Source organism: Epinephelus moara, chromosome 9 (genome assembly GCF_006386435.1).
Source record: "Epinephelus moara isolate mb chromosome 9, YSFRI_EMoa_1.0, whole genome shotgun sequence".
NCBI lineage: Eukaryota > Metazoa > Chordata > Actinopteri > Perciformes > Serranidae > Epinephelus > Epinephelus moara.
In genome coordinates, this window is record NC_065514.1 from 33698993 (window position 1) to 33760113 (window position 61121).

The 61121-nt window shown below is 40.0% G+C and overlaps 4 protein-coding genes across 6 annotated transcripts in view; 3 read left to right on the forward strand and 1 right to left on the reverse strand.

Moving 5' to 3' along the window:
* Positions 1–12378, reverse strand: part of nadk2 (NAD kinase 2, mitochondrial) — a 17584-nt gene extending 5206 nt beyond the window's left edge. Inside the window, exons 1-8 of one of the 2 annotated variants that reach the window (XM_050052754.1) lie at positions 11535–12378; positions 10758–10846; positions 10541–10629; positions 8704–8785; positions 8391–8474; positions 4619–4758; positions 4330–4423; positions 4032–4127 (exon numbers count right to left, since the gene is read on the reverse strand). In XM_050052754.1, coding sequence (XP_049908711.1) covers positions 4032–4127; positions 4330–4423; positions 4619–4758; positions 8391–8474; positions 8704–8785; positions 10541–10629; positions 10758–10846; positions 11535–11789 — 929 coding nt within the window. In that variant the 5' untranslated portion in view covers positions 11790–12378. Of the gene's footprint in view, positions 1–4031; positions 4176–4329; positions 4424–4618; positions 4759–8390; positions 8475–8703; positions 8786–10540; positions 10630–10757; positions 10847–11534 lie in introns of both variants that reach the window. The other variant, XM_050052753.1, reaches the window with a different exon arrangement.
* Positions 12379–19119: 6741 nt separating this feature from the next.
* On the forward strand, positions 19120–41477 carry LOC126395353 (excitatory amino acid transporter 1-like). 2 transcript variants are annotated; one of them, XM_050052751.1, is made up of 11 exons: positions 19120–19212; positions 22646–22852; positions 25787–25929; positions 26077–26214; positions 30300–30504; positions 30593–30635; positions 32265–32545; positions 32642–32875; positions 37968–38162; positions 38271–38405; positions 40441–41477. In XM_050052751.1, the coding sequence occupies exons 3-11, from the start codon at positions 25791–25793 to the stop codon at positions 40649–40651; spliced, it is 1581 nt and encodes a 526-aa protein (XP_049908708.1). In that variant the 5' UTR covers positions 19120–19212; positions 22646–22852; positions 25787–25790; the 3' UTR covers positions 40652–41477. The 2 variants fall into 2 exon arrangements, with proteins under 2 accessions (XP_049908708.1, XP_049908709.1); XM_050052752.1 differs by lacking the exons at positions 19120–19212; positions 22646–22852; positions 25787–25929; positions 26077–26214 and having other exon boundaries at positions 30358–30469.
* A 1076-nt stretch (positions 41478–42553) lies between these two features.
* Positions 42554–49275, forward strand: spra (sepiapterin reductase a). The gene is made up of 3 exons (XM_050053189.1): positions 42554–42934; positions 43337–43627; positions 47607–49275. The coding sequence occupies exons 1-3, from the start codon at positions 42613–42615 to the stop codon at positions 47795–47797; spliced, it is 804 nt and encodes a 267-aa protein (XP_049909146.1). The 5' UTR covers positions 42554–42612; the 3' UTR covers positions 47798–49275.
* Positions 49276–50872: 1597 nt separating this feature from the next.
* smyd1a (SET and MYND domain containing 1a) overlaps positions 50873–61121 on the forward strand; it is a 17599-nt gene continuing 7350 nt past the window's right edge. The window contains exons 1-2 of the mRNA XM_050053188.1: positions 50873–51187; positions 57018–57194. Of these exons, the coding sequence (XP_049909145.1) occupies positions 51051–51187; positions 57018–57194 (314 nt within the window). The 5' untranslated portion in view covers positions 50873–51050. The remainder of the gene's footprint in view (positions 51188–57017; positions 57195–61121) is intronic.

The window sequence follows — 61121 nt, forward strand, 5'->3', positions numbered from 1 at the left end:
ATTCAATTTTGTGTTCTTGGACGTTAGTCTGGGGCGCCGTCTGCCATTAGGTGTGCTGGCCGCTCCCCCCGCCGATCTCCACAAGGGATGTGAGGACTCTAAAACTTCACCAGGGCCTCCATCGGCATATGGGTGAGTAGATAATGGCTGAATTGTCATTTTTGGGTGCACTATCCCTTTAACAATGGCAACAGTGCTGACAGAGGCCCCTTTTACGCTGCCTCTTCAAGGCGGGAATTTCACTCCATTATTCCACCTCGCCATTCTGTATAAAAGGTCCAATCGCGGAATGGAGGGACAGAGTTCTCTCGCCTTTAAAGCAGCATCGGAAGTAGTAACAGTGCTGAAACAACATCTGTATTAACAGAACAGCCAGTAGGATGGACACATGGGTGTGACGTTTTGATGACTTGCCCCGCCGTGGGAGATGTAAAAGGTAGCTGTTAGCGGTTAGCAGCTAACTCAAGGAAGAAGAACACTGGCCGAAAATGTCCGCAAATTAGGAAAACAATGAGGTCCAGGAGATCCTTACCCTCTGAGCAGAGGATGAGATCAACCACCATATAACAGGGACGGTAAATGATTGTTACTGACATGTTATGCCACTGTTATTGTTTAGAAAGCACTGCTGATGTGATTGCTAAATGTCACACTAGAGGCCAAAGCTGCTGTGTTACATGTTACACCAGTCACGCCCGTCATGCACCTTTTGCCTCCGGGATGCTGACATGCTGTCTAAAATCGCATACTAGAGCGGCATGATGCAGCCGTTGTTTGTTTTTTTTGTAAACATGCAAATGCTGCATAAAGAAGGGACTTTGTAGCAGCTCTACAGCATAATCTCCGTTTAAAAACAGCTAGTGCTAACAGTGTTTACCAGAACCAGAACCTGTGGGTGGACACTCTGTTTCCATGATGCTGTCCTGATATCAGCAGTAACTGCCATATAAATTCAGTGTGAAGCAGCGGTGATGAGCTAGCCAGTAGGATGCACACATACACTTACATTCACCCACGGCTGGACCAGCTTACCACAACAAACCACAGAGAAGCTCAGATTGCAACACACACAGAGGTAGCATGACTTCATTGTCTGCTCTGGGCGCTATTACTCTACTATATCTTAACATAGCAAATGGTGGTTTGCTGCTATGTAAATGCTCTGATTGTCACATACAGAACCATTCATACAAGATTTAACACATGCGGTGTCACAATACAATGTACTGTGGTGACTTGACACTGACACATGTTGGTGATTATTTAAATAATGTAGAAACTCAGTTTACTGCAGGATTTTGTAATTCCATATGCTGGTGGACAAATGGCAATTTAATAATATTTTGGAGCAATGATTTCAGCTGGAGACACTCAAGCTAATATTATTAATGACACTGTGCATGTTCTAAAGTTCAGCGATCCAACAATTAAAAAACATAAATCATGTGTTCTTACATCTGTACCGAACACATCACTGACATTTTATCAACCCACAAAACTACATGCTAGTGTAGAAAGCTTAAGATAAACTCCAAACTTTAATCTTAATTTACAGTTTTACAACCATACAGTAACATGGAGTGACATAAATCATCTCATCTAACTCTCAGTATGAAAGTGATTAAGCATATTTCCCAAAATCTCTCTGACTTCCTTTGTATTTCATGTCTAGGTTTGCAATTTGAGGAAAATTACTTTTTCTTTAATCTCACTTAAGTCCCTTATATTGTTAGAGTGAGGACTGATAATGCCGTTTTCCCACAGGCCCACTTTAAATGTACTGTGCTGCGCTAAAGGCATACTGACATTATCACAGGGAAACAGCCTTTGTGTATGTAGTTCAAACTTGTTGAACTTTGACCAGAATCTGCACAGAGCTTTGTGGGCGCAGCAAAATTTTGTGCTCACTGTTTAAACTGAAAGGTGAATATAAAAATAATGACATCTGTCTGAATATTCAGAACTGTACAAAAACAAATTGGCCTCAATCAGAAACAGGAAAATAATAGATGTTGAATTGGGGAAATATTAGCATGTAGATGCAGCTACCAGATTTGTTACAAAAAACACAGTTTGATTCTCTGAAACTTAACAATCTACTGCTAGAAACACTGGCCTTGCAGCTAAGTTGTCCATCGGGAGTTCTATCGTGGTAAATACTGTGCTGACCAACACCTGTGTTTTTCTGCTGCAATGCTAATACACCTTAAGCCATGAACTAACGGCCCAACATGTGTGACTGTGCTGGTGACTAGAAACTGGCTTTGCTTGGCTTTCACGTTGTACTGTCAGTTATCAGCCTTGTGTTTACTGATTGCTTTTACAGCTGAATCAGAGCATGGGGGCCTATGTGGCCTGTTGGTAGGGGTTTTCGGTCCTTTATAAACCAAATCACAATGTTTATTGACAAATACTTCTGACTAGAAAACCCTTACATCATGTACATAAAATCTGACAGCGCTGAGCCGCCCTAATTGATTTGTTTTTTGCCAACTAAAAAAAGACCCACCTAAAGAAATCACTATCAGTTTAAGTGTATGCTATTTTTAGAATGTTTTCACCGTTTTACCTTGCTGTCAAACAGTCTGTTCAGAAGGGTGAAACTGAAGCTGTTGTATCAAAGCCCCCAGACTCCAGTGACAGAAATAGTTATTTTACTTTACAGAAAACTGGAGTTGCTGGTCTACCACAGGCTAGATTGGTTAGTGTGTAAAGTTAGGCCAAGCCAGTATTTAAATATAGCGTACACTTATACAGATTTTTTTATTTTTTATTTTTTTTAAATGTGGCTAAAGCCCAGTTCAGACCAAAGACAAGATGAGTGCTTTACGCTCTAAAACCAGCCGCCGGTGATTCGACCAGCTGAGTTGTAGGTGACACCATCAGTCGGCTTGAGTCAAACTCAGACCGGCTGGTTCACACTGCTGCAACTTTTCATTACAACGTTCTTAAACAGTTTTGTCTCATCGCGAATATTTGGTCTGAACTGGGCTTCAATAGAGTGGTGCAGGAATGAGTCCTAAAACCTGTAAATGAGTTAGCATTTTTGCACTCCCGGTTCCCTCATCTTGAAGTCAACGGGTTTTTTGAATGGGTTTTTTGTTAGATGCCTGAAATAAGGTCTGTGGTTAACACAAGCTGAAGAGACTTTAATGTTTGTTCTGCGTCATTAAATACATCATTAAATATCCCACTGTGAATTTTGAAGCCTTTATTTGTCTTTAAAAAGGCGATTGCTAACAGATGGCTAAATGAGACTGCAGAACGTCATCACCCTGAACACGGCTATACAGGTTCATCGTGGTGATGACATTAAGTCATGCAACCGCAGTGTAGTTCATTTATAACGTTGGCTTTTTACTTCTGGCAATTGCATTTAAGCTTCAATAATCATAAAAGTGGTGTTCATTTGTGAATAATATTTTTCTGAACAAAACATGCAAGTATCATAAACATTTGTTTGCCACAGAGCTTATTTTCTGCCATTATCCAAAATCCAACAGAAAAATCCCATTCAATTTTTGACGAGGCAACAAAGCGAAGCTAACTTCTGCTTCAGCCTACAAAAAAATGTCTTCCCTAATGCACTCTATACGTTTTGCTGTAGCCCGTCCACAGCAGTACATCGTTTGGCTTCTGTGCTGGTAGATGGTTTATCAAAAATGCTAGAAAAACAACACAGTACACAGAATAAGTCAGATGAGTCAAACCACCATGTTTAAACATTACAGTACCAGCTGAAAATGACAACAAATAAACAAGTTTGCAGATTTTACATATCTCCACAATTGCAATCAGTTGCCAGTTGTCTACCCGGAAGTGATTGCTGTTAGTGCAATGTCGTGGTGATTCGCATTATAAGTCTTTGAATTCTTGTTCCAATTGCTGTCAGATTAACTGAAACACTCTCTCTTAGGTACTAATGTTAGCCATATGAGCCATGTCCCAACTTCAACTCTTAAATACAAAGTGGATGTGGATTAGGCACTAGTAAAACATTCAATGTTTAGCTGAAAGTAGAGTATATTTACCAGGCTTTGGATCCTGTTCCTGTACAAATGCTGAGTCCTGAACTCTTCTGCTTTTCCCACGGGCCGTCATCCACAGAGATCTCATAGTAGGAAGCCCTATGGAGCAAGAGGTTAACATGGGGTTTGAAGGAGTTTAACTTCATCCTGTGGTGGACAGAAATTCCTCTGATGAGTGGTAGAGACGAGCAGGGTCGTTGTGAAAGGGCTGGGGATTAATGAGGGTTACAAAATGCACACAGACACAAGTACACCATATTTAGACGGAGTTAAAGTGCATCGGTTTGGCTGACAGAGGTACCTGGAGGACAGAGATTCTCCAATGAAGATCTCATTCAGGCTTCTGATAGGGAGGAGGCTAGGCTTGGAGTAGCTCTCAGGTAGTATTCCTGTCCCTGAGAAATGTCACAGAATTAGCAGAAGAACAGTGAGAGAACAAAGACTTCAACTGACAGAAACATACTGATCAAGTTCCAAACTGGAGGTCAAGTCAGTGTCATCTTGTGCAAAATCAGAGGGTCACACAGGAGAGCAGGCCAAAGGACACAGAGACAACAGATAAAGACACATGATGGGTACTGGAGTCGTACTCTGCTGGCCGTCCATGGTGGTGATGCGGTGAGCTTGGTTGTGCTGCTCCAGGCTCAGCTGCTGTTCGTGCAGGTCCACGGGGGTGGGATTGATTCCTGTGCCCTCTAGGTGTACACGGATCCTCTGACGCCACAGCCACCTGAACGCAGCACAGGAGAGGGACAGAGCACCATTTTTTTTTAAGATTTTTTTTTTTCAGGCTTTTGCCTTTGCCTACAAAACAGAGTGAAATGGGATGGGGGGGGGGGGGGGGGGGTTGGGGAGCAGAAAATTACATGTAATCAACATGTAATCAAACTAGTAGTTTAACTACATTTTGCTGGTAGTTCAACTACATTCATATCTGCATAGTGGTTCAAGTAGTTAAATCACTTTTTTGCCATGTTTTGTAGGCATGTAACGATATGTCGAATTTTGTGGTGTCGCGATAAAATAAATTCTTGATACCGTCATGGGAATGCCATGGTAGTTATATAGCTGCGTTCTCCTACAGAGCCGGTAATATGACTGTGCGACTACATTCCCCATAATCCTTTGCATGCAACTGCGCGCGCAGGTGAGAGCAGACTCCTGCAGCTCAGCCTCTCAGCCTCCGACTCTGACCCGTGCATGACTGGAGGAAACAGCGAATAAAAGTAAGGAGATTGATTGTTCTTCTCTGTGGATTTTTCCACGCATATCACGTGAAACAGTGGAATCGTGGCTTTCCGACAAGACCAAGCACTTGTCGGTAGTCCAATGTTTTCACAGCGAAAAAAAATGATAAAGTTACACTAAAATAATGTATAACAAAGCTTTCATACAGCTTTGCACACACATTACTTTTGGATGGATTACTCGCGAATGCAGGGTCGCACAGAAATGCCATGCATATCACATGAAAGCACAGGAGCAGAGCTTTCCTCTCCTCATCTCCTGTTCTGAGAAAGTGTTAGGGTCTCCTTGATGTCAAGATTGTCAACCTGGCGTGAACAAACTGAGTGAATGTGTGTTTTTGAGTTTTTCTATGACTTCTAGGGAAATGGCTGGGCTTTATTTATTTTGGTTTTCTTTTACACACATCTCTACCCACCTCTCTCTCTCTCTCTCTCTCTCTCTCTCTCTCTCTCTCTCTCTCTCTCTGTGTCTCTCTGTGTATCTGTGAGTGAGGGATTGTGTGTTATTGAGTTTACATTATTTCTAATTTGTTAATTTTGTTGTTGTTGCAGGGTCTGATTGTTCTAAGTTCTGTATATTTGATGAATATTAAGACTACTCTATCCTCATAATTTGATGTCATTCAGATGACTTTCTAGTAATAGTACTACACTACTTTTGTTCAGAGTAGGTTAAAAAATACTGAATGTTTCCATTTTCATATTCTGTCACTATAGTTTTAATTGACATGACTTTGTTATGGCACTTTAATGTCTGCCTGCCTAGCAGTAATAGGGGGGAAATGAAAGCACATGTTCAACTGTGTGTTGATTTGTTTATTATCAGCTTCCAAGTTAAAAATAACATGCTGTACAGTGTACATGCACTATTTTTTAATAAAATAGCTATTTTTAACAATAAATTTTCTCTTTTTTTCCCCATGTATAAATATCGTGATATATATCGCATCGTGGACTCTTTATCGTGATAATATCGTATCGTGAGTTTCTGGTATCGTTACATCCAATTTTGTGTTATTTACTACTGAAACTCCAAACAATTTGGGGCCATATACGGAAAAGAATGATTTTTTTCCTTTTATTTTACCCTTGCTTCTCTACTACATTGAATCTTCTATGACCACAATTGGTCAGAGGTACTGATGATTGCTATTTTGTTCAGAAAATTTGTTTGCTGTTTCTGAAGTGACCTGGCTAACGGAGTAATCCTGCTTGGTGCAAAACCCCTACCTTGACTACCTTGAGTTTCTGAAAGACAGGTGTTTGACAAAACCACACATAAAACCAAAGCTGGCATTACTGCACTTTCACATGCAAAGTGGGGCATATTATTTCTTGGAATTTATGTATGACCTGTAAACAAGTGGGCACATTTTGCGGTGAACTAAATTAAGTGGTATTTTATCACGGCACGTGACTTTTTAAAACTACATTTTGTTTAAATTCTGTATCACATGTACATTGACTTTTTTTTTTTACAAAGTAGTTTGAACTAATTTTTCTAAGTAGCTCAAGTTAACCAAACTACATTTCTCCCGAGGGTAGCTATACTGTCGTTCAACTTCCTCAAGTGTGAAGTAATTGGTAGCTTGCAAAGCTATGCTAGCTTTCCCAACACTGTATGTAACCTAGACATCACAGATGTATCCAGATATCAATGTAAATGGATATTTTGACTTAAACCCAAATCAATTCTTTCTTTCTTGGGTGTTCTACTGAACTTCTATTACACTTCTATTAAAAACCCTGAGCAGCAGGTTTAGAGAATCTCAGATAGAGTGATCTCTAGTAGCAGTTAGGTCATTTCTACAGACACACTAACTGGATTTAAAATATCCCACTTAGTCTGAGGACACAGCAGAGGGGTATTAGACACCTTGTGACTTTCTCCAGACAACACAGGCTTAAATTTGTCTGGAACTCTACACTCATGAAGGAGCAACAGTCCCGAGTTGTTTACCAACTGAGGTGTAGCGACTGCTATCAATAAAAAGGCCGCTGAGAGGCTTAAGTGGGCTCACATCTGTGACTCGTTCCTTCATTGAATCAGTCCACTTGACAGTTTTATAAATTTTATTTAGCAAACGAAAGAAAGACTTACAATGCAGTGATCTGACATGACGGTCAACAGAAAATATCAGAGCTCACTCAACCCTATTGTCTCCATTCCTACCAGGCATTTAAATGCCTGGTTAAATAACTTAAACCACACCCATGTGTCAACCACCGGATGTGACATACCTGTGCATACATACAAATAAACAATAAACATAAGCAAAATATATATTTTGGCTCTTACATCAGGGTTGCCAGATTGTGAAAGCTGCAGAGGTATGGCGTCGTCCCAGCACTATCCATCGCAAATTCTAGCCGACCAACGGAGAAGCAAAACCAGAATCAACATCGGTTCAGCTTTTGATCGTTGGTGTCAGCTGAAGGCAGAAAAAGGGCTAAAAAGCCATGCAGAGGTTGCAGCTTTCCTTCTGGACAGGTGAGCTAATGTTTGCTAACTAACTCAGGAGGGTTGTAAAAAGATATCTACTGTTGAATATATCTAATATCTAGTAAAGCCGAACTATCATGTTATTATTATTATTGGTGGGAAATTATAACAGAGGAATATACTTGCCATTTTAATATCAAGAACACTTTTGTGTTTTTGTGTGTATAGTATACAGGACGTTGTTGAATCAGGGAATCCGTGTGTCCACCACGACAAAGGATCCTAATTGACTAATTACGTTAGCATTAGTGACGAGTAGAGCTAAAATTGCTTCACGGAGAGTGTTACAGTGTGTTACAGGGTGCACAAGAGAGGATTCATGATTTATTATTATTATTTTTTAATTACTATACCACAAAAGACTCTTCACTTGACATTGCTGTCTCCAGTGTCTGTCGTTTACGAACCTGGCAACCTGTAGAACTGAAGAGTGGAGCGAGAGCGGGCAAGTGTGAGTGCGACACCTACTGACCGGGAAGTATGAATCCTATATCTATCACCTTTAAGTGACAGCACACACACAGGAGGACAGGGCAGCATGTTGACCAGAAGAAAGTCACAGTGAAACAGCGCGAGGATTATTTGTGGGATTATTTGTGGGTAAATACGCACCTGAACTCACCACGAAAGAGTTTCTCCAGTGCCTCTGGGAAGGCACGAGTGTACCGCACAGGCAGGCACAGATGACCCTCTGACCTATAGTTGAAAGAAACAAATGTAATGAACTCAGCTGAATGTAAGAGGACTGTTACATAGTAACAATGCAGAGTAATGACACAGCATGTTCGGCTTACTCTCAAGTGTGTATGGACACATTTTCAAAGACGTTTTCTCCACTACTTCTTCCAAAGAGCCACAAAATCATGTGTGATTGTTCTTACACATTTAACAATCCCTTCCCAAAAAGTGCTGTTCAGTGTTTTACCTCTCAGGGTCTGTGTTCACTCCAACAACTGGTTTGTCCTTGCTTAAAACCTTGCTGGCAACAAGTAACATTGTCCCATCACCTAACAAAAAAAACTGCAGTTAGAGAAGTTGTATTGTGTACTTGCATCTGTTGTCTGAGGCCTTTGTCCATGTGACTTTTTGTCCCCTGAATTGAATAAGATAAAGGTATACTCTGCAGGATTGTCAGTTACTGTTCGTAAACACACTCGCCAGTGAAAGTAAAGGTAAAACCCCAGATTCACTCTCGTTTGGCATTTCGCATTGCTATACTTGTGGGGGGTTTTGCCACTGTCTCTCTTGGATGCCAACTGCTTACAGTCTGGCACCTGGTCGCTACCTTTTTATACAGCCCAGAGGAGGTACTAACAACACATAAACGGTGTCTGCATTAATGTGACATCCAGCAGGACAGGATCATGGGCAGGATGGGTGTGACAATTTGACATATGTATGCAACACACCACAGGAAATTTAGCTGTTAGCAGTTAGTGGCTGACTCAAAGAAAAAGAACAGTGCTGTAAATGTCCGCAAATTGGAAAAACAATGTGGTCTGGGAGCTCCATACCCTCCAAGCAGAAGACAAGATCAGCTGCCATATAACAGGGACAGTGATAATTATTAATGTCATGTTTTGCAATTGTTATTGTTTATGAAGCGCTGCCAACATGTATCATAGTAGAGGCCAATGCTGTGGTGAGACATGTCACGTTCTGTGTAAAAATGCAAAGGCAACCTAAAGAAGGGCTTTTGTAGCGGCTCTATAGAACGATCTGTATAAAAAGGGCTGAACAGTGAATGGCCTACTTCATGTAATATGCTGCTTCAGAGGCTTTTCACCATGACCAGAATACAGTTCTCTGAAATAACAATGAATACTTATTGTGGGCACATCTAAAGATTTTGAACACTGTACAAAATATTGTCAATCAGCAGCTGTATAAGGCTTATATCTTAAAACAACATTGCTAAGGCACTGCCCTGGGGATAACTTAACCTGCTTCCTCAATAGCTTTCTCTTTACTTTGGCATTGTGATGCCAGCATTACTACACAGGAGTGGAAATGTATGCATATGGGAGTAGTAGACTCACTGAATGTGGTAAAACAGGCATACTGTTGAAATTGCACTCATTTTTCTTAAGATATCTCAGGCTGTTTATCATCTGTTTTGTAAAAGGATGTACCTTACCAGAATGTACTTCTTTACATAAAAAGAAAGGGAAGCATTTGGGGCTGCTGGTATTTATAGGTTACTCTGCAATGGGTTTTTTCAGGTCCAGCTAACTAAGATCAAATTGGGCTGTACATTAATTGTATTTACCATGTGTGTGCACTGGGTGGCACTGTACTGGTATTTTGGGCTTAGTGACTAAAGGTAGGAAGGACACTGGTGCAGTCAGGTGTTTGACCCTGGAAGGGCAAATGGTTTTTGACAACTGTGGTGCTGAAGATTGTTCAACAAGCTGAAAGTTGTATGTTTGGATTTTGGATGAAAATGAAGAAATTGGCATTTATTTAACCTTATGCATGCTGGTATAAGTAAATATGATGACTGTTCAGCAACTGGAGTCTGTAGATCATTTTCTGAATACAACACAACAAAGGGAAGCTGTGGCATCAACCAAAGCAAGCGCGTCAGCCACGTCAGGCCAGATAAAATATCTCAGTAGCTGCAGGTAGTAGCTCCTACAGACTATAAGAAGTTTAACACCCCTGCTTTATACTGTATTTGTAATGAATCAATGTCTCAGGCAGAGGAGGCTGAAGTACAAAAAAATTGCAAAACCCAAATGACCAGATAACAAAACTCCTACCTCCTGCAGAGATAACTGCATCTGCCCATCGAACTACTTCTTCATCATATTCTCCTCTCTTCACAACTCGTACTTCAACGCCTTCTCTCCTGCAAACATATTATCATATTATTATTATCTTTTATGACTACCATCCCAGCTGCAAAATAAGGAAATCTTCCTTATCTGCTTCCTGGAAATGTGACGGATAATCTACTTGTGACAGGCCACATCTTACCGCAGGCACTTCACAATGTGTTCAACATTGTTAGTGTGGATGTTGTGTCTTTCCAGCAGGCCGCTGTAACTGGAGCCCTTCATAGCAAGCTGCAAAACAGACAAAAAAAATCATCAGATGTTAAGTGTAGAGTTGCAATGGTAACTATCGGAATAGGCCAACATAGTTTTTGTTTTTTTTTGCACAATGAATAAATATCATACATTGAAAAGTATTTTATTTCATGTCTCCATCTGCTGATGGGCCATCATGATAAAAAGTATGCATGCAAAATATGATGTTACTTCCACTACAGTAGAGACTGGATGATCACTAAAATTAGGTGGGGGGAAAAAAGTGGATATATCAGTATCGGTTATCAGTCAAATGAGTTGTTGCATATCGGCATATCAGATATTGGCAAAAAATCCAATATCGTGTATCCCTATTTGAAAGTTATCATACTATTTACATTTACATATCTATGGTATTGAAAAAAAACACAGCTGCACAGTGAATCTCACCTTTATTTTAGCTATTTTCAAAGGGGAGATTTATTACACATCATTCCATTAAAAAAATGGTTTCAAGTTACATAAAACGTTTGTTCAACCAAACAAAACTCCCTTTGTTTTCATTCATGTAAGGGTCATGGTTACTGATAGTGACAACGTGATACCGCGATATTTCCTGAGGCTATTGTGGTACCGTGAAAATCTCATACCATTGCAGCTCTAGTTACGTGTTTGTTTTTCGTGGGAAGTCACAAGCCTGGCTGAAAGTGAAAGCCACTCTTACCAGCTGTTTTAAGTCCTCTTCAGAGAGTCCTGCATAGCGATACCGCTGCTGTTCAAACTCATATCGTGTAGTCTTTGTAACCACTGCGACTTTTTCCGGTTTGAATCCAGTTTTCGGCTGCGACGAGGTGTTGCATACTGACGTGTGGAGGAGACGAAGTGAGTTTCCATACAGCAGCCTGACAGCTCGATTCCCAAGACAAACCAAGTTCACCACTGAACGACAAGTCATTCTTGTAAGCGAACACAAAACCATAAGCCCAATTACATGTCCGATGAGAAGTGCTGAATGGGGGCTGTGCTGTTACGTAGCTGTCATACTGGGTCATATGTCAGTGCTCTGGCCACATGGAGTCTTTGTCCATTCACAGAAGTCAGACACACACCCAGCTACCAAGGACGGTCACCAGGTCCAACAAACTCTTCCCTAGCTATTAGGTGACCTTATTTTAACTTTAAGATATTACTTTCAAAGTCAAATGTTTCCTCGGGCAATAACAAAACCGCAAGAACAACAGCTAACTCGTTTTAAACTAACGTTAGTTACCCTGATAGCCGTATTAGGTAAGGTTAAAAGATAGCGTTACCAGCTGAGCTTACAAAGCTAAATGTAGCTAGCAGTTTGCTCACAGGACGTGAGCGAGTGGTCCTGCATACCACAGTCCCGACTGGGTTTACTCCAACCGCACACCGCACTGAAGCTGTGTCGCACTCCTCTGGGCCAAAAGGTTTAAACACGAGGTGAAACACATGGGCAGGTAAAGAATAAACGACAACACAAGAGAAGACTGGTCACACCGCACGCACCACGCAACCTGGTACGAACCCTCGCTGCACATACGTTACGTAGGGTTTCTTCTGATTGGCTACGGAGCTGTGACGTTTTGTTTTGACTGCTGACCTGCAGCTCGTGATGCATTCACAGACACAATAAAGACTGGACAAAGTAAAGAAAAATATTACCAGAAAATTCCGTTAATTCCAATATTGAGTGAAATATATATTTTTTTTTGTTTTTCATTTTTATTACCTTTATTTTATCAGGAATATTCTCACTGAGATTCGTAATCTCTTTTTCAAGGGAGTCTTCACCTAGACAGCAGACAAACACATTATAAAAATGACCCCCAAATATAGGCCCAAACGTGGCTGGAACCAGGTTTCTAGAAGTACTGAAGTCACGAGTTTTAATTGACATAATTTCTCATACTTTATTTGCTGAGTTAGGTGTTCAATTGCATTTTGTGTAAGTTTTATTTCCCAACATGAATGTCTAAAGCAGTGGCAGACCTAGCACATTTGGCGACCGAGACAAGGCATTATTATTATTATTGTTGCTGCTGTTGTTGTTGTTGTTATTGTTAGTAGTAGTAGTAGTAGTGTGTTAGCTAACGAGAAATGAACATTAATAAATAACAAACAATAAAAGAATACAGTATGTGCAAATTTGCTTAACCGCCTGTTGTCTATAGGAAGATCCAGCAGTGGTCTAAAGACTGTATCAGAGCCCCCTTTACAATGCTGGAAATACAATTCTAGTTGAGAAACACTTCATCCTGTCTGTATTTATTGTTTACTAGCCAAACGTCACATCTTAATATATTACTTCTAAAAAATATTGAATAGCCTATAGAATAGCCACCATGTTTTTGTTTTTTTAACTGTAGAATGTGAGCTACTCACGCAGAAATTCCCAGTAAGGCCATAACCTCAGTGTCCTCAATGGAAGATATGGCCCTTAGCCAAAATACACAGTGTTTCAATTTGTGTCAGGTAAATCAACATTTACCACTGTTTTTCTTATTCCATTTAAAGAAGTGTATTTGATTTGCACTAAAATATTGACTCGTGACTCGTGTGATACTCAGTAACTGTACATGTGAAAGTGAAGGTGTAACCAGTGGTGTTAGTAGCTGATGAGGTGGGTGTACTACTACATAGATAGATAGGTTACCAAGGAGGGCGTGAGTATATTCTTCTATATATTCCAATGGCTTTTTGGCTGATAGGTGTGTATACCGTAAACGGCCAGAAAACGAGGTGGGTATATCCTTTATACCTGCGTATATCCTCCACTACACCACTGGGTGTGATTGTTAAAAACTGAGGGAAAGGGCCCAGTCTGTTCTACAGCTGACATACAATATTACAAGAAATGTGGGGCCGTAGACCTCCACTGAGGCAGGAACTGGTCCCATACAGCAGTCACAACATGGGTCAGAGGGTACACAACAACTTGCATTCACTTATAGATAGTTCAAATAGTTTTAAATAAATCAACTATTATGACTTGTCACCATTATTTCTTCACACTAGCAATACATCCATAAATGCATCTGAGACAGTAGAGGTCAGAGTATCCTCATAAAACAGGTGAAGCCTGTGTGGCTCCTGAGAACAACATAAAACACATTAAGCCATGGCAGCTGAATGGCAAGGAAACTGCATTCATGTCTGGTAATTTCTCTTGGGTGTAGAATTTGCTTGTAGCATTACGTGTGATAGAGTTAAATCAGGCCACAATCCCCTCTGAATCTGTTGTAAATTAGAGTAGAAATTGACTGGTAAAAACATTTAGTTTGTTGGCTTTGTGTTTCCAAGCTTAATTTCTACAGGTTGTAACTATAATTCTGCACCCATGTTTAACTACTTTTCTGCTACAAAGTGTGGTTGATATTGGTAAAAGCAGTGTTCATTCATCTTCATCTTCTAACCGCTTCATCCTCTTGAGGGTTAAAAGCAGTGTTGTTGTTTTTTTAATAATGAGAACGTCTGATTAACTGGTAACTTACATAATTCTAGGAGTACGTGAATCCAAACAACCTCACAAAGCCCCATGTTCTTTGTACACAGTTGCCTGGACTCAGCCAGGGCTCACTGTGGACACAGTTATGCAATGACACAGAGGCATCCTACATGTGAATCACTGGGTCAGGAGTAGATGATCCTGAGCAACGGCAGTTGTATCCCCAGTGTAATATGTGAGACCTTTTGTGGTTATTTTAGTTAAAAACCGAAGCAGGAATTACCAACCAGGTACAGAGAGGTTTTTCATTTCCCACTACTGTGACCTTGTTAAAATCTGTAGCAGATTTAACCTCACAACTCTGTCATAGCACAGAGGCACTTCACAGTTCTTTACACAAAGTAAATATATGAATTACAAGATCATTTTAAAATAAAATTGAAAGGAAGATAAAAACAATTACAATGAAATTATGAAATAAAACACAGAGCTCTAAAAGCCCAAGGTTCACCACTTGTCAGCTGGTTTTGGGAATTTTATTATTTGCAAATTTGTTCGACTTCTCTCTAAAATACAATGTCAGACTGGTTTTGCAATAAAAGGTCATTGTTTGACTGTGTCTTGTAGAGGGGCCCTGTGTCTAAATTTGTTTTGTTGTTTTGTTTTGTTTTTGTTTTGTATACATACATAAATGTACTGTATGTGCATATATACTGTATATATATATATATATATATGCATAATCTTAAATAACGTTGTGTTTAACCAAACAACATATCCTCATACAAGGGTTCATATGATATTTTTCAAATGAAAGCCAAGTCATGTAACGTATTTAACTTAACATGATGGTATGACTTGATGACATGATAGCATGACTTGACGATGTGACGGCATGGAATGATGATGTGACATGACGACATGGCCATAATGTGATGTGACAATGTGACGTTACACATGTACATAATTTATTCTTTGTCACCTGACCACCTCCTTTGCTCGAAACAAAGCTTATTGTCAATGACAGTGGTTAGGTATATATATATAGATATAAACTCTATGATCATATTTTTGGTTATTGGCACATTTTTATCCTGAAATCAAACTCACACCATGCTCAGACTCACTGTCCTTTAAAAGACTGACAATGACAATTTCAACCTGTTATAAGCCTGTTATAATATTAATACTGGTTTCTGCATTCATTTGTGTACAAGGTAAAAGGGCTGGGTGAAAGAACACCCTCCTGGGTGGGGGGATCAACATACTGTACAATGACTTTGGGAAGTTGCAAAACTTCTGGGGCCATATTCACAAAGTTTCCTAGTATGTAAAGTTGCTCCTAGTGACTAAATTCTAAGAAAATTCTCAGAATTGTAATGTTTTCTTAGAATTTCTCCTTAAAATTAATACTAGTTCCTTGTAAAGATAAAAATTATTCACAAAGCATCTTAGACCTTTTTAGAGGCTTAAGCATTTCTTAATCAGAGGAGAAAATGGTGGAAACACCAAGACATCAGCGAATTATTCTCCAAATGCTAGATGACAGTGAATAAATGAAATGCTCAGGTTAGCTCAGATAATGCAGGGATAATATTTTTAATCAATCTCATTGGGATATGCACACATTTCACACCCAACACAATAACGTTTAGCACCAGAAATGAAATGATAGCAATACTAAGATATTTGAAAAACTGGAAAAATGTAACAGTCCAGCAGTGATGACTTGAGTCTGTCTCAACCTTCCATCGGCAGAGTGATCACATTAACAGTGACAACACTTTCACAGTCAGCAGTTCATCTCATTTCCTCTGGGTGTCCACACCATGTAGGCTCACAAAAGGGTGTGTCTATGACAACCAGTCACATCAGTTAAAAGAATGCATCATAACTAGCAACAGGGTCACCACACCTCCTCAGTAAGATGAGAGTTTCTGTCCCTTCCTTGCTCAGAGTTGCTCAGAGAACTTTCCTAAATCACTCCTAAACTAAGATTCCTAACAAAAAAAAATTTAAGGCCAAGTTAAGAGCTCTCTGAGAGTTTTCTTTTTTAATTTTTTCTATTTATAGTTTTTATTTTCAGAAAATCATAGAATATACAATTTACATGGGCAGACCAATAGCTCTCTTAAAAATCATATCTAAATATATCCAATAGAGGTTGTGTAAGGCCAATTACAATAATACAATTTTACAAAAAAACGTTGACAACACTAACACCAACCCCTGCACACACACACACACACGCACAAGAAAAAGAAACAAAAAAAAAACAACAACAAAAAAAACAGAGGTGTTCCAGAGGTCCCATTGGTCTTAGGGCATTAAGAGAGCAAAACTTTGCCACAAACTTCCAAATTACAGACAGAATATTATAGCAGCAATGGTTGGGGCTGGGCTCATAATATACAAAGGAAAGAAAAAACTCAAGAACAAGAAAGTAAGAATAACATTAACTGCTAGCAATTGTGAACAAACTGGCCTGATCTAGCTTAAAGCTAAACATTATCCATGGTGACAAAGATGAAAACATTTTTTAAAATGTTAAAGTAGCTATTGGATAGACTCTGCATATTGACTGATAGCTAAGCCAAATAAACAGGGAAAAGAGACAAGGGATAACAGGGAAAAGTGTTGATAAAGAGTATTTGTCTCTCCGCAAAACTGCCTGGATCATAATTATTTTAACCTTGGTAGTCTCTAATCCACATAGCATGATGCCTGAACATAGGACTTTCACATTAGAATGTCCGTTCTGCCTTAGCTGAGGCTTGAACTCACAACTTCTGAGACTGAGGTCCGTCTTCTATCTCACTGAGCTAATTGGCAAGTGACAGTTCATGTGTGGCTTCACAAATTGACTAAGCCAAGCATCAGGGTGCCAGACAGTAGCCATCCATGCCATGGAAAAGCAAATTTCAAAGTGAAAGTTCCAAAGCTGTAGCATATATGGTTGATTTGTTATGAATTTTCAAAGTTTTGAAATTTAGAGGCTTGCTGTAGCGCCACCATCAGGACTATTGTCTTGTGTTTCCAGTTGAGGACATCTGGCATGGGACTGGACCTTTATGAAAAGTTTGGGTAGATTTCTCATATGGAAATGTTGCACGAGCTGAGGCTTGAACTCACAATCTTCAACACCAAGAACCATCCTCTATCTCACTGAGCTAATTGGCAAACAGAAATGTCACATGTAGCTTCACAAATTGACTAAGCCAGTCACCTGTGTGCAAGACAGCAGCTGTTAGTGTGTAAAGGCAGATTTCAAACGGCTGTCAAAAATTCAGTTATTAAGACAAAAATCCAAAAATACACAAATTGCATCTAGACAGCATGGAGATGTTGGTAATTTGTTTTTAACAATGATTTATTGGCTCCATAAGTGAAAAACTGATGTTTAAAAATGCCATTTTTGCATTGACTCCAATTGTTCACATTAGAACAAAATTCAAAATGCTGTAAAAAAATTCAGTTTTTGAGATAAAATTCTGATATTTTTCAAACATCATCTACCATGACTCTAGAATTTTGTCATTTTTTTTAATTAACATTGAAGATTTATTTAGCAAGAATTTGCAAGTATATGTTTACAATAACGTTTACAGTCAAACATTTTGATGCACTGTAGGCTCAATTTTCGATAAATCAAAAATCTGTGTGGATCGTTTGTGTAGGACAGTCTGAAGATGCTCTGTAGCAAGTTTGGTGTCAATTGAGCAAAAATTGTGGGAGGAGATAGGTTTAAGAAGTTTTACAGTTTTTGAAAAAAACAGAGTGATGAACTTCATAATTTGCAATGGGTTTAAATGTACAAAAGTTTTGTCAGTATTGGGGCTACAGTTTGATGTTTACAGTTGCAAATCTGTAGCACATACGGTTGATTTCTTGTGAATTTTCAAAATTTTGAACTTTAGAGGCTTGCTGTAGTGCCACCATCAGGACTATTGGCCTATTTTTGCAGCTGAGGCAATCTGGCATGGGACTGGACCTTTGTGCAAAGTTTGGTGATTTTTTGCGCATGGGAAGTATGATTTCCTCGGAAGAAGAAGAAGAAGAAGAAGAAGAAGAACATGCAGGATAACAATGGGGTCCTGGCAGCTTAGGCTGCCCGGCCCCTAATTAAGTGCTTCACTAGGAATAAAACCACTGCACCATATCAAAGGACGTGTATCGCTGTGTTCCCAGGGCAGGTTTAGGACTCGGATCAGTGTCTAGTTCATCTTCTCCCAACTCACAGGCAGAAACTAAAATCTGCCAAATCTGTGGTAAAGATGGACCAACAAAGCAAAACTGGAGTTACAGGCCAGCTTTGACTGCTCTGATTGGAGTGTTTTTAAGACTGAAGCTACAGACCTGGAGAAACTCACTGACACTGTGACATCTTACATCAGTTTTTGTGAGGACACGTGTGTGCCAAGTGAAATTTTCTGCATACCAAACAACAAACTTTGGTTTACACCTAAGCTCAAGCAGCTTTGTCAGACTAGGGAGGTGGCTGCAGAAGTGGGGACAGACTCCTGTACAACCAGAAAAACAGGATTTCAGCCAATGACCCAGTGTCAGTTTGAAAAGGCCTGCAGACTAGGAGACCACCCCCCCTACCGTGGAGCCCCACTAACTGGGCGACGACCTGAAAATGTTTTACTGTTGGTTTGATAAGTCCACATTCACATTCCTCACCTGCGCTGACTTCACCCAACCAGTTACTGTGGAAACCTTCAGGTTTCTGGGATTCACTATCTCCCAGGACCTAAAGTCCAACCTGTCTCAGAAGCTGCTGATCCAGTACTCTGTAACCATCCGGTCTGTTCTCTGTACATCCATAACTGCCTGGTTTGGATTGGCCACAGGAAGGACAATAACAGACTACACAGACAGTCAGTACTGCGGAAAAAAATCACTGGTGCCAGCTGCCCCCCATTCAGGACAGGTAACATCACTGCAAAGCCTTCACACCCTGCACACAACCTGTTCCACCTTCTCTCCTCTGGTGGGTGCTACAGAGCACTGTACACCAAAACAACCAGACAGAAGAACAGTTTCTTCCCACAGGCACTGTGGTGAGCACTTATTTATTTATTTAGTTATCTATTCATTTGGATCCCCATTAGTCACTACCAAGGTAGCAACTACTCTTCCTAGGGTCCATACAAGCAAAAAATACATCATAGAGTAAAACAAATATGTAATTTAAAATTAAAGGCAAAAAGAAACAACAACCAAAATAAAAAACAAGAAAACTACAAAACAGAAAATTAAAAAATGAAACAAAACAAAACAAAAACAAACAGACAAGACCAAGAGATTAACCACAGAATAGTCAGAAATGGTCAGAAAATGATAATAATAATAATAATAATAATAATAACAATAAGGATTTTACAACTCAAAGGTAATTGCAGTACTACTAAAAACAGCATATACAGTTACTGAGAGGATTAAAGACCAAGAGAGTTTCACATTAAGGTATTAAAAGCTCCCAGTGGTTTTTGTGCACTACTGGAAGCTTTTAATACAGTGTGTGGATCTCCTGTTTGATTCTTACCATTACACACCTATTAATCATGCTGATGAGACAAGGTTGCATGATTTAGTTATGGCAAAATATGGATTTCTGAACATCACAAACATGGACTTAGACCCTTAGGTCAACTTTCTAAGTTATTCAGAAACAAAATTATAGCTTCTTATGCTAAAGAGGCACATTGCCCAACATGTAGCTCTTAGTAACCAAGTTATACATATATATAACCGGAGGGTCGCCTGTTCAAGTCCCCATCCAGACCAAATATGAAGTGTGGACTGGTAGCTGGAGAGGTGTCAGCTCACCTCCTGGCCACTGCCGAGGTGCCCTTGAGCAAGGCACCGAACCCACCCCAACCTTGGTCAGGCGCCCCCTCACTCTGACATCTCTCCACTTAGTGCATGTATAGGTCCTGTTTGTGCATGTGTTCGGACCTGTGTGTAATTGACAGCAAGAGTGAAAAAATTGGATTTCCCCTTGGGGATTAATGAAGTATTTCAAAAAAAAAAAAATGTATATGTATATTTACACACACATCATTCTTTTTTTTGCTGGCCTTTAACATGTGAAGGAGATCAACTGCATTTACTGTATTCAATAATACAACACTTCGAGAAAGGTCATTGTGCATATTGAGTGTGTTTGTGGTGACTTGCTAAAGTCCAGTATTCAGTTTTCTCAGTCACTATCAGGTTGGTTGCTTGCATACATTAACTTTTTTCACATCACAGATACATTCTGTGAAACAACAAACACATCACAAACATGGCAGACTCATGGAGTGATAACAGTTATTAGATAAGAATGGACACCTTCTATTCTATGAAGATCTTTTTCACAATTTCCAAATTCCTGTTAAAACAAGAATGTTGTGTTTGATGTCACAAGTTTTGAGAGAGTGTGCCATTGGCATGCTGACTGCAGGAATGTCCACCTAAGCTGTTGCCCGTGAACTGAATGTTCATTTTACTTCCATAAGACGTCTCCAATGTTGCTTCCCTGAATTTGGCAGCACATTAAACCAGCCTCACAACCCCACAAGTCGGTTACAATGATGAGCTGTTGTCAGTTCAAGACCCTGGTGAGGAAGATAAGCATGCAGATGAGCTTCCTTAAGATGGTTTCTTAAGGTTTATGTAGAAATTATTTCAATTCAATTCAATCAATCAATTTTATTTATAAAGCCCAATATCACAAATCACAATTTGCCTCACAGGGCTTTACAGCATATGACATCCCTCTGTCCTTAGGACCCTCACAGCGGATAAGGAAAAACTCCTCAAAAAAACCCTTTAACGGGGAAAAAAAACCGGTAGAAACCTCAGGAAGAGCAACTGAGGAGGGATCCCTCTTCCAGGATGGACAGACGTGCAATAGATGTCGTACAGAACAAATTATTTGGATGGCTGGTCTCAGACAAACTTGCGAGTGACCCATTTAACATTAAACAGTAATTTGATCCATTGTAATGTGCAGCCTTAAGTGCAGTTTTAATGTAGAACTTAAGTATGTTTCACGTTATGGTAGTTCTACTTGTATTAAAGTGATAAAACTACGTTCAAAAGCCCATGGTCACATATGTTCTCTAGTGTCTTCCTCAAATAGAGTGTATTTCCACCTTGGATCTTTGGACAGGATCTCAGTCGATCTTACCGGGTGCCGTTAAACAATAATGGCAACCAGCCACGTATCATGCCGACGTGAAAGGACGGCTTTTTTCATCAGTGTCTGACGCCAAAAGTCACTGACCAAGCACTGGTTTTTAACGACTCCAGAGTGAGACCAGGTCGAGTTAACAAGTTTCTGCAGTCAGCATGCCAATGGCATGCTGACTGCAGAAGCTTGTGAGATCTGTGGCATTGTGTTGTGTGATCAAACTTTGATTTGTCTTTTGGTTGTGACATCCTGAGGCACACCTGTGTAGTAATGATGCTGTTTAATCAGCATCTTGATATGCAACACCTGTGTGGATGGATTACCTTGGAAAAGGAGAAGCGCTCACTAACACAGATTTTGACAAATTTGTGGGCAACCAAAATTTGAGAGAAATATATATTTATTGAGTGCATACAAGAGTCTTAGAACTTTGACTTAAACCTGTGAGAAATGGGAGCAAAGAAAAAGTGTTGCACTTAAATTTTCGTTCATTATAGTTATAAATAGGCAGACAGAAAGCTAAACCAAATCCACTGACTTTTTAAGCACTAACACGTATATGTTTCTGAGCTTGTTTGGATCACTGACAAACATTTACAGAAATGTTTCATTCATTAGTGTGACAGTGAGGGAATAGTGTTTGTAAAAGGCGATGTGACCTGATTTGAGGGGTATTCTTCACTAATTATATTCAGCTTCACCAGGGAATATGTTTCCATACAGTGAGGTCACTTATTACAGCACAAGCTCTACTTTTTTCAGCTAATTGTGGTGTGTCATTTACTCTACGGAATTACCCTGAACTATAACGCGTCCCGAGTGAGATGATGTGTATCAATTAAACCTGATTATTGTTTTATACCAGAAACAAATCTTTATGTGTCTGTATAATGTGACAACTCCATTAAATCGAGGAAAAAGTAATCAAAACACAACAAAAAGAAAGAAGGAGAGGAGGTAATGAGAGGAGAGGTGAGAAAGATATTTAGCTCATCACTCCATAATAATTCTCTTCTCAACAAAGTTTTTCATACATCTGGGCTTTACCTGAAACTGTGCCACAGGGCTAACAGTGTTATTATGGGAGGACCATTTTCTAATTTGTCCTCTCACTCTCCCTCCCTCCCTCTCTCTGTCTCTCTCTTCTGGATGTCTCCCCTCCCTTGTTTTCCAATTACAATAGGTCCATGAGAGAACTCTTCCCCACACACTCCGACTGCTCCGTGTTAGAGTTCCATCTCCCAGTCACTCAGCTCTCCTGATTCCCAGAAGCTCTCCAGTAAAACACTTCTTACCCTGCTCTGCTGCTGCTCCACAGGCCTGCCAGGTCCGACTACAACACTGAGACACTCTGCACTAAGAACTGAAGAACAAACACCCAACAGAAGAGGTATGTCACAAATAAGCTCTCTTTCTGTCTGCTTTCAAATGTATGGGGGTACTACCTGTTTTAATTTTAGTGGGTGCTAGGTTAGGACAGGGGTCAGCAAATGTTTTGATTTAAAAAAAAAAAAAAGAAGCCATTTTTGACCAAAAACAATTTTAAAAAATCTGCCCGGAGCCAAAACATATTTGAGCCTTAAAATGAAGACAACACAGCCTATATAGTCTAAATTAGCCCATTATCATTATTAATAGTCCATTCTGAATGGACCACAAGTGACTGGTGAATGTGTCAAATTTTGTTAATAACCCACTTTATTTTGAAGTACAGTGAAATGACTGCTTGACTAGAGACAACAACCACTTGATGGCATGACCAAATGCAAGTATGATGCTGAATATATTAAACTGTGTGGACCTTGAACAAATGACTAAAGAGGAATCTGGACCCTGGGCTGGACCATTTGGAAACCACTGCTTTAGTTGACTCTTAATGGAAAGGAGAAAGGAAATAGAACGTACCTAAGATGATAAAAGAAGGTGAAAACATGGATATCAAAGAATCAAAGAACTCGCAGATAGTTTTAGATGTGCAATACAATGGAGGTGAATGGAATTTCCTTTGTAATGCTCACGTCGAGAAAAAAAAATACATTAAAGAAAAACACAACTGTGACAATCTTTGAAGCAACTATTTCAAAATTTTAGTGATTAAACCAAAACTATCACCATGAATAGAGACCACCAGAGATGAGTGAGAAAATATTGGGCTGAACTGACCCTTTAGAAAAGGAGCATTTATAGCAGAGTGAAAGCTGATTGGGGGACAACATCTACAGAAAAGTTGTGCTGAAATTGATATAAGACTTCAGTCTGAGTTAGAAAATAAAGTTGGTATCCTCCAAAGTTACGGTCATTTTAGTACAAAATTCTCTTTTGTTTCCTGTTGAGCTACGATGATGGGGTACGCTCAAACTCTTAGTTGTTCTGTCTATGAATTAGTCATGTAGACAGCTACACGTCTCATGTTTGTCCTTCACTCAAAGGAAATGAATTAAATGTATTGGCTCCTTACCAGTTTCTTTGTGAGTGAACCATTTAAGTCTTCCTTATTTCACACAGACACAGGAGCAAAAATAAGACAGTCAGAGGGAAGAGAAGAGAAACAGCTTCTGTTCATGACCTGTTCTCAACTCAGTCTGAGGCTAAAGTCAAACACACTCACACACACACACACACACACACACACACACACACACACACACACACACACACCACACAAAAGCTATGTTTCAAATAGCTTAATTTTTCTTTATACTCGTAGTAGGTACTGCAGCTGGCCTTAGAAAGTACACTCTCTTGCCTGCAGTATACACACAAGAACCCTGTCCTGAACTCTGACCCTCTTGCTCACATATTCGTTACCTTAGAGATAAAAAAAAAAACACCATTCACTGAGTTTGCCAGAAACAGAGGTCAACCCTGAAAGCGCTGATGCTGTTACTTTGCAATTCATCTTTATGATTATTTTGTTCAATTACCAAATTCCTGTTCCTATTATCTATTCGACTGATAACGAGTCACATGAATGCACTGTCATTGCAGGTTCTAGCAGCTGTCAGTGAGCTGTCATCTGTCTGCGGTTCAGTGGATGTGACGTATCTTTTGCTGTGCAAAGGATTTTGGGTCAGAATAGCCAGAAAAGCATGCTGGCTTGCATACTGCAAGTTGTGTCTGGATGTAGCTGGACATCCTAGTATTTTTGGCATGTTGCCTTTGACATACTATGTATAAGGACATACTAAATCTTTTTCTGGCATATTAAATAGTATGGTAGTATGAATATTGGAACATAAAGACGGTGTCATGTCTGGTTTGAGCGGTACAACAGGGATAGGACCCAAATGCAGACTGGTACAGTTCAAGGTTTAAATGACAAAATGGAGGTATGTATGCTAACAGAATCATAAGGCAAACAAGGGTCAAAACCAGGAAGGCAGTCTAAACAGGGAAATGTATTCTAACAGGTTAGGCAAAGAGTCATTAGTCTGTGAATCAGGCAGAAGGTCAGACAGGCTGGTACAGATTTAAGGGTAAAGGGTTCAGGTCCAGGTTAAGGTTCAGGGTACAGGTTACAGGGTATAGGGTATAGGGTCAGATGGCTTACAATGCAATGGTATGTAACAGAATTGGCAAGTGACTGGAGAAAAGGGGCTGGTATATTTACTGCACGGCTGATGAGGGCAATAGGTGAGCAGGTGGACAGAGAAGGTCAGGATATGGGGAAGGCAGGAGAGGGCTTACTGCAGTGCTGATTAGGGAATGTGGAAACAGGGGAGCAGGTGAATGAGACTCAGGAGACAAGGACCAGTGGGAAGATCGGAGGGTTAGGGTTAGGGTTAGGGTTTTTAAACTGAATGTATTGGAAAAATGTTCACTGAAAACAAATTCAACTTGTTTTCTACCAAAATAGGCAATGTTGTGATAAACTATCCACCTTTAATGACCACAACATTATTTTTTATTATTACCTTTTTATTAACATTTAACCAAAATCACGATCTTTCCCTTACCTTAGCCAAAGTGCTTTTGTTGCCTAAACCACAAACAGGAGTCTGAACACAAAGTCAGGATAGTGGTGTCACAGTCCTGCATTTTCATTTTGATGTACATAAATGTAGTTTGTCATTAACTCAAAGTAACGTTGTCTCTGAACATATTCCAGGCAATGATGACATTATCACCACAACATAAACTAACCTTACTTCTAGGAGACAGGGTTGTAATACTTGTCATACATGAAATGGAACATTTCATGACTATCAGCCGATGTAGACCAAGCTTTACATTATGGTCCTGTCTCTGAAGTGAATTCACCAGCCTGCTGGTCAGTCTTTACACATACTTTTTGCACTAATGAACATATTTTTGTTTACTACAGCAGGATGCAGCGAATCAGAGAAGGCATTCACATACGTACTATGAAGGCAAAGAGGAAAGTGGAGGAGATCTCCAAAGAGGATGTCCAGGCTTTCTTCAAGAAGAATGCTTTTGTGCTATTTACAGTTGGGTCAGTTATTGTAGGTATGTATGCCTCTGCACACTAAATGGAAATGTCTTAGAATTCATACAGGCTGTGTCTCCATTGCATTTACAAGACTCTGATTTGTCAATGAAATGGAGAGACAGACATATTAAATGCACAGGCCCTTGCTGTCATCCTCTCTGCAGGTATTGTTCTGGGATTCGCACTCCGCCCTTATAAGATGACCTACCGAGAAGTGAAGTACTTCTCTTTCCCTGGAGAGCTGTTAATGAGAATGCTTCAGATGCTTGTTCTCCCCTTACTGATCTCCAGTCTAATAACAGGTACAACACTTTCACACATGATGTCATACATACAACTGATCTGCTAGTGGATGTAGGATTCATTAAAATTCATTTTGTTTCATATTCTCAGAGTTTTGATTGAGTTTCTCTTTAGTAGTCTTCTATGTTAGTGTGATTGGTAAACACTGTAATTTATTTATGAGATCAGATCTTTTTTTGTTAGGCTGTTCACGCAAGGGTTTAGTGCCAATATCTGATACCAGAAATGACTAGTGAATAGAAAATGAGTCTAAACTTGTTAAATGGAGGCCACTTGGACTAATATCATCTGTATAGTTGTGATTGTATTTCCTAATCCAGGTAGCTAGATAGTTAACAGGAACTGTGGAGGTCAAGTTGAGGTCTGGAAGACCAAGAAAACGTTCTCAGAGAGCTGCTTGTTGGATTCTTAGAAAGGCAAATCAAAACCCCTGTTTGACTACAAAAGACCAGCAGAAAGATTTAGCAGACTCTGGAATGGTGGTGAACTATTTTAATGTGCAGCGACACCTGTGCAACTATGAGCTCTGTGGAAGAGTCATCAAAAGAAAACCTTTCCTCTGCCTTCACTACAAAATTCAGCATCAGATGTTTGCAAAGGTCTGTTGACTCATTGGGTTAAAATAGAACTTTCAATAGAAAGATATGTTTGGAGAAAAACAGTGCAGACTTTCATTAAAGAACACCTGTCCAACTGTTAAACAGAGGGATGAATCGATCATGCTTTGGGCTTGTGTTGCAGCCGGTGGCAGAAGGAACATTTCACAGGTAGAGGGAAGAATGGATTCAGTTAAATTCCAGCAAATTTTGGGAGCAAACATCACACCATCTGTAAAAAAGCTAAAGTTGAAGGGATGATGGCTTCTACAGGACAATGATTCTAAACACACCTCAAAATCCACAATGGACTACCTCAAGAGGAACAAGCTGAAGGTTTTGCCATGGCCCTCCAGTCCCCTGACCTAAATATCATTAAAAATCTGTGGATAGATCTTAAAAGAGCAGTGCATGCAGGACAACCCAAGAATCTCACAGAACTAGAAGCCTTCTGCAGGAAGAATGAGTGAAAATCCCCCAAAACAAAAAGTGTTTAGAAGCTGTGATACTTGCCAAGGGGGGCGCTACTGAGCACTGACAATGCAGGGTGCCCAGACTTTTGCTTTCGGCCCGTTTCCTTTTTTGTTACTTTGAAACAGGAAAAGAATGAAATAAAAAGTAATCTTGCTGAAATTATTGACAAAATGTGTCATCTTTAACTTCATGCCATTTGGGAATCAGTTAATCTTCTACTTAATTAACTACTCACAGTAAACAAAATTTTGACCGGGGGTGCCCAAACTTTTGCATGCCACTGTATATCAGTTGCAACTTGGGAAACAGATTAGAAATCCTTTTATCGTGCAACACATAAAATATTTTTTTCCCATCCAGATTGTCTCCAGAGGAGTCTCTGAGGATTCTGAATGTATCTTCTAAAGGTCCCTGGATATTTCTCACTCAGAAAATTAGATTCCTAGCTCTGTGACTTTCATGTATAATCATTACCTTAGAGTCACAAACTGGAGCTATGGTAACTTAATTTGTCCAACTGTGAAATGTCTCAGATAGGTGTAATCAAATGGAAAAACTGGGCTGGGAGAGAGTGACAGGTCAGTAGAGGTGGTTCACAGGGAGGTCACAATAATCACTGAGGAGGCCAGCCTCACCCCCCAGCATGGTGATGAAGAGATTCCCACTGATTTAGGTCCAGAGAAGACTTGGTTCAAATCATTTACAGAAGGTCTTCATCCTTGTGGCCTCCAATTGCACCAGGTTGCTTGGTTTACAGCAGAGGACCTTGGATTTTTCAAGGCAGTGCCCTCTGCCACTGAGTCTGAGAAAACACAGGAGGAAGTGAAATGTTTTTGAGCTTCCACCAACAATTAGAAAAACAGAAAGACTTCAAAGTTACAGTTTATTGGTTATTCTCCTTAATGCATTTCCGGTAATATGACAGCTTTGGTCATTTAGTCATCAGTACTGACTTTAAATGCTCCGTTTCAGTATTCGAGGTACAAGTGACATTTGGCTCCAAATACTGCAATACCCCTCAAACGTTTTTAGAAGTGCTTTTGACATCCGTCACATCCGTGTGTCTGATGGAACAGATACACTTGCATTTTACTACATGCATCAGTCCAAACTGACTCCGTGAGACATTCATTTCTTTTATGCTTCAAGTCTATTTTTGTCACATTTGGTGAAGCATAATCTGTACAGAAAGTTGTTTAAAACACAAAACATCCTGCTGTACGTGTGTTTTGAACTCATGAAGTCAGTGGTATATGGTAGTTAGAATGGGCCCCAGTGCACACTATTATGATGGGCCCTTAGCCCTCAGCTATAGTATATTTTATAGTATCATCGCTTCATCAAATACAGACTTGGCATTGGACAACAACAACAACATACATATAACCAATCATCACAGCAAATCTGTGTATGAGAAAAATACCAAGTAAGATAAGAAATAATTCATTAAATGGATTTTTAAATAGTTTATGTAAAATTAACATTGTTATAGATTTCTACTGATTATTTCACAAAAGAAAAAATAAAAGACATATTGATGGAGATGGGTTTGGATACTTGAGGGCATATATAGTAGATAACAGCCTTTGTATTTTAACCTGTGTTCTTCTGTGAGAGCAGGCCCTCCAACCATTCTCCCTCCCAGTCTGTCTCTGAGCTTGTCTGTTTCACCACAGGTAGATTCCCCTCACTTGCAACAGTGGGTGGGGAAATGAAATCATTGTATCAGTACAAAACTGTTGATTTATTCCCATGGAGCCGACATGAATTTTGGTTCAGTAAAATTCTGCTGTCTGCCTGGGGAAGGCCGGATTAGCCAGCCACTGTCCTCTCAGCTCCCCAGGGGCTTTCACACCCCCCACATCTTGCTTATATCTCACTTCTTGTGGGGATTGTCAGATTGTTAGTCTCTGTTTAGTTGTTAAAGAGAAAAATCCAGTGTGAGGTGGGACTCAGAGCCTTTCATGACACTTTATAATTCGGGAATAAATTCATGAATAAAACACTGCAGTGTAGTAGCTAAATGTATCGAAAATTGACCCAGAATTAGTAAGTGAACTAATAAAGCTGCAGATTATGTTAAAGTATCGGATTTCTACAAAATATTTGGGTTCAGTTCATTTGGGTTGATTTACTGATCTGCTGTTTCTATTGAAATGCATCTTGGGAATCGTAGTTTATTCTGTCGTTACATTTTTCACATTGTTTCAAAGAACTTTTGACCACACATTGTCCATCCAGATCTTGGAAACTGCAAGTCACCTACCATTGGCTTTGCAAACATCCAGAGCCCTAGACACTTGAAATACACGTTCCACTCTTCCCCATATTATCCATCAGGCCTGTGTGGAAGATATTTAACAGTCAGTTAGATGTGAACAGTTGATCAACTGAGGTGGCAGTAGCATTTTTCATTATTGTCTATGTAATATGTTAAAAAATTAGACAAGATCTGGAATGAGTGAGACCTCCTACCAGGTCTTCAAGAGAGAGGATTTTGGGGTTTTTTTTAACATGGTATCTGTGAATAACTTCCGTCTTTCCAGTTGGCTAGGGGAGTAAGTGACTAACTACTACCAGGTTGAAAATCCTTCTTGTGTAGCATCTCACACCACCTGCATGCTCTTTCCTCATCCCTTGCAGTGCAGTATAGTTCTTCAAAGGGCACTATAGTGCAACACAACAAATTTTGCTTCAGTATCTAATATCATAACTTACATTAACCTTCATTTACGTCATAACCAGCAAAATCTTCACCAACAATTTGTGAACGCTCTTTCTTGACAACTGCCATTGTTTGGAAGCATAATCCACTCCAAAGTGTTCATTTCAAGATAGCAATAGAATATGTGGAAACAACCACCTGACCCAATGTTACATAATGAATTCATAATTCGCTTACTGATTATGACTAAACATGCTGGTCAGAAAACTGACTGGACTCTTGTTTGTAAAGAATATTTGTTAAGTGTTTTACTCAGATATCAACTGTGTTTCCACCCTCTGCCCATTAGGAATGGCAGCTTTGGACAGCAAAGCCTCAGGAAAGATGGGCATGAGAGCCGTGATTTACTACATGACCACGACCTTCATTGCAGTCTTCATTGGTATCATAATCGTCCTCATCATCCACCCAGGAAAAGGATCCAAAGATGAGTTTGGAAAGCAGCAGAAGATAGAGCAAGTCAGTCCTGCTGATGCCTTCTTAGATCTGATCAGGTAGCCTGTATATAAGAACAATTATATTCACAGGGCTCGAGTGGAACCAGCCATCATCTCTTAATCACTGTGTTATTTCTCATTTCAGAAATATGTTTCCACCAAACTTGGTCCAAGCCTGCACACAGCAGGTGAGCTTTACTATGAATAATCATCAAATCTGTAGTACTTTGTGTCCATGAAGGCTTAAAACAGGTAATCTGGTGATAAGCAGCCCCTGAAGTGTTAATTTTACCCCACAAAATAACAGATAGGATGGTGACGAGGCCAAGGGTTGAATACTTCAATGGGCCTGACACTTTTGGCCCTAGACTGAACCCACCTGATTCATGTAGGCCCCAGCCCAGCTAAGGCCTGACAGTTCAAAACATTTTTCAGCCTGATCCCAACTTGAACCCAAAGCCAATGTATAGGTTTCCATAGCTCTTTTTTTGTCTTCCTAGCTAAAGAGACCAAAACCATTTTAGTACCAGGCTGTAAACGTGTATTTCTGCTGTAAAGCTGGGCATTTTAATGCAGGGGTCTATGGGGATTGACTGGCCTCTGGAGCCAGCCTCAAGTGGCCATTCAAGGAACTGCAGTTTTTGGCACTTCCATGTTGGCTTCATTATGTCAGCTCTGAAAGTTGCCGCTTGGGCTCCACCAACTTCTCTTTCTCTACTAAATGTTCCACTGTGTTTACCAGCTAGTCTCTGACAGTCTCTGTCTGCTGTTTGGTGCTGAGCAGGTAGTGCACAGTGGGTTTACCAGAGACAAAATTATCAAGAATAGACAAAACCCTTCGATTGAGCTAAGCAACCTGCAAAGTTTCTGACAACAAGTGACCCCTTTATCAATATACATAGTCATTTGATCCATTTGCTGATATAAGAACACTGATTAGTGATTCTGATAAGTTTCCCTCTGGCCGTCATTCTTGGTGCTAAATAAAGAGAGTCAAACGTTTGTATATGATCAGTGATCACTAAGTAATCTCAAAGAAAACAGCGAGTATTGCACTAATTTAACTGCAAAACTATACATACAAAAGAGAACATATAGAGGTAGCTGGGCTCAAGCATCATTTGTGCTCACAAATGAGTTAACATGTTTGATGTAGCGTCACCATAAAAATGATTCGGCATATGAGCTGGGCTTTTTTTTCATAATACACCATATTCAGACCCTATTAAATGAATAAGACCGTAACTGGATTATAACAGTGACCCTGTATCAGTCTCAGTAACAAAAATTGGTTCAAGAATATTTCAATAACCTCATGATCTAATGCCACAGATGAATGATTTTCAGAGGATATATCCTCTGGAGACCATACATATCCACAAAAATTTTTGTAATCTGGCAAGTTTTAAATCTAGTATGAACAAAGGCGTAGTTGACCTGGGAGTGGTGCTAAAGGGAGGATAATTAGGTCACTAATAAGATATGGATTCATCCTCTGGGAACCATGAAAAACAGGGGCAAAGTTTATGAAAATCCAAAAAACTGTTTTAAGAAAAATTATTGTATCTGTTAATAGACTAAAGTCTTGGTCAGAGAAATGTTTTGACCTGGCAGTGCAACTAGAGACATGTTCAAGGAGCCATTAAAACTACGGGAAAACCTTTTTTCCTGGTCCCCAAGGGTGAGCCAGGAGGACATGAAACAGTAATTTAAGCATAATCACCTGATTCTCAAGGTTGCCTCAGTGCAGTGTTTTATTTCCCCTCTATCAAACTCCAGTGATATAACCGCCATCCTTTACTCCTCTCATTCTCCAGTTCAAAACCAAATATGGAAAGCGAGCAGTCCATGTGACAGTGACAGTGAATGACACCCTCTTCAACTCCACCAATGGTACCCAGGAGGTCATGGAGATCACCCGGGAGGAAGTGGTCCCAGTCCCGGGTCAGGTGAATGGGGTCAATGCCCTTGGGCTGGTGGTCTTTTCCATGTGCTTTGGTCTGATAATTGGCAACATGAAGGAGCAGGGCCAGCTCCTGAGGGATTTCTTCGACAGCCTCAATGAAGCTATCATGCGCCTGGTTGCCATCATCATGTGGTAAGACTGCACTTTTAGTGAGCGGTGTTTCCTGATGAGCAAATGTTAACCATCACACTTATCTTTAATAACTCGCTGTTCCTCTCCTCCCCCCAGGTATGCTCCTATTGGTATTCTGTTCCTGATTGCAGGGAAGATCGTGGAGATGGATGATCTGACACAGATGGGCGGCCAGTTGGGCATGTATACCATCACAGTTATCATTGGCTTACTGATCCATGGAGTTCTTATTCTTCCAACTCTGTATTTTGTCATCACTCGGCAAAATCCCTTTATCTTCATCGCTGGGCTCCTGCAAGCTCTGGTCACAGCCCTGGGGACCTCCTCCAGGTGAGTCGTGTACAACGCTATCACACTTCAACAAATGAATCCCAACTATTCCCTAAATCAAACAGCTTTTTGGGAACTACGCTTGTTTATGGCCAAACCCGCAGCTAGTTATTAGTACAAAAACTGGGAGCAGGTGGAAGTAGCTATATTAGTTCTCTGAACTACATCAAACCTGCTTGCTAGAAGTAATTGTGAAACAGCAACTGCTAAAAAATGTTTGCTGATTAGACAGAGGTTCTGGTTGTTGCTCCAGAAAAGGCTGTCCCCCTCATTATACAAAGTATAAGGCCTCCTTCCTCTGCTGCTCACTCAAACCTGCGTAATTTAAGGGCTATATTTGATCAGTCTACATCATTTGATACCTATGTCAAATACCGCATGGACTTTAAAATTCTGCTCCTCACTTTCAAGGCCATCCATAACCTCGCTCCCCCATACCTCTCTGACCACCTCCACATCAACACTCCCTCCCAGACACTCAGGTCGGCCTCTTCCATGAGCCTCATTGTGCCCTCTGCCCATCTGTCCACCATGGGGTCCAGAGCCTTCAGCTGCTCTGCCCCCCGCCTCTGGAACTCCCTCCTTCCTGACATCAGGAACATTGACTCATTATCCATTTTCAAATCCCGCCTGAAAACCCACCTTTTTAAACAGGCCTATTCTATTTAATTGCCGTTGCTCTGCACATTTCACATTTTACTGTGTTGATGTTTGATGTGTCTTTTAGCCCTTTTAAATTGAATTGTCTTTTACTTGTTCTGTAAGGTGACCTTGAGTGCCTTGAAAGGCACCTTTAAATAAAATGTATTATTATTGTTATTATTATTATTATTATTATCATGTGAAGCACCTGACCAAATCTGTTTTTTTTTCACTTGAGAAATATTAGTAAACTGAGATCTGTTGTTTCAGAAATGGAATGGAATTTTTTTTTACTACTATAACGCACTTTGTGACTCAGTGCTTTGTCTGCACAGCGTTTGTTTTTATCTCTTTACCTCCACACGTCAGTGGTTAGTTGCTGTACAAGAGGACACAGCAGTGGCATGGCCACAGTCAGGTGTGCTCTGCCAAGTGTGTTGGGAGTGTGCCAAATGCACTTTTGGTAATTTTGTGGCCAGGCTCCCCTTGCTGCATCTGTGGCATACTTGAGCACAGAGTGTGAGGGTTTAGGGCTGCCCCACTGTCAAATTGTAATGTGCATGAAGGCTCTCTAACAGACATTTTGAGCCCTTTATGCACCCTCTCCATAAGTTCACATTTCTGTGGACTTTGCCTGAGGGAATGACCCACAGTTCTTAGTGTTGTGATGTTAAAACACAGGGTTACCAGGGGAAGCCCAGAAGCATTAAAAAAAAAATGCTATGCAATGTTATGCAGGTTATGCAAGGACATGGGTGTACAGTAGTGTTCAGCCTGGCATATTGCATGCACTGGTTAATTTATACAGAGACCAAACATAAACACTAAGGATTTAAGATCCATAAGGTCCATAATAAATGCAAGCATAGGCTATATTATGCAACTAGTTCATATATATATAGCAGTATATATATATATATATATACATATATATGTATATATATATGTATACCAGTTTTTAAAATTGTTCTTAATGATTCTGGTTAGAACCTGGGGTGGGGGGTTCAAAACCCCTGGGTGAGGGAGCCCTTCTGTGCAGTTTACTTGCTCTCCCTGTGTCAGCATGGGTTTTCTCTGGGTTCTCTGGTTTCCTCCCACAGTCCAAAGACAAAGTGCTATCCCATTCCTGTTTGTATCATTTTGAGATCTTGCAGCCTTTCACACTTATGCACTTAGCGTACCATGTGATGTTAGTTAAATTGAGAGTTTAAGGTTCAGGGTTTAGGCCTCGGATGGACATTTAGATTGGGCCACAGACAGTTTGTGAATCCTGCTGAGAGATTTTTCCTCAGAGGACACTTACTGTTGTCTGGGATTTGGGATGGGAATTATTTTTAAACTTTATTTTTGAATCCCAAAAATGTTTTATCACAACATGTTGCTCATCTTAAGACTTATAGAGCGAGAAGTTTTAAGTGATTCACAATTTTTTGTGGAGCTGTATGAACTGTTTGTAAAGTGTAAGCTTCCAACATGCCTGCTGATGTGCAGAAGAAACTGTGTCGAATAATTCATCAAAACAACAAGTTTGATGTACACATAAGCACAGCTTTACGCTGCCTAGTTGGCAAAATGGCATCAAAATCAGGATTATCATGTTATAAAATAAAGTAAAATATAAACTAAATTTCGCATATTAAGAAACTTATTCATGTTTGCAAATTCATCTCATTTGAGACTACTGATGACTACTGATTTCACACTTTGCCAGTTTCAACTTTTAAAGTGAGTTCAGGGTGATTAATCAACATCATTTAGGTTATTAATTCTGAAGGTTGGAAAGTATGGCATATTTATTATCACTGATCAGGATTATTGACTTGGCTTTCATTCTAAAATGCTTTAAAGCTATGAATTTTGATTATTATGAACTTTTAAAAACTTCCTGTTCCTTGAACGTTCTTTGGGTTGAGAAAGGGTAACCCTGAACCCTGAGGTGGGTAATGTCACTGAAGACCTACTTATAAAATGCACTGACTTCACTGATACTAAACCTAGTTGAAAAGTTGAGAGCCGTGTTGAAGCAGGTATCCAAATAAGGAATATAGTTAGGGGAGAGCCACACACACGTTAGGGAAGACAGAGAGAGAAAGAGTTACTTTAAAAGATTAGTTTTTGTCAGTCAGATCAATTTTTTCAAGATTCTTGCAGAATTTTGGTTTTGTATTTATATAGCCAAATCATGTAGTGGTTTTCAGGTAGCTTATGTATCAGTTAATCTTACTCCCTTACCCTGGGTTTTCAGCAAACCTGGCAACACATACATACATACAGTATATCTTACAGCTTTGCAGTTGCTGGAAGCAGTTTTAATTAAGTTGAGCTTCACATGTGCCAGACAAGAAACAAATTTTTCTTCTCATCTGAATGTGAGTTTGATGTGAACTATATTAGAGGTGTTCAGTACAAGCAAATCTTTAAGACTAACGGATTAATTCAAAAAGAATGGATTGCAGCTGCTGAATTGTGCACTTAATAATGCATAACTTGCGGGGCGTCGGTGGCTTAGTGGTAGAGCAGGCCCCATGTACAAGGCTGTTGCTGCAGCGGCCCGGGTTCGACTCCAGCCTGTGGCCCTTTGCTGCATGTCTCTCCCTCTCTCTCTCTCCTCCTTTCACACTTCACTATCCTATCAATTAAAGGCAAAAATGNGCTGTTGCTGCAGCGGCCCGGGTTCGACTCCAGCCTGTGGCCCTTTGCTGCATGTCTCTCCCTCTCTCTCTCTCTCCTCCTTTCACACTTCACTATCCTATCAATTTCTCTCTCTCTCCTCCTTTCACACTTCACTATCCTATCAATTAAAGGCAAAAATGCCCATAAAACTATCTTAAAAAAAAGGGTAACTTGCAACCATTATCTGCCCCATCTTATGCTCTGACTCACAAAAGATATAGCTCTAATGATATTACAGCGCAAACACACATTAGGCAAAGAAATCAGCAGGTAGAACAATGACAAAGTGCAAAATAAAGCTGACATTTTCAGACTGCCAGCTACAGATCTTGAAGACAAGGTGCAGAGGCATGCCTGGCATGCTGATGCCTTCGCCTAGCTACAATCACTGCTGCCATGATCACTGGAAAATCTGGGTGGGACACCCCTTATAATGCTGTCAGTTACCACCAACTCTCTGATGCTAATAATTTCACTAAAATGGCATGTGGCTATTAGTACTGACCTTTGTGAATTGAACTATTTTTGCAGTGATCATAGCATAGACATTTGCTCATAGCATAGAAAGGGGCCAATTTTATGGTAAATATATGCATATTACCTCATTTAAATACATGCAAATTGCACAGGAGCACTTAGACATTATTTACTCGGCAGTACAATAAGGGGTGTATTTAACGTGTATTGAACCTTTTGCAGGTGCTTTGAGAACTACATGGTTTCTTTCTGTCTTATTTGCAAAATCTTTTTGTGAATTCCCCCCTTAATCGTTAAACAGAACTGACTCTACTGAATTATTATCAATGGCTGAAAGCACTGCTTGCAGCTCAGCTATGATGCACATTACATTACTTCCTGCTCAGTGAAAGGCCTTCAAAGCTACAGAAACGATGATGAGGTTATAACTCTGCTGCACATTAGATGGTCACCGAGCCGTCATGTACAGTACTGCTGAGTACTGTACATGACTTTACAGACAACAGTGCTCTCAGTCACCAGCGAGGAGCTCCACTGCTAAAAGCCGCAGATTCGGTCAGTGACAATCCTGATTCAGTCCATTCAGTTTAGAGATTTGATATCAAAAATACATTTGTTCATGTGGTGATTCTCTAGACTGTGATATGATTCCTTGCTGTACATGTTGAAGTGCATTTGAGTAAGATTCAATTGCTTAGCTTTGAACAAAAGTGAAATTAAAAAGTCACTGACTACAAACCTTTAGGATTGAACTTAACCAGCCAATCAAAACATAGTGATTCATAATTTCCACCTCTGAAGCATGCTTCCCAATATCTAAGGCTTTTTCTGTGAACTGTTTCTTAACCAATCTCAGAGCCCATCGGCTATTGGTCTGACAATGATTTAGCCTCTGGGGTGCAATGGCCAATATTCTGGGGGTTCCAGTGTAGCCAGAGGATCTCTGGATGACAGATATCTAGGTCAAAACTTCCTCTACTGTGCACCAGTCATTGTTTATAGTCTGGTTAGCAACTTGAGTGGTGAGAATAGAGTTTTGGCTAATAACTATAAACAGATCACCAAAAAAAGCCAATAAAAATCTTAATTGTCATCAGAAGACAGCCAATGGGCTCTCCACGTTACCAACCAACCAAAGGTCATCCAAACATGATGCTTCTCGGTCTACAAATGGACTAGAAAGCAGAACACTTACAATACCCAAACCCTGTCCTTTTGCCTACAGATTCTACATTTATATGCAGATACCTGTTTATAGAGATGATTTTTTTTAACCTGTTTTCATTCTTTCATTTCTCAGCTCAGCCACCCTCCCTGTCACATTTAAATGTCTGGAGGAGAACAACAAGATTGACAAGCGGATCACCCGCTTCGTGCTGCCTGTGGGAGCCACCATCAACATGGACGGAACAGCTCTATATGAGGCACTGGCAGCCATCTTCATTGCCCAGGTCAACAATATGGAGATGAACTTTGGTCAGATCATTACCATCAGGTACAAATTAACAAAAGAGAATAGCTTATGTATAGCTTATACTGTTATCAGTAAGAAAAATCCCGGCAGTAACATTGTTTGATCTGTGTATGCTTCTCTTTAATCAAGTATCACAGCAACTGCAGCCAGTATTGGAGCTGCTGGCATCCCTCAGGCAGGCCTGGTCACCATGGTTATTGTACTGACCTCTGTCGGACTTCCTACTGATGACATCACTCTCATCATTGCGGTTGATTGGTTTCTGTAAGTAGCTTCCTGGATCATGAACATGTCAACAATAATCCAACCTCCATTCAAACACACGTGTGTCTGTGTGTGACATGCTGCTCTGTAAAGTACTGTAACTTTACAGCCCTGCATGAATCATCTGTGTCATCTTAAAGGTCAAAAGCAGATCTGTATCTACTACAACCTAGTGACACACTTCCCCTCACTCCCTGGAGTCTCGTTCTACATCTTCTTTATTGTATTGAATATTTTTTTGCGATGGGTTTTAACATAGAAACATAATTAGGTTTCCCAAATTAATCATTTCAATTAGAATACCCTTCCCAGAAAGTACTCCGCTAACTGGGGTAATAAGAAAAACCCTTCTCTCCTTTAACTAGGATGGACCAAATATGAATGTCTGTCAAACCTTCCTGCATAGAGACAGGCCCTGCTCACACTGAACAGAAGAAAGTACAGTGTTTAATGAATAAGAGCCTGTATGTTCTAAAGCTGAAGTGTGTTTTATAACCAGACTGAATCAGGCTTATTTTAGAAAATTATGTTTCATGAAGGAGGATTAAATAAGTCTGGCCTAAATTACCATATAAACTTCCCTCCAGATTAGCCTCGTCCAGTCAGGCTATTTGTTTAAGCTTAGCTTCACTTCAGCCATAACAAGTTATGAAATCAGCCTGCTCGGGGGTTTTTTCTACCTAGGAATTTCTCACTGCAAATAGTTAGACTTTTTTCTCCAACTATTAGAGAACTATTTCTTGGCTGGGTGATCATAGAGAGTGGGGAGATGTGATATCATTTGAGTATGTGGATAACGGGGCACATTTATAGGCAGTTTGTCCTCAAAAACATTCATAGTTGCACTCTTTTGTTCATATCCAAAGTTACTGATGCTGTCAGAAAAATGTCACAATCACATAAAAATACTTCAGATGTTAAGGTAGAAATAATACAAAGCAGTTATCACTCACATTAAAACTCTGAAGTCCTGAATTTAAAATTTGAAATGCAGTAAAAGATTCACTACTGACAAAATTGTTTAGTTTTGTGAGTATTTTACCTCATCTCAGTTGCACACAACTAAACTGAAAAAAATAGAATTACTGCCTCATGGTTGTATGCCTCTGTGCACCAGTCAAGTCACACTTACAGTTTACATCCATGTCTGTGGAAACATTGATGCTTCACACACATCTTCTCCCCAGCAGCACAGAAGATCTTTGCAGTCAGCACAGTTTCCAGATCAGTGTCACCAGTTCAGTATCTGACCACGTCTCCCCTTCTGGTTCTGAGATATGACAGTAAATAGAGGCTAGAAAAGTGATTTGAGCAGAATATTGTGATATTGTCATGTCACAGTGAAATTGACCTATGACCTTTTTGGATATAAAATGTCACCATTTTATCCAATTATTATCTCCTTTTTTTTTGAGAGTTTGTCACAATTGGCATGCATAAATTCTTTGGCCAAAAATATGTCTTGTGAAGTCACAGTGACCTTTGACCTTTGAACACCAAATACTAGTCACTTAATTCTTGAGTCCAAGGGGATGTTTGCGCCGAATTTGACAAAATTCCCTCAAGGCGTTTTTGAGATATTGTGTTCATGAGAATGAGATGGACGCAAGATCACAGTGACCTGTGACCACCAAATTCTGATCATTTCATTGCTGAGTCCAGGTAAACATGTGTACCAAATGTGAAGAAGTTCCCTAAGGCTGTTCATGAGATATGGCATTCACGAGAATAAGACAAAGTCACAGTGACCTTGACCTTTGACCTACAAAACAACAAAAATTTAATCAGTTCATTGTTGAGTCCAAATAGACAGTTGGGCCAAATTTGAAAAGAAAAAAAAATCCCTCAAGGCGTGCTTGCTATTTAGTGTTCTTGAGAATAGATTGGATGGACAGACAACCTGAAAACATGATGCCTCCGACCACGGCTATCACCGGCACAAAGACATAAAAAAAATAATAATAATGCTGTCCTCAATTATAGTGTACCCAACATGTTTTCCTACTTTTCCCTCTTTGTTTATGCTGGGGTGTAGGGACCGTCTGCGTACCACAACCAATGTTTTGGGGGACTCAATCGGAGCCGGCATCGTGGAGTTCCTGTCTCGACACGAGCTCCGCTGCAAAGACGTGGAAATGGGAAACTCTGTGCTGGAGGAGAGGGAGAGGAAGAAACCCTACAAGCTCATCTCCCAGGATAGTGATTTTGAAAATGACAAACGAGCTCACAGTGAATCAAACATGTAGTTCAGCTCTCAACATCTGCTACACCCGTTCACATGCATAAAAACTTACAGCTGGTTCTGTTTTGGGGAGTAGGGACCTAATTGTCAGATGTTAATATTATTTCACATGTTTGATTTGTTAACATTCCTTAAGTAGCCTATTATGTTCTAGAAGTGAATTTCTTACATTCCCCTTTCATCCAAAATAACATTGACGTCTGTTATAAATGCATCTGTCATTTGTTTTACATAGGACTGGTAGTTTGTTTTGTATGTTTACTACTTTAATGAATATTTGAATATATTACCATCATGTGGATGTTGAGGTGAGAGTATATGTTTAGATAGGTACTGGATGGAGGATTTAAACTCTGCAGTGAAAGCGGTGTTTTAAACTAAACCATGGAGTGATTGCTTTTGAAGATAATATATGAAGAAGAATTATATATTCTGAATTTTATCATTTTGTCACCAGACATAACTCAAAATAAATTAAAAATGTATCTATATTGTCCCAACATTATCTGGTTAATATTGTGGTTATTACAGGTTATTACAAGCATTTTGTGATTTTATGTTTCAGTGGTACAGACTTACAGATTCTATGACACACCTAGAATTGCAAATGCATGTGTGTGTGCACATTTTGACTGTGAATGATTTGCTGATTTTTTTTCTCCCATTTTTTTTTAACCAATGTTGCTCATTTAATGACTAAAGCCTGTATGAGACAAGTGAAACTGTTGAGTGGTTAAAACATGTTAAAGCCTCTGATTTTGATATGAATGTGTGAAACAGATATTTAAGTCTTGACTGAAATTCAACAACTTTTGGTGAAAACTGTTGTCTTGGTTTTTGTTTATTCAGTGAAATAAATAGAAAAAAACCCTCTCCTGCCTGCCGTCTTTTTATTTAAAATGTCAGGGATCATTTCAGTAGTTTAAATCAACAAAGCCTATTTCCTATATTTTGCTCAGACAGTATAAGTGTTGGGCAAGTTACTCTCAAAATTGAATGTATCACATATTACAAGTTACCTTCATTTGAAAGTAATAAGTTACTTTGACCGAAATTAACTAATGTTAATTTTAAATAGATGAGGGTCATGTTGTTTCACAGCAGGTAATGAAAGCACAGAAGTTGCAATTTACAGTTCATTTGAAATTCATGCCATTCATGCATTCACATACAGTGGTTACCACTCTGTATTAAAATCCCCTAATAATAGCGTGATGATATGGAACAATTAAGTAATGTGAATAGCCACCCCTTGAGGGTTGGGTTGCAGAAGGTGTAAATTGAACATTTCGAACACAATAAAAATTTAAAATACTATATGTATGTGTGTGTGTGTGTGTGTGTGTGTGTGTGTATAGCCTACTTAAACTTCTGTGTTACATGTTTTAAACCGGATAATAAAGCTAGAAAGACAGAAAGTCCAGAAAAAGGCTATGCCAAAGGAAGACACTCCTGCATGGTGAAAAAGATGCAAAGCAACATAAAGAATATTAGGCTATATTCTACATCTAAACTTTCTAAACTTTTTTGACAGAAAATATTATATATTCAGATGTAACCTTTTTGTAATCACCAATATTTTGATTAGAAATGTGATAGGATAACATTTTTCCTCAGTAATTGTAATTGATTACAATTAAATTGCCTGTAACTACTCCCCAGCACTGTAGATAATGGGACAAAATAAAAGTTAATCACCCACCTGTTGCATTTATGGGATAAAAATCTATTGAAAGGCTATTTAAGGATCTTTTCCATAGGCTAATAATAATAATAAAGAAGAGCACCTTCGCCAAAAGTTGAAAAAAAGTTTTCATAACCATGACACTGCATCTCGTGATTCATGTAATGCGTGTGAAGGACTGTGAAACCGGGAGATGGCGACAGTGCAACAAGTGGATTTTCCACGCTGGTGAAATCACAGAAGAAGAACACCAACACGGCTCCTCTGCTCTGTACAGAACCATGACATCCACCGAGGCTACAGACCTGGGCCGTGCGCTCTGTATCATCACCGGGGCCTCCAGAGGCTTCGGCCAGACTGTAGCGAGGGAGATGTCTCGGTTGGTGAAGCCGGGGTCGGTGCTCGTGCTGACGGCCCGCTCCGGTGATGAGCTGCGGGCTCTGCAGGCGGAGCTGGCCGAGTCGGAGGCAGGCAGAGCGGGGCTGGTGGTGAAGTGTGTGGTGGCAGATGTGGGTCAGATGGAAGGACTGGAGGGCATCGTCAGAGCAGCTAAAGAGGCTTTTTCTGAGGATATAGATCACGTCATACTGGTCAACAACGCTGGTAAGAAGACACCTGTAGAGCTAATTATGTAAAGTACTTTTAGTTGTAGTAACATTTCCAATGCATATGTTAAAATTGAAACGAACAACTAATTGTTGGAGAGACGTTTTTAAAGGGCCTCCCTATGCAGACAATTGTTGTTTGGATGACTGGAATTTAATTTGTGGTGTTCACAGCATTCTGTCAACAGCAGCATCTAGTGTAGCCTACAGTTTAGGGACTATGTCTTAAGTAGAAAAAAGGAGTCTTGATAAAAACTGTTGATTGTGTGGTCCAGAGGTGTGGGCTCGGGTCACATGACTTGGACTCAAGTCACAAAACTTAAGACTTGACCACTAGTTAATGAAAACACAAGTATATATGAGGATGAGGACACACTAACACCTCTTTCCTGTCTCCCAGCCTCTCTAGGTGATGTGTCTCGCTATGCCAAAAGCTTCACCGACATGGCTGAGGTGGACTCTTACTTGTCCCTCAATGTCAGCTCCTCCCTGTGCCTCACAGCCAGCGTTGTGCAGGCTTTTCCACAGCGTCCAGGTCTTCGGCGCACCGTCATCAACATCACCTCGCTGTGCGCCCTGCAGCCTTTCCGCTCCTGGGTGCTGTACTGCACAGGGAAGGCTGCCCGAGAGATGATGTTCAGGGTGCTGGCAGAAGAGGAGCCAGACCTTCGGGTGCTCAGCTACTCTCCAGGTGAGAAACTGCCTGTTTGTGCTTTTTCCGTTTAAATGCAACCAGTCAGCCTGGGACTGAAGCTGAGCAGGAGGAGGTGAATGAGGTTTTCCTAAAGGAGTCGCGATACTGAGCAGTCCAGTAAAACCAGTTTTACCCACAGCATCATTTCTTCTTTGTCCTACATTTTAAGTTGCCTTTACCTTTTTTTAAATTAAAACATCCTAGTGGCAAGGCGGGAATCCAACCAGAAACACTATTTCAAACACTTTCAAGGGTTGAGAAAATATGAAGGACTTTAGGGAACACTTCACCCTCAAAATGACCATTAGCACATCAATTTGTCATTCAGTGTCCCCTTTAATTATTGATGTATTGATTGATTGGAGACCTACAAACACAGTGAATATGCATGTATTTAGGAAGTACTGAGCACATGACTAGGGTGCGCCATATTATATCGTTTACGATAATACCAGTATAATTTTTAATATGATATGAAAAATTCATATTGTGATAAGCTTCTCACAATATTTCAACTTGTTGACATATTGATGTAATACTGTTACCCACGGCAACAACATGTGTGGCTGAAAGCAGAATTATTACTGACTCCACGTTGGTTCCAAAAAGAGGAGCAGATGCATAAGTGCATATTGTGATAAGCTACTCACAATATTTCAACTTGTTGACATATTGATGTAATACTGTTACCCACGGCAACAACATGCGTGGCTGAAAGCAGAATTATTACTGACTCCACGTTGGTTCCAAAAAGAGGAGCAGATGCATAAGTGTGGAATAAACTGTGGCATTGTTAGGTCTGGGCGTCCTTAATGTTTTATGAACAGTCCCGGACTTCTCAGACTCTTTTAGCGACTTACCGCTCAGAGTGAACTCATTCAGCGGCTCCTCTGGCAGCAGCACAGTGTCTCTCCCTCTCCTCTCTCACTGTGCACACATGGGAGTCAGTGTCATCAAGTGATTGTGTTATAAACCTTTGGTAATGTTAACCTACGTGATGCTTGGGGCTCAACAAAAAACTACATATATGTGAATGTGCAGTAGGCTAGTTATGGTAGCATAACAGCCTGCAGAGCATAAAGGTCCAGGTGGGAAAAAAAACCCAACTCAGTCATGTAGGATTTTGCTGAAAGGGAATGAACTCGCCTGCTTATTTATAAATAGATCCCAGGGTACATTTTTGTGTGTGGGAAGTGTTTAAATTTGTAATATGTGGTAGATTTTATTTTTGTTGTACTATTGATATTGTTGACAGAATCTGAATATCACTCTGAGTTACTGTTGTTGTTCACAAACTAAAGAAATGAGAGATCATTTTGTTTAGTTTTTACTGAATATTTGAAGGTTAACTGTTAGGTTGACATGTAAAATTATATCACTTAATTTTGTTGCAATTCTGTGTTCTTATATTAATAATACATTGTATTACTAATAAGTCATATCACCAAAAACTATTGTTATCGCAAAAAAACTTTTGAAATACTGTGATATTATTTTAGGGCTGTATCGCTCACCCCTACTTGGGTTATACTGCACCAGTTGTGTGAAAGTTTGTAAACAGATGTTTTGATATAGTTTTGCTGTTGTTAAACTTGGTCCACAGTCAATCAATATATCAATACATGTGAGAAAAACAAAGTTTTTTTTTTTTTTTTTTTTAATGAATTCAAGGTAACACAGCTTTACTAATTGATGTACAAATGGTCATTTTGTGGGTAAAGTTTTTCCTTCAAAGAGCCACATAAGAGGTTCTAAAATAATTCATTAATTGACTTTTAACTAGTCCATACCCGGTCATGTGCTATGTATAGAGGAATAAGAAATCAAAAACAGTATATTAGAGGAGATGCAAAATCAGAGCACTGTAAATGCACTGTGTTATAAATATTAATGTAAGACAAACAATGCACACTGTATTTAGAAACATGCTTTATGGCAAAATACATGGAGCATAGTTTTGGCTGATGGCACGGAGGCACGCGCGTGCGCGGGGCCATGTGCGGACACACAGGTACACACATATACACGCAACACAGAGAAATAATGAAAGAAACAGTGCAAAGTGCACAGCGCAATGTTTAGTTTGTAATGTTTGTAGGCTAATAGCAGTAAAGTGAAAATACGTAATGGCTGGCTCGCGCACACAGACACAGACGCGTGTTCGTTCAGTAAAATAATTACCTTAGTCTTCAGCAAGTGTTGGTGCTTGAAAGTACATGTCCCAAGTGGTCTCCGCGCATGCGCAGCTCGCACTGCTAATGGTGATCACAGTATGACTGGGTAGTGGAAAAGAGAATATAAACAGTAGAAATGTGGGAAAAATGCAAAAACGGCATCGTGACTGTCTGCACATGACCAAGATGAAAGCCTATGTGCAAGTTCAGAGAAGTAGGTCAAAGCAGTGAGGAGGAAAACGGATGAAGACAGAAGGAAGGACGGAGGGACAGAGGTTTCTCCATTTAATAGTAGGATAATAGTAGGATAGGATAACATATAACTGTATTATTATTATTTCTTATTCATCAAGCATTTTACATGAAAAGGAATTCAGTAATAAGTATTTAGTAGGAATTCATGTTGGATTTTTGCCAATATCCCTTATGCCCATATTTTCCAACTCATTTTGGTCGATTGCCGATGCCTACACCATATATGCACACATGTATTTCCACCAGTTGCAGAGAACATCAAGTCTCTCCTGTAGTGGACCTTACATATTATGATGCCTGAGCTTATTGTGATGGCCCTGGTGGCAGATGCAGACATAAAATACAATGCTTTTCAAAATATACACTGGGGAACATAAGAAAACCACTTAACTTAGGTTACATGTAAAACATGCCATACTTATTTTTATGTAACATTTTTAAAGAGAACTGTAAAATTGATCCCACTTAAACAGGCTTGGATGATGGTCTCCCTAGGACAACCCTGACATTAGCCAAAACCAAGGCAAATTTGACCTAGTTCAACTAAGTCCCATAGTTTAAGAGTGTTGTGGCCTGTCATGTCGGCAGAAATGTTCTTTTCAGGCCAACGGCGATATTTCATTTTAATAAGATCTTACATCCCTAGTATTTAATATTTGAAAATTTCAGGATAAATGAAAGATTTTACAGATGAATACATAGTTAAAATAGATCTAATCAGTCCATCCATTTAACCCTTAATATTGATTCAGAGAATGAAAAAAAATATTAATGATTTGTCTTGATTTTACAGACAAATAGTTTGTGATGAAATAAAAAAGTAATAGTAATAATAATAATTAGGGGTGTAACGATACATCGATCCACATCGATACATCGATTCATTGATTAACGATCCGATTATATCGATGCAAAATGAAAACATCGATCCATATCGTCATCTTAAAGATACACATTTATTTTGAAATTCACATAGCACGTCTGTGTCACCATTTCTGGGCAAGCGCGCCTCCGGTCAAATCATATTCTAGTTGTTTTTGTGAGTTGATGTAAATGATTGTGTTAGATGGGCATATGATATCGCGTCATATCGATCGCAGGCTCCTGAATCGAATCGAATCAAAATCGTATCGTGACAGACTTTGTGATATCGGCAAACATCGTACACCCCTAATAATAATAATAGGTAATCATCAGAAAAATTAGGATGAAATAATGTTTTGATGATAATGAGCTGAGTTTGAAAACTTTATTGGAGTCTTGGTTGTATTATTATATTTTTTCTGTATTTATTGATGATCATTTATTTAGTAATGTCTTATTTCACTTTTATGTGGGGATTTGTTAGTGGCAGTCTTCAATATTTCCATAAACAACTTCAAAATATAATGTTACATTTATTAGAATATATTGTGCCTTTGTACCACTAAAGCAGAGCAATAAGCCATACGGCCACTCTGCACATCCTCCCTACTTTGCAGACAAATGTGTTTGTTGTGTTGTTAACCCTTGGACTCCATTCATCTCTGTCCTCTGTGTTGGAGCAGGACCTCTGGATACAGCCATGCAGATGGTGGCCAGATCCAAAACAGCTGATCCCAACCTGAGGAAGTCTTTTTCAGACATGTATGCTCACGGCCAGCTGCTCACCTGTGAGGCGTCCTGTGCCAAGCTGATGAAGCTGCTGCTGGAAGACAACTACACATCTGGAGCTCACATCGATATCTACGACGTCTAGATGCAGCAGGAGTACTTACAGCCATTTAGCATTGGGCCAGATTATTTCTATGTGCCTTGATTTCAACTGAAAAATCTGTTGATTTATAATAATTGCTTACCTCCAATACTACAGGTTAATGTGGAAAAAGTTAATAGTTTACTTGAATTGCACTGTCAGTCTTAACTCTGTAGGTTGTAGCCTTCTGTTTTTAAACTGACCAATCAAACTAACATTCATCAAATTTACATTTGAAACATTCCAGAAGTTTACTCATCCCTAAGGCCAGTGAAGCTGCAGTCTGTATACACTAAAATAAAGAACAATTAGAAGTTGCTAAAGTCTGAAATTTTCATATCATATACGTAGGTGCATTAAAGTGTCAAGGAACACAATTTGAAAAAGACATGGTAGTGGGTATGAAGATGGCTGCTCTGAGCATCGCCAAGACCTCGAGACACTTGTCATTTGTAGATGTTCTGGTGCTTTATTTCAGATGCTTCTGTCATATTAAGTCATCTCCAGCTCACATGTAATGCAGCTGTGGGACACTACCAATTTTTAAACACATGGCATTAAGCCTTTTCATTTCTTGTCACTTAAATTAGTTCATAGAAACTGAATTAAAAAAAATAAGAAAACCCATCAGTTCTGTTCTTAAATTGAATGCTTGTTCCTGGCTAACTGTCGTCAGCAGGAGGGAGAAAAAGTCTTAATTCTTTTTTTAGGGGGGATTTGCCATAATTATACAGTGATAGTAGAGCCATAGACAGGTTATGCAGGGAAATAAAGTATACAACAGAGATTCCTTTTCAGAATTACATCATTAAAATGTAGGTGTCTTAACCACTAGGCCTCTGTGATTAATAAATGCTTTAATGAAATACCAAAACTATAAATCAGGAACTGTAATATAAGATAAAATAAAAATATTGTAAAGAAACCACAACCAAAAAAGAAAACACAGAGTTTTTCTAGGCCAGATCCTGTGTTTCCCCACAACCTTATCTTTCCATTAGCATGAATTAGAACCAGACCAGTTGGGTGCTCTGCTGTGTGTCATATTTGAGGGGACGGAGCCTCTGGCATAATCTATTTCACAGGGTTACTTCAAATGTTATGGGACCAGCCTGATCTGTAATACTGTCCTCTGTTCTTTGGTTGATTTCATGTCGATTTGTGATAATATTTATTTAATGAAGTGCTTGTATTGTCAGAACGGTCTCCCCCAAATGGTTTGCAGTATGTTTATGTTACCAGTTGATGATGTCATTTGAAGCTGATGTCCTTATTGTGCTTTGACCCCAATCTGTGTCCTATTAATTATAGTGAAGTCTGGGGGTTGCAGATTTTTAGTTGTGATGTCTGTTACATGCTGCTGTAATCCCTGAACCTAGGTATATTAATATGTGAGAGAAAAATGTGGACATGACAAATATTTTTCATACATTGCTCAATGTATGACTTGCTATTTTTATATAAAAGTAGATGGAAAATTATTGCTTTGTATGTGCTTACTTGAGACTGTTATCCAAGTAATTTTTTTTCAACTTGATAATGTTCACTGAAAAAATTAAATGCAGCACTTTTGTTTTTGCTCCCATTTTCCCAGGTTGAAGTTAAATATCTTAGAATTTTTTTGCACTATAGAGATGTACTTCTCACAAATTTTGTCCCAAATTTGTTAAAATCCATGTTAGTGAGCACCTTTCTTTTTCCAAGATAATCCTGACAGGTGTGGCATATCAGGATGCTGATCGAACAGTATATTACTACACAGGTGTGCCTTTGGATGGTCACAATATAAGGGCAATACAATGTGCAGTTTGATCACACAGCACAATGACACAGATGTTGAGAGTTTTGAGGGAGTGTGCCATTGGCATGCTGACTGCAGGAATGTCCATCAGAGCTGTTTCCCCTCAACTGAATGTTCATTTTACTACCATAAGACGTCTTCAGTGTTGTTTCCCTGAATTTGACAGTACATCCAAGCAGCCTCACAACCACACAAGTCTGCTACAATGACAAACTGCTGTCAGATGAAGACCCTGGTGAGGACGACGAGTGTGCAGATGAGCTTCTCTGAGACAGTTTCTGACATTTAGTTCATCAGAACTGTTGCCCATAAAGTGAATGTTCATTCCATAACCACAAGCCATTTCTAATGCTGTTTCTTTGAAGTTGGCAGTACATCCAACTGGCTGCACAATGGCAGACCATATTTTGCCACACCAGCTCAGGACCTGTGCCTTCACCTGCAAAATCCTCTGTGACCAGCAACCTAAACAGCTTTCAGCACAAACCATCATAAACCATTTCAGGGAAACTCATTTGCATGGTCATCATCCTTACCAAGGTCTTGACCTAACAGCAGTTTGTCGTAACCAACTTGTGGGGTTGTGAGGATGGATGGCTGGATGGACTGCCAATTTCAGGAAAACGACATCGAAGACATCTTATGGTAATGAAATGAACATTTAGTTGAGGGGCAAGAGCTCTGGTGGACATTTGACATCTGTGATGTTGTATTGTGTGATCAAACTGCACATTTTAGAGTGTCCTTTTATTGTGACCATCCAAGGGTACACCTGTGTAGTAATGATGCTGTTTAATCAGCATCTTGATATGCCACACCTGTCAGGTGGATGGATTATCTTGGAAAATGAGAAGTGCTCACTAAAAACCATATCAACTTTATAGGGTGATGGTGTGTCAGTGTTGTGTTTACAGCTTGTCCTGCCACTCCCTATAGTGACCAAATAAAATTTAAAAAATCACTTAATGTGGCTATAAAGGCTTACTAGGTAAAAGTAACAGGATGTGACCTCCACTGTACTGTGTGAAGTATTTTTTATAAAAGATACAGCAAAGAGGCTGCCACTGAATGTGAGCAGCTCCGTTTCCTGTCATGTGCGTCTGACAGACAGCCACAGCTGCCCCGGACCAAAATACCACAGGAGGGACCAACCCAAACAAGGGGACGACACCCACAGACTACCTCTACCTCTACTACCTCCCCCAGCCCCGCTCATTTCCCACTGCTCACCCCCCTCCCCACTCTGGGGAGGTGGTACAACCCCTAGAGGGGGTGAATTTATTTTTGGCTGTTGCAGGGGTCGGGCTAAGGAGAGTGGGGGCAAGTGCTCCTGAGAATTTCATGAGAACTCTCCACTCCCTGCAGCTTGTTTAGTCCCTTATCCCTCGGCCAGTCCCACCCTCAGCGGCTTTCTCCCTCCTCTTTGTCTCCTCTGTGTTTTGTTTAGCAACTACAATGACTGTGGGGAATATGGAGAGTGCTGAGCTGTTTGATGCTGGGAAGAAAGGTCGAGGCCTGAGGGCCACCAAAGAGCTCAATGCCGGGGAAGTGGTCTTCGCCGAGGCCGGTTTCTCTGCTGTGGTCTTCGACAGGTACGAGGCTCCCAGTTGTGGTTTTGAGACAAGACAGACAGGTATGAGGACTGACCTTTTCTCACTGAGCGTGTCTTTGCAGATCTGGGTGACACACTGCAGGTGTGTTGTGGACAGTCAGGCTTCTCCGGGCTGTGGCCTCATTTCTAGATGCCCAAATTCTCATGACGCCAGCAGTGCAAAAGCTGGCAAGGTGTCATGAGAGCTTGAGCATGACATACTTTTGGATTCAGTTTTCAAGAGCAAGGAGGCTCTACCACAAAAGGATTATGACATCTTGCAATCTCTCAGATTAAATTAAGAGATTCCAGTGACTCCACATGTTGCCTGAACCAGAGGGTTAAAAATGTTAGTGTCAAAAAAATGACGCTGACATGCAGTATTGAGTCTGTATGTGCTTTGAGACACTGCTAATACCTCTATTTTTATTATTGTTCATATGCTACATGCTACACTTTTAATACTGTGTTACAGCTGCCAAAATTTGTACGGCAAGTGTTTGGCATAAGACATAAGGCAGGTATTGTGGCAGTTTGTTCCAGATATGTGGTGTATGGAAACTGAATGCTGCTTCTCCATGTTTAGTTTTGACTCTTAGGACAGTCCGCTGACCTTAGAGCTCTGGTAGGTTTATAATGCAAGTGCACATGAGAAATATATGTTGGCTCCATTCAGTGTTTTCAAACCAAAAGTGGTGTTTTAAAATAAATTTGAACACACAGGAAGTCAGTGTAAAGATCTGAGAACTGGGCTGGTGTGGTCTTCCTTGGTCTCAGTGAGGACCCTAGCAGTAGTGTTCTGAGTAAGCTGCAGCTATCTTACTGAGTTTTTGAATTGTTTGCTTTAAAGCCTACAAGGGGAATTTCAGTATTTTTCAACCTGGACCATATTTCCTCATGCTTTTGTGTCTAAGTTACTTTGGGGAGCAACAATTTTGGAAGTTGGTCCAGTTTTAAGAGATAGTACTGCATCCAGTAGCAGTGACACAGGCTGCAGTGTAACCACTTGGGCAGGTGTGCCCCATTTATTTAGTTTTTTGCCACTGACAGGCTCAGATTGTTATTATTAGTGTCTTATAACATTACAGGAAGAAGACTGTTGCTTGCTTGCTTGCTGCAGGAGAAGTCTCATTCCGAAATTGCACAGACTTTTACACATTGTCAAAATCTACTAAATATTAAACCATGACACTGAAAATCTTTTTGATAAGAGTAAAGCCAGTTCAGACCAAAGATCCCACTTGAAACGAGTTGAAACAGCATGCTACTTGCAATGTGCCATTCTGCAATGTTCTAAAAACATGCTGGTTCACACCTTTACAACTAGATGAAACAGTGTCTCATCTCCATGCAGCACTGTGTACTTTCATGCTGATTTACAGCTTCTCAGGCTTATTTTGTGGCTGAATATTATTTGTAGTTTCTTAAAATATGAATGAGGATAGTGATAGTGAGATACTGGCTACAGTTGCATTTGTAATAGTGATGAAACAGAAACAAAACGAGCATCAGATGGATTGTATTCATAATAAATACGCAGCAATAATATAAATAATCAGCACCAATTAATCAGTCAGTGAGAATGTGTGTGTAGAGGGGGCGTAAGTGCATACAGTGTTAGCACAGAAACAGAGGGCTGGGCAGGGACGGAGCACCTGCTGCAGCAAGTGAACATGCCATCTGTGGCCATTTTAACTTGACCAGTGGATTTCACTACAAGCCGATTGCCTGCTGAAACAGGTGACAAGCTTTACGTTCTAAAACCAGCCACCGGCAATTTGACAAGCTGAGTTACAGGTGGGCGGTGAAAGACGGTGGGCTCTTACACTGGACAGACGTTAAGTTTTGGTTGGAATGAAAATCAGGCTGATGATATTTTAAATGTCTACCTACGATAGAATTTCACCTAGTGTGGATGTTGACATGGATGTTTTGCAGATGTTGGGTTTTGTTCTTCATACCTTACAACTAAATGTCATTATTCTACGTCAAGATGACTTTGCCATGAGATGTTTTGAAGATGTTGGATTTTGCTTACTTAACAACACAACTTAAAACCTACAAAATATAATCTGTCTTCAGCATTCTATGTCGAATTGACTTTGGCATTAGGTGTTGTCCTGAGGTTATATTTTGTCACCTGACATCAAAACCTTCATTCAACCAAATATGAATGTGTAACAACATTGGTGTCCAGCTGCATTCATGTCTTCAACAGGCTTGCATTTCTTTTTCAAAGCTGGAGTAAGTAATGCCAGTAATGCAGTTTTTGCATTCTGCAATATGCATACAGTGCACACAGTGTTCAGCACTTATCTGTAAATAGTTGGTTGGTATTAAAGCTGACTGCAGCCTGGTTTGTCTATGTGCTGGGATGCCATGCACAGGTCTGGTAGCGTAGTGTTTGAGCCATATAAGAGCTTAGCAGCAGGATGTTGGCTCACTGAGGGTATCCAACACAGTAGGCATGCACTAATGGATCTGCCTAATGTAAGACAGGAGCTGTCCAAAACTACAGTGACAAAACAGCTGCAAGTGAGTCAGAGCCACCGTGTGTGTGTGTGTGTGTGTGTGTGTGTGTGTGTGTGTGTGTGTGTGTGTGTGCGTGTTTGTGTGTGAAGCTGCACAGGGCTTCGCTGCGTTCCAACAATCATCAGGAGCATTAACAACTCTGTTCCCTGTCCCTTTGGACTCTGCTGAATAAACACACAGACACATGCTGCTGTCAGCTGAGACCTGTGTGTTCACTCACACAGTGCACAGTGCAGCGTGTCATCATCCAAACAGCTCAAACAATAAGGGTAGTAAGGTTCTGTGTAAACATGTTTGCAAATCTAGATTTACTTTTCTTTACTCTTTTCTTAACTTAAAACAAACTGACAGAACTGTGACATTTTATTTATGATATTCATGCACAAGGTATGTGCATGTGTATGTGTCTTATTCATGCATACTGTATATTTAAGTTTAAGTTTAAATAGATATGGTATATAGAACATAGTATGCACTAAATGAATGAAAAAGTGAAAGCTTATTGTGTTACGTATACAACTATGCTTAAGACACCACAGATTCATAGAAGTCAGAACCAGTTTTCAAACAATAAAAATGTCCAAAAATAGAGAAGCAACATTCATAAATCTTCAGACTGACATTGTTTACAATAAGATTCATAAATAACTGACATAAAACCATAAACCATACAGTGCAAAAGAAATCAGAGTAAGGGACTGTTCATTATTTAGGAGGAGGGAGGGTGTGGTGCAAAAAGGGGGAGGCATTTCAAATAATTTCTTAAGTGCTGGGGAGGTATTTATATTTTTTATTTTGGCTTAGGAGAGGGGCATACAAATTTAAATGGCTGTATTTTGTATTTATGTTCAAGAAAACATGTATGTTTTCTTTAAAAATTGTCAAAATACATCACTTATCATAGCCAGAAACCATAAAAAACAAAAATATCATTGGATTTTCAAATTTCCCATGGTCCTTGGACACATCATGTGTGACAAACACTTCCGTCAGAAAAAAACAGCTTAAAATAGTGATATTTCATCGAAATCACTTTAATCTATGTCTCATTTCAAGTTTGGCCAAAAAAAAGCCATTTGTACGAACTTACCAGCATGCATGACAAGAGTGAAAAACCAAGTTTTCTTTTCAAGACACCTTTTAACTTTAACTTTCAAACATCAATGGAGGCCTAATTTATGGTGAAGGGAGGGTCATGCATTTTCTGCCAGTCACTCAGGGGGGCTCAAGGAAGGGCCTTTCCCAAACCACCCCTGACCCCCACTTCCTACCTGCTTTTATTCCGTTCATGCTGAGGGTCCGCCACATTGAGTGACATCCCAAACAGACTAGTGAGGAGTGGAAGAGAGTTCTAAAACCCTCCGACAGTGAGCCGACATTCATGTAGACTTACTGACCATATGCAATGCCATATTGTGTTTGTCATGCAAGATGCTCCGTACAAATAGCCTAAAGTTCTGCGACGATCCTTACAAACGTAACCTGCTCAAACTAAGATAGACATTTATAGGCCTCCTTTCATACAGTTAACTTCTTAAAGATTACATTGTATTTAGGATAAAATATATCCTTCTCTAGTCTCTTGGAAACCGTTGTGTTCATTTGATTATAGTGCTGTATATTTACGAAAAGTGTTACAAAAAACAAGCAACTTATAAACATCAGTGAAAAAATGTTTACACAAAAAAAGAAAAGGAAAGCCACCAAAGAAGCTTAGGAGTAAGTTATTTTTCTATTTATTTGTTTATTTTATATAAATACACACACACACACACACACACACATATATATATATATATGTGTGTGTGTGTGTGTGTGTATGTATTTATTTCTTTTAATTATAAAAATACAATATACAAAAATTAAGGTAAACAAAAGCAGCACATACAAATTAAATATAAGTGCCACAAATACATATAAAGAACATAAAGTTGGATTAAGCTTTATTTTTCTCCATGGTTACAAAAAGTTATGACAGTTTCTCTCAAAGTTTGTCCCAAAGCTTGCTGCTGTGTTTATCCCCTACACCTTGATGGAGGGTGCTTCATTCAGCTATGAAGGTGACTGTAAACGGAGTTACACTCTACAACGAAGTTGGAGTGGCAAGTTTCCGGTTTCGGAAAGGCCTGATGAATATTTGTAGCTTTAAAAAGGGAGAGGAAAAAAAGAAAGAAGTTGAAGTTGAAGCCCTGTATTTGAAACAGAGAAGGTTGGAAATGGATTGCAGCTGCTGCCCTACACCTGCACACCTGATCCCACTCCTGCAATAGGAGGCAAAGACAGAGAGAGGTGGAGGGGGGAGATGTTCCATGCTAGGAGCGAGAGGAGTATGACACAGAGGCTGTGACAGTTTGCAGTCTTGAACAACTGAACAAACATTCCAATTATTGATTATCTGTGTACCAGAGCATTTCAGAGTTTAGTCGAGACATGTTATGGAGCATAGCTAATAATAAAATATTAACATCATCCACTTCTCTTCTCGACTTGGAGCCAGTTACGTAACTGCATCAATTGTAACAGGATCCAAATATGATACTGCATCTACTACAAATGTTAAAAGAGCAGAGAGATGAAACTCAGACTTAAACATGAGGAAAGTGAGCTGGAAGAGCGACGAGTCGATAGCAAAAAGAGCTCAGAGATGCTCATGTGTTGTTTCTGACATGCAAAACGACAGCAGGATCACAAAGCCCAATGTCAAAAAGCAAGATAAAGAAGACAGCTCTTACTGTAATATGAGTTTTAACAAAAACATATGAGGCAGTGATAGTCAAGTTATGGCCAGCAGGCCAAATCTGGCCCTCGATAAGGTGCTGTGTGGCATGCTGACCATTTTCTTGGCAATAAAAAAAAATGATACACATTGGGATTTTTTTGTACATTGAATGTAAATAAGGAGCCAGAGTGCATAAAAATAGCAACAGATTATTTTTCAAAGAAAGTGGATCCCCCCAACCAAAGTCAGGCTAAGCCCTGAATGTCCTCAAATCCTAGAAGCACCTCTGCTCACACCTGCACTTTTGGGCTGCTGCAACTGGATTTGCTTTATTTATATATTGTATCTGATAAATATGATTGTTTGTTTATTAACTGGCACTCAGAGAATGACTGTTCTCTTTAGAGGAAGCTGAACAGTCTAACTTTAGCTCTTTTGCCCCTCCAATCCCTTTAGTTTTCTTTGGTCCAAATCTTCACTGGGACCTCTCAATGCAGGTTTTGACACATCAGTGAAAGATATATTTTTTTTAAAGTGCAGCTGTAACATCTCTGTGTTTTGTCTTGTGTTTCCCTCTCAGTTTGGCCACTCAGGTGTGCCACAGCTGTTTCCGGCACCAGGTCAAACTGCACCGCTGTGCCCAGTGTAAGTTTGCCCAGTACTGCGACCGCACCTGCCAGACTGCATGCTGGGATGAACACAAGCAGGAATGTGGAGCCATCAAGAAGATCGGCAAAGCACCCAGCGAGAACGTTCGGTAAGGAAAACTGAGTCCACTCTGCATGGAGCTGAGAGGGGGCTGCAGGAGGCCGATGAAATGAAAGTTGTACCCCAGACCAGTTTCGTGCACAGCCATTTTGCAGGGCAGGTGCTCAAGTGAAAAAAATGGCATTCCCTCCACTTATTTTTTTCTTTTTTCTTTTTTTTTTTTTGCTCACATGAAGTCTATTTTGCCAGCACCCTGAGGTATACAGTGCAGTATGAAAACTGTGTTCTCTGAATGAATGAAATAATAAAACAACCAATCTTCCAATGTTCGGGTCTATCTGGGCATGTGCCTGACCCAGACAGTACCTATGTATGACAAATAGTCACTTTCTGGGGAACATATTACTCCAACAAAAGATATCATACAAACTGAAGGTCCTATTTTGCAGAATACGGTGTTCTCCTTGTCTCAACTCTGATACTGAATTACTTTTTTCAAGCCTGTTCTGCTTAGTGGTTTAACATCTATGTTTGGAACTTACTGAAAGTTAGTCTATGCAAAATAATGTCATAAGGTCATCAGCTACAAATATTTGCAAGTGGTGACTTCAGGAGATTGGGACAATAGCCTGTACAGCTCAGAACAGCAAAAGGCAGACCACATTAAATGATGTTTTTTTTGCTATCTGGTCAGTTGGTCAACAAGATATCTCATGTACGGAATTTGATATGGATGTTCATGGTGCCCAGAAATTTTCTGTGTTTTTAGCGACCCATCCTGATTGGTCGTCTTAAACCATCAGGCCAAATTTTCCCCATGATCAACACTTTGGTCCATGACAAGGTGTCTCAGATACTGAGAACTGGATTTCCATGGTATTTGTCGAGGATATGCATGTTCCCCAGAGGATGAATTCTAATGTTTATATGACCTTTTCGGTCAATCGGTCCACCACTGTAGTGAAATATCTCAACAAACTGAAATATCTCAACTACAGAATGCATTGCTATTAAATTTTGTACAGGCAGTCATAGTATCCAGAGGATGAATCCTACTGACTTTGATGATCCCTTGACTTTTCCTGTAACAACACCACAAGGTTGACATTGTGGTATTGAGTGAAATGTTTTAACAAACTATTGATTGCCATAACATTTGGGGCCTCCCTAGTGTAGTGGTTAGAGCACTTGTCTTCCATGCAGAAGGTCCAGCATTCAAATCCTGCTGGGGTCACTGTCAGCAAAGGCATGCAGTCGCAAGAGGTTCCCACCACCAAATCAAACAGGACCAGATTAATCTGAGCTCCTCAACAGGGGCACATCTCAAGCCCATCATAGACAGGAGGTTCCAGACATAAAAACAGATTCATTGATTGCAATTACATTTGGTACACACACACACACACACACGTATCTCTCCCTAAATAAGTGAATATGTTTTTAGTTGGCATCATCATTAGGTTAAAATGTCCTTTTGCCAAATACATTGGTTTATGATGTAATACCTGCAAAACTAAACACTACTGTACTTTGTGTTTAGTGCTAATTATCTAATTTTGGCACGCTTACACATTATACTAAGACGGTGATCATCATAAGCATTACGCTTAACATTAGCAGCTTTACATTGTTATTGAGAGCATATTAGCATTTAGTTCAAAGCAGCAATGTGCCTAAGTAAAACCTCACAGAGCTGCCAGCCTGGCTCTTAGTCTTGTTGTTGACAAAATGTCAACAGGCCAAAATGTCCTCTTATGCTGGGTTTATACTGGACACGGAAGCACACTGATTTGTTTCTTGTTGCACAGCTGCCTGTCAGCATTCACCTGTCGGTTCACACCAGAAGCCATTTCTCCCAGCTGCACAGCAAGTGATTCTGTTTAAATCACATGTAGAGCTCTGTCTCTGTCTGCCTGTGTGTGTGTGTGTGTGTGTGTGTGTGTGTATTTATTATACACTTAATATTGTTTACAACACATTTTCAGTGTGTTTTCTTGCCAGATTCAGTCATGGTTTGAGCAAAAAATAGACCAGACATCCAAACTATCGCTGTAGATCGCAAGCACTAGGCACCGTGCTGCATCCAGTGTGAACTACCCTGCTGCTTAACGTGGGCATCGAAAGCAAGCAGGCAGTGCTTCACAGGAAATCAGTGCATTTTGCGGCTCTTCCACATCCAGTGTGAACCTGGTGTTATACCTAGAAGCATACAAATTTTATGGTCAGACTGCCATGGAATGTACAAAGCACACATTCATGATCATCAGAGGATTACCCATTTTGATTTTAATGACATCATTGCCGTTCCTTTAATCAGGGGCGAAAATCCCATTTCATAGTTGGGGGGGACAATAAACAGTAAAATTTTAGAGAATAATTCCAGGGGGGGACAAGGAAAAAAAGTTGTAGCCTGTCTTTTATATAGCATCTTTTACCGCAATTTGATGCTTTAATCTTCTCTCTATCTCTCCAACAGGCAGGCATAGGACCTTTCTTAGCACTGGCTGAGTCCACCTGCACATGTCCAGATTTAATACAAAATTAGTGAAATCAAATACTTATGAGAAATGGCTTAACAACTAAACATATCCTGCAATTAAACTGGGATACCGGTTTATTAAACAGTGTGCTGTGAGATCTGCCGCTACGCACCTCACAACCGTGCGTGATAGTCGCTCGTAATGACCGCTCCTCGTCGGTTAAACTGCACGTCTTTCATGTTTGTCTCACTGACAGGTGGAGAGCCTACAGACAGGTACCCATTAGTTACGAGCCGCTCCGCCACTGACTGCTCTTGTCCTGTTCTCTCCCTCTTCTTTCTCTCCTGTCCTCTCTATCACTAAACTCTGAGCTTAATCATTAGCTTTTAGCTTAGCAGCACTCGTAATTGAATAGGCTTTTGAACAATGCAGGAGAAATGTTGCAGACAGTTTATATTATCAGGCTGGGCCTGGGGCTTGTTGTAACAGTAAATGGGATGTGTTGTAACTTGTGTAAGTTAAACTGTGTCTGTGTGAGTGTACATTTTACCCTGTGATGTGCGATGTGGGCAGCAGGTTCCAGCCACACGCTGCTACTGCTGCCAAGTAGCTACTAACGGCTGCTAGCCCCACCTGTTGGAAAGAGTGTGGGATATACCACTACTAGGAATGGGAGAGGGGACTAAATCTTTTAAGATTTAAATAGCACATTACTGCACGATTATAATGAGCACCGCTTACATTGTGCTTTCAAAAAATACTACTGCATTGTTCAAAAATTATTAATTGTGTCTCAAATTATTCTGGAGGGGTACAGCTTTACTGAAGAGGGGGTCATGTCCCCCCTGTCCCCCCCCCGGGATTTCCGCCCCTGGTCTCCTCAACAGCTCAAACTCTCTGCAGCCTCTTCTCCAGCTCTGCTCTGAGTAGGTTTGTTTGAAGGTGCGACTCAGTGGCCTGCAGGCGGGCACTGTGTGCATAAATAATGTATTACACTGTGATGCAATAAAGTTACTGAAGTAAAGGCAAGAATGCAAACAGGACATTTCAGGCAGCTGTGGAGTTGTGTGTCTGTGGGGACTTTAGCCTGGACTTTGTTTTTGTTTTTTTACTTAGCAGACCTCATAGATGCTTATAAATGATATATAACACACTAAAGAAGAGGGAAAACCCAAAAAAGCATAATAGGTCCTCTTTGAATTCATTCGCTAGCTAGAAGTCAGCAGAAGGAGAGTTTACAGACTGGTGAGTAGATTTCCTCAATCTGATGAGTGACCTGCAGCCACACATCACCACTAGTTTGTCGTTGAAACAGAGCAAGTCTGGAGGACACCATCCTTTTCCAGCTGAGATGAAGAGGTGTTTTCGTGGTTGCCGTGCTGGTGCAAAGGTGAGGCTTGGAAATGGAGATATAAGCCCTTTCTGCCATCAGTCATCATGGGAAATGTCAACTCTCTGCCCAACAAGAGTGATGAACTGGAGATATTGGTGAAGAC

What these genes read in the sequence shown, in the direction of transcription:
- LOC126395353 (XM_050052751.1), top strand. Translation starts at nt 25,791, where the DNA reads ATGCAGCGAATCAGAGAAGGCATTCACATACGTACTATGAAGGCAAAG. An exon ending in GCCCTGGGGACCTCCTCCAG is followed by an intron (nt 32,876 to 37,967) that starts GTGAGTCGTGTA and finishes TTCATTTCTCAG; the next exon opens with CTCAGCCACCCTCCCTGTCA. An exon ending in ATTGCGGTTGATTGGTTTCT is followed by an intron (nt 38,406 to 40,440) that starts GTAAGTAGCTTC and finishes GCTGGGGTGTAG; the next exon opens with GGACCGTCTGCGTACCACAA.
- spra (XM_050053189.1), top strand. Translation starts at nt 42,613, where the DNA reads ATGACATCCACCGAGGCTACAGACCTGGGCCGTGCGCTCTGTATCATC. An exon ending in CATACTGGTCAACAACGCTG is followed by an intron (nt 42,935 to 43,336) that starts GTAAGAAGACAC and finishes CCTGTCTCCCAG; the next exon opens with CCTCTCTAGGTGATGTGTCT. An exon ending in GGTGCTCAGCTACTCTCCAG is followed by an intron (nt 43,628 to 47,606) that starts GTGAGAAACTGC and finishes GTGTTGGAGCAG; the next exon opens with GACCTCTGGATACAGCCATG.